Genomic DNA, 69808 nt, shown 5'->3' with positions numbered 1-69808 from the left:
TGTGCAATTTGGCCAAATGTCGCCAACGTGGCAGCCTGTCCGGACAGCAGAGTACACAGTGCGCTGGTCCGCTCTGCGCTGCCAGCAAAACTTTCACAATATTTCCGCAAAACAAATTGCGCGTAAAAATGGCAATGCAATTTTTGGTCGTTTGTTGCGGCGGCCGTTGCCAAATGGACGCCACATTGCATCCACACATATGTCCACTGACTGCTCCATTTACCCACTCCTAGCCACACACACACACACACACACATACGAGCGACTTGTGCGTGTTGCCTGTAATGTTTGCCCAATTGAATTTAATAATATTTTCATTTGGATTTTAGTTTTTAGTTTTGCAAGCACATTTTTGTGCAATTTTGAACTAAAACCAGAAATACACAGCTGCAACTGCAATTGCAACAACAAGGACAACAGCAACAGCAGTACTCGCCGCTCGACTGCTCCCGACGTGTGTCCTTTGAAATGTTTTTGCTGTTTGTGGCTTAAAACTGGCACAACACGCTGTGCTAATGGCAACGTGACCCAAGCCCCAGCCCCAGCCGCTGCGAATAAATAAATATACTTATATTTAGCTGGCTATTGAGCTAATTGAAACTGCAGTCGCATATTGTTTGGCCAATTTTTGTTTATTATGTTGTTTCATTAGGCCCGCTATTTGGCCCAACAGCTGTACCCACTGTAGTATCTAACTTAATGCACGAAAATTTCAGAAAAGAAAGGAATTACGACGCACTAGTAGTCTATCATTAAACAAATAAAGCCATAACATTTTCTAAGTAATATTTTCTTAACTTCTAGTGCAAATCAATCTAACCTCTAAGACTGATAAATTTAATTTGACCTAATTCTACTTAAAATTAAAATTTAATATTTAGCTTGTCCTTTATCAAGCGAATCAAGTGAATCTTCATCTTTTCTTATCTATAAAATGCAGCTTAAATTTAAATGTAAGCGAATTTATTAATGTCTTTAGGTAAATCTCTTTAAAAAATAATTTGAAATATATAATAAGCAACTTGCGTTTGAATTGTTTTATATACATCAATAGCTTAATTTCCCACTCTTAGAGAATTGGACTGAGAGCTTAAACTATTCTAGTGTCTTTCAGCAGACAGTTGGCTGTTTATGCCATTTGCACGTGACTCTAGGAAAACCTTTAAGATGCTGATTATCTGATTATTGCCACACTCAGGCAACAACAACAACTACAGCCACAGCAAGCACAAAAAGGTAGTAGACAAGTGTTAAGAGAGCGATACTCGCATCAACAGCTCATAAAACCAAAGCTGCAAATTAAGCTGCTGCTTGCATATAAAAAGCAAACCCAACTCTCAACTCTCGGAACTACACTCTAGCAAATTTTCGAGTGACCATAACACTGACCATAAATACAATATTTGATAATTTTATTAACAATTTTCGACTGAAAATTGTTTACGACTCTTGGGCTGGCGTCTGCTGGCGTTTTTAGGCGTCTGAGCTTTTTATGCGCTTCAGCTGTAAATGAAATATTTATACTGCCTCGCTTTGTAACTGAAGTCGTAAATTAAATTTGGCCCGGCAACATTCTGTTCAATCAAGCACAAAAAAGTGCAGCAGACAGACAGACAGACAGCAGTTAGGTCGCATCCTTGCAATCCTTACGCTTAGCTTTACTCTCTGCCCTTTTTAGTCGCAGTAGTTGGCACTCGTAAACTGTGTGAACGCACATTGATTTTAAGTGCATTAGAGAGGCCCAGTGCTTGCCACAGAGCTAAGTAAATTCAATTTGTTTCAATGCTATGCTAAAATCAGTACATTCGACTTTCCTTGGCAAAATTTATTTTATTTTATACTGTTTTTTTAATATTTTCTGCGCACAGTTTTACGACATTAAATTTATGAAATTGTGCGCTTCCTCTTTGGCCATGTACTCGAAACTCAATCATGCTTGCATGTAATATCCTGCCTGCTTAGTTGGCCCGTGTCCTTTAGGCGTGCGCTTGAGCCAGCCATTTGCTTGACTAAACTATGTATATACGTATGTTTGTTTGTATGTTTGTGTGTGTCGCACTGGCGACATTTATAGTAGAAATAACAACAACAATGACAACAAAAATGCCAAGTTCATGGCGTATGCTTAGATCCCAGTTGGAGTTCCACAAGCTCTTAGGGCAGCCAAACGCCCAAGAACTATGCAAGACAAGTGCAACAAGGCATGCGAAAGGACTGATACCGTATACGCAACGGGGACAACAGGGGCAACTAGCAGGACGTGTCATTTGCTTGGGCTGTGTCTACAACTTGGCTTTAAAGTTTGCTCTGTCAAATGCCAGGCATATCTTCTGCGCCTTTATGCGCCCTTTGTGTAGCCTGTTGATTGCCTATTAGACTAATTTTTAAAGATTGGATGTAGCAAAGAAGTTCAATAAACAGTAAACTTTCGCTAATTATATATAATTCAAATCCGAATAATTTATACAAATGCAAAATGTGGGAATTTTGTATGTTTGCAAAAAGTCGGACTTAATATTTTTTAGTCCATATTTGAAGACCCTCAGATTAAAAACCTACTTTAATCTGCACTTAAGCAATTTACCAGCTTATTCATTACTCCTCTCACGCTCTCAAGACTCGCTTTTAGCCAACTCCCTGCTCGCACTAATATGTCCACTTATGGATTGTTTTTATACACTTTGACTTCTTTGTAGAAAATGGCAAAGGGTATTATGAAGTTGTGCAAATGTATGTAGCAGGGAGATGGAGGCGTGGCAGACCCAACAAAGTGCATATATATATTCTTGATCAGCAGGACAAACTGAGTCGATATAGCCATGTCCGTCTGTTCGTGTCTGTCTGAATGAGCAACTGTTTCTCAGGTATAAGAGCTAGAGCAACCAAATTTTGTATGTTTTCCTATATCCAAACCCAAAGGCTTTTATTTTATTGTATTTTATGTGTGTCGCGTTGGGTGTTTTGTGTGCATGTGTCTGTGAGTGCATGCGTGATCTAGTCAAAGTGTATATAAAAGTTGGTTGCACCCAACTTTAATGCGTTTAGGCTTGGGTCTTTTTAAGTTGCTTCAAGTAAAAAAGTACTCCCGGCGCGTAATTGAATTAAATTGTTGGCTGTTGCAAAAAAGCAAAGTAAATTAAATAAGTTTTTCATTTTGGCCACGGCCAAGTTGCATTGTCAACGCCGTTGTCGCTGTCCTTTGCGCCATGGGTCGCGCCTTTTTTGCTGGCCCGCATTTCACGCTTCGCCTGCGGCTCCATTTGTTGGCTGCCTTTTGAATGGGTGTCCTGCCTTCCATTCCTTCCTCGAAGCTTCGCCAGCTTTTGAGACCAAATGCAATGAGCCAAAAGTTGTTTAATGTATGCAGCACTTGTCTGGCCGTTACGCCTCCCGCCCGCCTGCCTGGGACTGACCAGTGCCGCGGTTAACAGCGCGTCGTAACTTTAGCTCAAAGTAACTAACTTTTCGCATAGTACGAACATTTTTTCTTTACTTTATTTTTTATATGCATAGCTTAGTGGCATTTTACACTAATTTGGAGTCACAGTCACACAGCGCTTTCTACTTTTTCGATGGTGTGATTTATTTGGCGGAAAAGATTACTTACTCGGCTTGTGGTTTCTGTGGTGCTTTTGAATTGGTTTATGCCATCCCTACGACCATTCCTAGCTGTCCCTAACTCAACTGCTCTGCCGGCTCTTGTGGACTTGCTGTCTGCCTGATTACTTGTGACTGGTTGACTGTCGACTGTTGCTGACAGCAAAATTAAAATCTGAAAATGAATTTGTAATTAGTTTTACTGCTACTTTTCCCTCCACTTAACTGTATTAGTACCACAGTCATTCAGAGTTTGGGGTTATTCACATACATACATATATACATATATACATATATTTTTAAATTTTGTTGTTGATTTTTTGCTTGCCAAGCAATTTAATTGAAAAAGTCATTGACATTTGCTTAAAGTTTGGCACTGACATTGATTTGATCATTAAATTTATATTTATATAAAAATTTTAAGTTATAGCAATATACAAATTTAATTAAGTAAATGTCAGTAAAAATAATATATAATTGGTTCTTGCTTGAATTTGGTTTAAAATCAGTATCAATAGTCAGCGATTAAGCGTTAACTTGCCTTCATTAACATTAGCTGTTAACTTAGCATAGCTTTTAATACTTTGTAGCGACTTTAAGTTACAAAAAGCCGTTATCCATACTGTAATGAATTCAAAAAAATATATATTTAAGACCTTTTTGTAACACTAATTAATACTAATGGCCATAATGAACCCAGAACAATCAACTTTTAAGTTTACCGGAGACCTTTAACCTATTAGCAACCAGGGCTCTACTGTTTTAACTCATGCAATACCATTTAGCATTAAATTTATGCGTATTTTTGTGTAGCAACAAAAAATCACAAATAATATGGAAAATAAATAAAATGGCATAAGCATTTTATTGTAGCAGCTTTAATTGATATATAAAAATGGTCGACCATTATACAAATGCAGCTCAATTCATTTAGCAATTAAAACAAGTTGCAGCCAGCGGGTGCTTGCTTAAAAAAAATAATAATAAAAAGACATAAACTATGAGATGCAAATCAGCTGCAAGCGCATAAATAATGTATAAAATAATACATTTGTTAAAAACCATTTGCCGCACATTTGTTTGCTAGTTTTTTATGGGCAAGCTACTGTTGCAAATTGAGAGAGAAATATGTTGTCCTTTTAGGCGTTGACAAATCGACGCTCCACACACACACACACACACTTGCCGTGGCAACAACAAGCACAAAAAGTGCCTGCGAGCCGGGAATAATAATTTCCTCTTTTTTTTTTTTGGAGGGAGCACGACTGCCATGTTAACATGTCCCCAGACACGTAAACGACGCGGAGCCACAGGAACGTTGCATACTTGCCATTCGCGTCAGTTTATTATATGCACATGTGCATGTGTGTGTGTGTGAGAGCTGCCTGCATTTCAGCGCGCTGGTATACAGGTTGCGGGGCTCAGAGCTTGCGGCTTGTAGCCGCCATTAGTGAACATGGCCAACATGACTGCCAACGGGTAACTGTGATTACACTCCTGTCTGTAACCATCTCCTGCCCACCCTCCGGCGCTTTGTGGCGACCCTTTTTGAGCTATGAGCTAGTGGCACAGCCCCGGCTTGACTGCATTTGCATTTAAATATAAATACGTGCGCGGCTTTTGAGCGGCTGGCAGACAAATTACTTTTTAAATGCACTGTAAGCCTTCAATTGTAATTGGTTCAGTTCAGTTCAGTAGAGTACAGTTCTTTGGGGTTATGGCTCATGGCCGGCGTGCGGTTTGAAACTTTGCCAAAAAACTTTCGAGGCGATGCGCATTAAAAAACAATAAAGTAAAAAAATCCTTTTATATATAGATTGCCAAGTGGCAAAGTGGTAACGCCTCAAGCCACATGCCGTTTGTCGTTTGCTGGTTTTTGGCAATTGTGCAGAGAGGCTCAAGCTAATGGCGTCACGTTTGCACGGTCGCCCCACAGCGTGTGGCATGCAACATGCGATTGCTGCCAAAAGTGCCGCCTGGCACAAGTCCAGAACTGACGACGGCCGCCTGTTAGTAGTTGGCTTGTTAGTTGCCAGACGGCAGCAGTCGGCAGTCGGCAGCCGGCAGCCGGCTGCTTCTTGCCTGTTGCATGCAACTCGTCGTTGTAGTCGGAGTTCTGACTTGTCCTGAGTGCGCTGCTGGCGTGTTGAATTTTTCATTTCATTTGGCGCAAGCAATTCACTTGAATGAGAATTTCGTGTCCTCAACGTAGACGTCCTCCTCGACTATAAGAAACGGAAGTGTCAGCCAAACACACACACACACACAAACAATCTTGTATGATTGCTATTATAAACGTTTATATATTGACTTGGCTGACTTACAAATGCTGAAGGCTGAAGGCAGCAGGCATAGTTTCCAAGTCCTTTCTAGTTTGTTTCTGCGGTCGACTTCGACCCATCAAATTGGCAGCCACAAGACATGAGCGCCAGGCTAAACGGGATTATAAGACAATCAAATTGACAATAATGAATTAATTTATGAGCTTTTGTGGTTGCATGTTGCTGTACATGGCACTGCCTGTTGCATGGCGCTAATTAATAAAGCCATTTACTGTCGAAAGCTTAGACAGGGGATAATAGAATAGATTAGCGGCCCAAAAGTTTAAGACCTTTAATGTTTTCACATTTAGCGTGCCTCTAATTGATGTTTAAATTCAAGTAAATGTAGCCAAAGAACAAAGAGAGGCAATAAAATACAATTAAAAAATAAAAGCAAGCCCTGCTCAAGAAAGCAATACACTGCTCAGCTCATTAACAGCCCAGGACGACTTTGCACTCGCTCTAGCTCTCTCTCTCTCTCTCTTTTTGTCTGTGCCTGTTGCTGCGTACTTTAAAAAAGTCTTCTCATTGAGCACTGACCGAAAAAGAAGAATAGACAATGCAATGTGTTCCATGCTAACCGAGCTATAATTTTTTTAAATTTGTGATTAAAGCGGCCCATCCACAGTAGAGCAAGTTGGTCGAGCATGTTGGGCACGACGAAATTTTCATCGTTAGTGGTAATGCTCGTCTCCAAAGCAATGTTGGCACTAGTTAGTGGCAAATGAAATTTTAGCTCGACGAGCAGCTCGGCCTACATGCTCTACTGTGGATGGGCCGCTTAAATTTTAAGTTAACCTTCGGGTTTTCCCGTTTTAAAAACAGGACAGATTGTAAGACAGAATGAATATTTAGAGAAATAAAAATTATATGCATATTTTTTTAAATGATTATATTTTTCAACAAGTATTAAGACAAGGCTAACTGCTGTGCAAAATTTAATGAGATACTAATTAGAAGTGAGCAAGAATGAAGTGAGTGCGAGCGCAATTTCTTGTCTGAAAGAAATCGAAATAAAACTCGGTCTTTCTTATTGCCTCACTTTATGCGAGGCATGTCAGGTGATAAGTAATTCATTCAAACTCGATGCAGATCAACTGGGCAAAGTTAAAAGCCTTAAACGTTCATACAATAATTTTCGAATAATTATATTTATATGCACTGCATATGAAGAGATTAGCAGCACGCTCTGCCTATGACTATCTCACGCCATCTAAAGTCTGATTAGCATATAATTTGTGTGCCTGCAATGGTGAAGTGGGTGGAAAGATGTTTAACAATGTGGCCTGGACTGAACAGTGGCGTATAGCACAAGTGACAGGTTGCACGTACTTACAGCAGCGCGCCACTAAAACGCCTAATGACGTTTACACGGCCAACATAATTACAGTAATAATGTGGCTGACTCTGTGACTCTGATTCTGCGAACGCGAATGTTGGCAACGTTGGCAACATTGCTGCCAAATTGGTGATGGCATTAGGCGAGGTGTCAGGCGACAATTTAACGAGACCATGTCGTGTGGAGTACGTTGCATATTACGCGAAAAGGATTCGCCTATTGTGTGTGAGTATTGCATGCAACAGCAGTAGCAGTAGCAGTAGCAGCAGCAGCAGCAGCAGCAGCTGCTAGTACAAAGCACATTCGTCACGAAATCAGGCAACAGCAGCAGCAGCAACAACCAGAGCTCGAGCGTGTGCTGGGCAGCATTTTGTATGCTTTTAAATTAGCCAAAGTGTGAAAGTGTCATGTTTCGAAATATGAAATTAACAGCAACAAGGAGCAAGCGGCATAAGAGCGCGTTCGTAGCAAATTGTTTACTGAGCTGCTTGCATGTGCACATGCTCTTGTTGGTGATATGCTGTAATTTGTTGGCGCAAATTAAAAGGAAGTGCACTTCAATTAAAGTGCTGTTGTTATTGAAAAGACTTAAAGTCGCTTGAGGTCTTCAATTAATGTAATGCTCTAATGTAATGCTGCTTTACTTTTTATTAAATGTTAATGTACTTTTAACCTTGAGCAGTAAGCTCATGAACATTTTCACCTGATACATAATCGTTTCCTAAAGTCTTATGTTCTGTGGTTAGTTCATTAAAGCTCATTACACAGGACCAGAGCAGGGCAGAGCAGAGTACAGCCAGGTATTGTGTTTTTTGTCTCGAGCAGGAATGTACACATTTTTGTCTCATATTGCTGCTGAGCAGCAGAAGCAGCAGCAGCACTTGTAATGCAGCACCCTAGATCATGGCCTTTGTAGAAACTTGAGTTTCATATTTCATTAATTAAAATTGTTTGCCAGGCAGACAGCACCTGTTTTTGGGGCTATAGTCTCATTAACGAACATGCACAGAAGGTGGTAGCTATACATACATACATACATATATATGTATGTAGTAGTGCCAGAAATTATGCAACATAATATCATTGTTGCTTTGATTAATGATTTGCAAAATCATAAAAGCCCTAGCAGCTAGCAGCAGGGGCTTCTATTACAAAAACAGTCAACTCATCTACACGACATCTTAATTATAACAAAACAAAATGCTTAGGCACATGAAATGTTGTTGTTGTTGTTGTTGTTGTTGTGTCGCTTGTCGCTTCAATTGTCAATAGAGGATCGGGTCGGGGGAGCTGTGCACTTTTAGCTGTGAGGAAGTGCGAAATGTGAAACGACCATTATTATGCTAATTAATTGACATCAAAGCAGGCGACAGTTTGAAGCGATGCCATCTTGTCTTTGTTATGTTCAAGCCTCGCTCTTTCAATGTTGCAAAATCAATGACAGTCGACAATAGATAACATCATGATTAAGTAGCAAAGGAGGTAGGGTGCTCAAAGTTGGGGGCATACAACATATTATGCTCTGCCATTATATAACATAATGGCAGCGACTGTAAGCCGATTTCAATGGAAATGCAAATGAAAGTACGCTGCCAATTATTTTGATATTTATGTATTTTGATTTTTTGTTGCCATTGTGTAGCACAAAGGCATATAATAAAAAATAATATGATAATAATGAGCAAGGAAAATAACAAAGCACACACATAGACAGACATATACTTAAGTACAGGTAAAAGAAAAGCCAAGGCAAGTCAGGTGACAGCGTAGAAAATAATGGCCTGTAATAGGATTTCCGCGCAGAGGAAAAGCCGTCTATAAATATGCAATGCCTTAATGTTTATGCTGTTTGTTTTTGCAGGGTGCATCCTCCAGCCTGGTTGTTAAATACGCCGATACGGAGAAGGAACGACAAATAAGGCGTATGCAACAAATGGCCGGGCATATGAACCTGCTCAATCCGTTTGTGTTTAATCAATTTGGTCCATACGGCGCCTACGCGCAGGTAAGCCCACCCATTGGCCTGCCAATTTCAATCGAATTCCTTTATTAACCTAATCACTCGCAGCAACAACAACAGGCTGCTTTGATGGCTGCCGCTGCCGCAGCGCCTGGCTCGGCAGCTGCTTTCATGAATCCAATGGCTGCATTGGCAACGCAAATACCTCATGGCCTCAATGGCACCGGCCAGCCGCCGTCTCTGCCATCGCCCACAATGCCCAATTTCAATATGGGCGCCAATACGCCCAATGGCCAGCCCGGTGGAGCCGCCGCCGCTGCCGCTGCAGCTGCCTCAGTAGCGGATGGTGTCTTCACAAACGGCATTCCACAAACGGCATTTCCACGTGAGTTATCAACCCAAATGCAAAGTTTGCTTCGTTATAAATACAAGTCTATGTTTCTAGATCCCTTGCATCTGACCATACCACCACAAGGTTTGCCAAACGGCGATGCTGCTGCACTGCAACATGCCTTCCCTGGTTTGCCACCATTTCCAGGAGTTGGTAAGTGTCCAAGGCTAGTTCTCAGCTTAGCTCTAGACTGCTAGATAACTTAGGTTAAGAGTGATTATTGTTAGTGTGCAAGTTGTCTAGGTACTCACACACACACACACAGACACATATATATAATAGTTGAATGCACATTTATATACACACACACATACACATACAACTGTCATCATTTTAACTTATGTGCTCGCTCACTATCTCTCCATCTTTCTGGCGTTATATGTTTGAAGAGCGAGTGATCGGCGTGACAGCACTCATGACTACTACAAACAATTCAAACAGCTCAATCATTCATAATTGTGTTTTATGGAAATATTTAATAATTGTTCTGTCATGTCATAAATACAAATATAAATATATACATGTATCTATATATATTGTTGCTAAAGTGTTATACATAATAACTCTAACTTCTACATATATATCAATATATATATATATATATATATATATGTATATATATATGTAATTTGTTAACTCAAATTATTAGTTAGCTGTTTATATTAATAACTGTATTCTATTTGTTGCTAAGTGTTGGTTTATAGGGTAACATCAATTGTGTTGAAATTAAATGTGTGAAAAGAGTTAAACAATAATATATATCTATACATTTATATACGTATACTTAATTGTTGTGTTGTCTTAATAAATGTTTCGAATTTTGTGTAAAAACCAAAAACAACAAATTATTTATATACAATGCAGCCTTTCCCGCCGTCTATGGACAGTTTCCACAAGCTTTACCACCTCCCCTAGCGGCGGTTGCACCCAATCAGCGTGAAGGTAAGCTTTTCATTATGATTGTTTTATGTTATACTATCTAGCTATCTCTCTATCTCTCATTTAGACACACACATATATACTCAAAATATAAACCTATCGCCTAATTTAAAGTTTATTAACTGTTTAATTTTTGGCGTATGAATGTTGAACAGTGTCTGCATATATTATATTTAATATACTTAAAAAATAACTCTTTGAAGCCCACGCAAGAGTTTTCAAAGAAATAATTACTTGTATATATTTTTCATTAGCATATCGTTGCTTATCTTTTAACGCACCCTTTTACCAAGGGTTTGGCTGTCAGCTGAGGCGTAAATCGTTTTTAATGGCTGCATTTAAAGGCATTTTATGTGATGTCGTAAAAATTACATATAAACTGCTTAAAATCACATAAAAGAGCAAAAATATATACATACATATATAGTATAAATTTGCTTGAATTGCAGAGCAGGCCGTAGTCCAGCACATGAAAAGTTATAAAATTTTATGATACTTTTGTCTTGCTTTTTTTACAATCATTGCTTTTATTTGACGGCGAGTACAAGAACATTTCTAAGGCGTTTATATAGTGTCTATATGCCAATGTCTATATATATATATTGCTCTCTAGCTCTAACTTGCTGTGTATGTGCGTGAGCTCTTATACATTCATGTATTTGTATATGTGTATTACCCTTAGTTGTGTCTTATACTAAAAATTAAATTGATTTCGTTGCGCCGTAGTAAATATTTGACTGTGTGTAATTGAATTCTCAAACAATATACTACTTAGTAAATAAAACTGCATGACATACACCTACACACACACACACACACACGCTCATATCATAATGTGACTTTCATGTTGATAAGGTAACGCTTCACAACAGATATACTTACTATATACAATTTTAAGCGCAATAGAATTGTCTAAGTCATATTTTAAGCACACATCAATATAAATATATATACTACATTATTATTTAAGCCCTATGCAAGCTATGCTATTCTGTTACAGTTTGTTTATTTGTTTCCTTCTCTTATAATAAATAATATATATTACTGAGTTCAACGTCAGTTATAAGTTGAAATTGAGTTCATCATTTGTTGATGCTTCGGTTAAATCGTCCACACACCACCAGGTCATGAAACACGTACACACAATTTCAGAAAAAAAAAAAAAAAAAAAAAATTAATCAAATATGAAATCAGCTGCTGGGCCTGCCAAGCAATGCAAATTTGCAAACGAACAAGTTGAATGCAAGATTTGATCAGCTTACAATTTTAGAAGCTTATGCCTTGCTTCCTTTGCAAAACATTTGCCAATCGTACACACTGAATTCGAACTTGCAATCACCAATGAAATACCAAGCAGTCGAACACCGAACTCATAAATATCGAATTTTATGATTTTGCTCATCGTTTTTAATTTGATTTCTCTACGTTGTTTCTTTTCTTGTAATGTCTTCTTTTAAGATTTTCTGATGTTCCCAGGATGTTCAATATCCGGCCCAGAGGGGTGCAATCTTTTCATCTATCATTTGCCGCAAGAGTTTGGTGATTCAGAATTAATGCAAATGTTCCTGCCGTTTGGCACAGTGATCAGCTCTAAGGTCTTCATCGATCGTGCTACAAATCAGAGCAAATGTTTCGGTAATAATCACAAGCAATTTAAATTGCGTAATATTTAAAAAATGAACTAAAAATTTAAATTTATCATATGTCTGTACAGGTTTTGTCTCATTTGATAACCCCACCAGCGCTCACGCGGCCATTCAGGCCATGAATGGCTTCCAGATTGGCATGAAAAGACTGAAAGTTCAATTGAAAAGGCCAAAGGATGCCAGTCGACCTTATTAACAATCGGAGTTCCTCAAGCGTAACTTACAGCAAAATCAGACGCAACTACAACAACAACAAACACTTACTACGACAACAACAACAACAACAGCAACAACAACATTTAGACCAGCTACAGCAACAACAGCAATAGCAACAACTACAGTAACAACAACAACTACAACAACTAATTATAGACCACAATTAACCAATAATGTGCGCTATACCTTTGCCAGTTGGCGTAATGGTACCTATTGTTATCACAGCAATAACAACAACAGCAGCAGCAATAATGACGGCAACGACAACGCAAGCACCGAAACCGGCAGCAGCAACGGCAGCAACAATAGTAACAACACCACCCCCACGATCACCACCACCACCACCACCACTACTACAAACAATTCCAATACGCCGAACACTAGTAACTATTCCAAAGTGGAAATTGTCGAAAAACTGTTCTTGATGCAGCAACAAAAGCGAAAAGCCTAAATGCAGCAACAGCTATCAAAAACCATAGGGTGAGCAAACACTGTCAAACAATGAAAATTATTTGAGCTTAAACGAATTTATTTGAATACGAATACAGTGCTTTGTGTTGGATGTGTCAAACTATCGATTGCAAGCATAATTATTCGATAGGCTTAAAATTTTAAACAGTTGTGTTTTTCATTTAGGAAATCTTTAAGTAACTACTTACAAATAAGAAAAATTTCTTTAAAATCCATAAATTTAACAAAACCTTAAAAACTTGAGATTTATTACAGGTTTCTTAAAAGTCCTTAGTATCGATAATCCTAAGATAGTTTGACATTTCTACTTAATATTCCATTTGATTTAAACAATATTTAACTTATTTCCTGTTATCTTACAGATGAACTACAACACCGAATTTTCACGCCAGCAGAAAAAATTATACATCTACATACATAAAAAAAGAAAAAAAAAAAAAGAAAAAAATTAAAAAAAAAGTAAACAAAAAATAAATAAGAGAAGAAAATAATTTAAAAAGATATACTTTAGAGCTGAAATTTAAATAGATTTATATATATATATACGTATATACAAAAACAGCCGAACATACATGCAAAACATATAGTTATACATACATATATATATACATAAAGCAACTGATCGCCGTACTTATTAGTAAAAGCAAAAGAAAACTATAAGCTCGAGTAACAAAGTAAAATGTAAAAGAAGAAGATTTTTGCCAAAACAAAAAGTAAAAAATGAAACGAATATACATATATATATAAATATATATATTTATAGCGCAAGCAAACAAACAATTGATATTGACAAACACTTTTTGTTAAAGATAAATAATAAAAAACACAGTCACACACACACACATACACACAACTCGAGACAAAAACTGACTGGTAAGAGACCAAAATTATCTGGGTTTTCAATAAAAAACAAAGTAAATAAATAAAATTACAGTTACCACTTTTGTACAATATATAAAATTGGTCACGGGAATTTATTATAAATAAAACTAATAAATGAAAACACAGGCTGCTAGGAAAAATAAATAAAAAATTACACAACAAAAGAGCGTTGCAAAAACAAAAAAAACTATCAAAAACATAACCAGTAGTTAAAAAAAGAGAAACTGAAGGGAAATCAACCAAAGTAAAGTTAAAGTTGATGACCGGATGGTGGGTGCAACGGGGTCTGATGGGGGTTTGAAAAATTTTTAGCATTTAAATATGTAGATATACCCCTAGAATATTATATATATATATATAATATATATATACAGAGGTATATGTATATATAATATTGCTAATATAGCTATGTATGGTTGTGTATGATTATGAGAAAAAAAATTAACACAAAAATTTCGAATATTAATTAATTGTAAGCAGATTAAATAATGAATTCTAGAACAGCACTAGGTTGAAAGCAGGATGCAGATTAGTAGATATGCGAACATGCTTCGAAGTACAGTTGTCAACAAATAAAAGAAACCACACTAAGGTTTTGCCATGGCCTGCAACAAACATTAGCAAAACAAAAAAATATCATTTTTATTATATATAACAAAAAACTTAAATAATATATGAATTGTTGAAAGCAAGAAATCAAACTTAGTACTCAATAGTATGATTAGGGCAAAGCACCTTTTTTAAACATTGTTTTTAATTTAAAGCATAGAGATCCGTAAACGATTTTGTTGCTTTTATAATTAATATATAACATATATATATATATGAAACAAAAAATTAAAATTAATAATAACTTTACACTAAACTTAGCTGCTTGCAACAAAAACAAATACAGGTACTTACAAATATACATGCATATATATACATATGTAATATATTAAAAAAAAACCCTCACAATCGAAAATAATTTAAAATATTTATATATACATTTATATATAAATATATATATATATATAAATAATTATAAAAGCAAACAACTAAAGTTTAAACATTTTTTGCTGCTTATATATAAATGTATATGTATGTATATGTATATATATGTATATATACTTATATTTACAAGCGAGAACTCTTTACATTTTGGCCACTTAACTTCAACAAGCTCCAGTACATCCAAACATAATCTAAAAACGCGCCCAAAGCAAAACAAAACCCTAAAACTTAAACATACGCAAATATAAAATTATACAAAAAAAAAATAATAACAATGAAAAACATTGTATTATACAGACACACACATACATATGAGTAAATGAAAACTATTTTTAGCCTAACTAACTTTTGATAATCTTTTGATAATTAGAAACATTCAAAAATTGCCTTTGATTTCACACACACAAACACACGCACACACTTGCTAAAACATAGAAACCATAAACCAAAACTTAACTCAACTGCAAATTATTTAAGCATTTGACTCTTACTTGAAAGATTGTAAACGAATTGTCAAGTCTACAGCTAAATATGCCAAAAAAAATTAAGAGGAGGAAAGGAAATTTAACATAACAATTTAGAGTTTGTATAGTAAATTAAATTTAGCGCCTAGTCTGTGAGTTGAACAACTTGCAAAATACACACATATTTGATATGATAATATTAATAATAATAATAATAATAAAACAAATTATGAGCATAATATTTAAAGATACAACAAATTGTTATTAAAAGTTACAGTTAGTTTTGTTATCAGTGCAATATTTACTTTTGTGCAAATACCTAAACTTAGCCGACTTATAAGTTCCCCTAAACATCCCAAGAAAACAATATTATAATAATTTAAAACCTTATGTTCAAGTTACAAGTTCAACTGTGTAAAATCAGTATAATTTTCATTTAGATATTAGTCCGACCAGAAACAGAGCTCGAAGCCAATAAACTGTGACTCTCCAAGCTTCGCGCTCTTTGTGTAGTAACCTCTCTTATATTGCAAGCTCTTTGAAGTTGCTTTGGCTAAAGTTTAAGCCTTTTTGATTTGCTCAGCATAAGTCATGTTCAAATGTTAAGCCTGAAAACTTGTAAATATGAAACGAAACTTAAAGCGGATGAAAATCCTTCAAAAGTACCACGCAAAGGATTTGCGCATGCATGAAAAATCATACAAAATATTTGTAGCATCTAAACAGTACTTAAGTATTCAAGAACGTTGACAGCTACCAAATGCTAATCTAGATTTTTACTAGAATAACACACACAAATATACACATGCATACATACACTTACACTCACTATAAGTATATATGCATACATATATATGAACACACTATATATTTACGATCTTGTATGAATCGATCTAGTCAAATTCAAGTTAATTATTGCATAAAAAGTAAAGAAGGAAAAACTTAAAACAAAGTCAAACTATTGAGATAATAATCAATTATTATTATGAATTATATTATATATCATTACAATTATTATTATTATGATTTGTATTTCAAATACGAACAAGTATTTAAACCAAATATATAAATTGATATATACACCTATATATACATAAATATATATGAAAAGATAAATTATTATAATTATAAATAATTAAAATTATTATTATTATTCTCTTCTATTATACAAAACGTTTTAGACTATATACACAAAATTATTTATAATAATGAAGGAAAAATAAAAAAAAAACTTAGTGCAAAAAAACTGATTTTGGCAAAATTATGCAAAGAGAAACATACTAAAATTTAATAAAATATTAAAAAACAAAAATATACTAAAACTTAAATTATCATACATATTATTATTTCTAATGCCTAACACAATAAACCTAAACCAAGAAAATTCAGAAAACAAATAAAAACTCAAAAAAAAAAAAAAACATAAGAAATTCAAACTACTTGTTTTATTTTTTCGTTTAATTTTTTTCCAAGTGTAAGAAACGTCGCTTTAGAATTGGCAGAGCTTTGAACCACGGAACGGACAGATGACAGGGACTGAGAATTTGGCGTATTTGACCAACTGGAAATGCATTTAAGTTTATGCGCTTATGTTTTGCCTAAGTTCATTTGAAAACCCCCAACTAAATGAAAAGAAATAAAAACACAAACACACATAAAAAGGCTGTGACTTGAACGTTTAACAAACAAAAAAATATTATAACAAAAATTAGGTTTGTTTTAAATTAATTTATTTTATTTTTAAGTTGGCTGATTTTTGTATTATTTTCAAAAACGGTGATAACAAGCAACCAAAAAGCCAAATCAAAATTAAAGCTTACAAGCTACTTACTACATAAACTAAATACTCAATAAAATAAAAATAATAATTTTAAATTCGAAATGAATTGTGATGAAAAACTTATAATAAAAGTAACATGCATACATATGTCGAATTGAAATTATATAATAATATATACAAAAAGAGAAAAAAAAACCATTGTACCTTGAGCATAAAAAGTTAATTGGAACTAAATTGGAGTTTAAGCTAAATGAAAAGTAAATTTAGTGAATTTCTAGGCGGAAACTAATTAAAAGCTAAATGTGTTGCCAGGTTTCGCTTACGAGATTTTCAATTGGCACTTGCATTTGCAAATTTTGCCAAAATACAGTTTAGTGCTTGGTTTAACTTATATACGATATTACTAACTATATATTTTAAATTAATACACGGCACCTACTACACAGTTAAATAAACGAAACCACAAAAATAACAATACAACAACAACACACATCATATCAAATACTTGGCGTAGTATATCTATCGTAGATCTTTTTAAAATTGCTTTGGATTGATTTCTAGAGCCATCGACTCCACTCATTGCTACTCATGTATTTTAGTTTGAGAAAAACTAACTTCAGCGTTCACTTTTTATTTCATTTTATTGGGTTTTGATTTGAAATGACAAGAATATTAATTAATATTAATATTAAGCATTGTACATTTACAAAATGAAATTAAAGTCTCTTATCGATGATCGTTCCTTAAACATAAATTATAAGATTTACTTGAATACTTATAGTGGGCTATAGCTATAGTTATGATATACTATATAAAGTATTTTTATTATGATAGCATTCTTATAGAATGTTTATAATTTATAGAACTTGACTAAAAATTAACTAAATAATTATAAATTAACTAATAATCTACGCCTAGACAAAGTAGTAAATGAAGCTTACAATGCTACAAAACACAACAGAAACAACAACAAAAACAACAAGAACAAGAACAGCAACAACCAAAACAAAAACACATGAGTCCAAGTTTAGAACTTAATAATCAAAAATATATTTAGATACACTTTTCTGCAGGTATTTAACTCAAAAAAAAAATTAAAATTATACTTAAAACTAACAAGTTTACCATACTACTCGTATATAAACGATAACCGATAAACGATAGCAACAACTAGAGAAAGGCACACAATGACCCCACCATAATCAAGGACTACTAAATTTCATAAACTAGTTTTTATACACAATAAATTCAACAACAACAACAAAAACAGCAACAACAACCAGGACGACTAATAACAACAAAACAAATACAGTGAAATGGGCCCAATTAGTAGGGCGCTAATGGCCCTAATTATGGGGGAAGGGTGCATATCTTATTTTCTAGGCTTAGAACATTTTGCCTTGATAGCATTTGAGTTTGTTTGTTAATCTCTAAAACACAAATAACTTATAGGATACAGGGTAAAACATGCAATTACAATATAAAAAAGAAATAATATTAAAATCTATTATAATACCGTGAATTTTATTTTTTAGTTAGAATATTTTTCGAAGCTTTTGCACTACAGTTTCTGTTGTCATTTATTTAGCTCGATAAACTTTTTGAAAAACGCTTCGCATACGAATATAATTAATTAGAATTTGCTTAAATAGTTCATAGACGGGCATAGTTGGTACTGAGACGGGAAACGTGGTATACTTGGTAGGGATGTATAGGTCTAGAGACAACAAAAACAACAAATAAACAGCAACAATAATTGGCGGCGCTTGTAAGAAAGCTCAGAAAGTGCATTTAAAAATATAAACATTTTAAATTAAAAAGAAAAAGAAATTTAAAGAATAGTCATATTTATATAGGCGATGATTTATATATATGTATATAGTATATACATATGTATATATGTATATTATTATACTATTATTATAATAATTATTATTATGACTATGCAAAAAAGCAAAGATTTATTAGCAAGCTAGGGTCGAGACCACAAATTATTAAAAGAAAAAAAACCAAAAACAATTTTGCAATTATACAAGCGCAAGGCATATGCCAAGATATTCAGATATGAAAGGGCCCCAGTTATTTTTTGTAGATAAAAATGTTATCCTTTAGTACTTAGCCAAATGTTAAATAAAGATGAAGTTACACATAAACAATGAGCGCAGGCTAAGTGTAAAAATAAATTTACAAAACTAAACAAAAGATCAGAGCGAATTTATATTGTAAATACTTATTGTAGGTAAACACAAAGCCCCAAGCTACTTAATAAAAGTGGGCTTAATAATGATAATTGATTTATTTATTAATTAAACATAGAGGATAGCGTACACACACATGCACATACATACATACGTACACAGAGACACAATTTTGAGTGCGATTTGCAATGCGTTTTAAACAATTATTAAAACCCCATCACACAATCAACAATAGCTTCTTAGCAAAGGCTCTTTTTTTTTGCGTTAAATAATCCGTCCGTACTTAGTATTATGCACACACATACACATTAGTATATGTATAAAAACACACGTAAATTTGCTTTACTTTAAGTTTTGTAAACGAGCAGAGGCCCACTAAATGCGGAGACTGCAACTTGTCAGAGCTTAACTGCAATGTTGAAGTTTAGCTCAGCTGCTCTTCGCTGGGCCTTAGCTCTAGCTCTTAAGCAAAGAGAGTAAGCCAGAATTGTAACAGCGGCTTACTCTTCTGCCCTTAAACTAATTTGCCACATGTACACATCCATACACAAACCTATAAATAACAAATAATATAAAGATGTAATACATTTTTATTTGAACATTTTTAAAGAGCACCTTATACGAAAACAATAAGAGAATTAGCAGCAAACGAAGAACCTAACAAAATGCAGTAAAATGTTATATAAACATAAGTATAAGAATCCAAAAACTTGCACCTAAAGTTCGTAGCGTAAATATAAAGCAAAAATATTCATTTCAGCAATTTACAAGTTCTTTCATACATACTTTAGAAGCTTGCTCTTGCGTTGATTTCGTTTTAAGCTCCAAGCAGCGCTCATAAGAAAAAAACGCATATAAAAAGGTAAAATTTTAAATATTAAAAAATAAAATGGTTTCAAAATCAAACAAAAACTAAGAAAACAAATAAAGTAAAGCACAATGCGATCATTGAAAACACACACACAAAATGAACACAGAGAAAGTTTTGAAAGTTAGTTCAAGCTTTTTAATTAAACAGCATTAAAGCTTAAATATATACTAATGCTGTCAATTTTCTAGAAAATTCATTTGAGTAAATCTTAATAGATAAATTGCACCAGCTACTAACAAAGAAAAATATATATTTGCCACAAGCCTCAAATGATTCACTTAACCTGCACACACAACAACACAAAATGCTTATATTTAATAATTACACACATACATACACATATGCGTTTTCATGCAGAGCTAACGGAAAATGTATTATAGTTGAGAAAATGAGCAACAAAAAATTTAACTTAAAAATAACAAACAACTAGAGAGCAAGCAAAGCAAAATAGCAAAAACAACTTTATATTAACTATATACATATACAAAACAAAACAAAAAACAAATACATAAATTTATGTGTATATATATATATACGTGTATATTAAATACAATTTATAAATAATATTGATAAAAACTCAATGGCGAAGTGTGTAAAATTTGTGCATTCGTTCATGAAAACAAAAGGATGAAAGTAAACACCGAAAAAAACATTACAAATATATCTATATATACATACATATATTCAATTCGATTTTTTCGCACAGCATTGCGAAGAGATTTTTTGAAGCCACACATTAAAAGCTATCAAATGAATTATTAATTAATTATGAGAAGACGATGAATAAAAAACAAACAATAATAAAAACTATATGCAAATATTTTAATACTTAACAGGCGTAAAATCGATTAACATACATATATAGTTTACACATTATTTACATAATTATATGCCATACAAGAACATACATAAATAAACCTAATATATATTTATAAGTACCAGCAACCACAATAACAATGTTTAGAGCAAATACATACATACCAACAAGCCTACATATGGTACATAGTGAATTTTGTATGTGTAAACATTTTCTAAAAATTACTATTACTATTTCGTTTGGCTATTTTATTTTTTCCCACGAACAACTCAACAAAACAAGGACAAGCGAGAGCAGTTAGGCCTAAGCAAGCCAACAATAATATACATAGATATATTATATATACATACACACATAATATACTACATACATACTATATCAAATGCAAAGTTTAGCGTAAATTTTGCCAGTTTACATTGGGCAAACATGTAAATTTTGTTTCGTTTGCGGGAACTGGGTGTCATAGTAGTAATATATGGTTAAAAGAGCGGCGAAAATTAGTAATGGGTCGAGTAAATAAAGTTATAATTATAAAAATTAAATTACTATTAAAAAATAATTATTATACATGAAAATTTATGCAAAATGTAATAAGTGCAATGATAAACTAATAAACAAACAAAAGCAAATTAAAAATAATATTAAAACTACAAAAGAAAACAACAAAAAAAATTAAATAAAAAAATGCGTAAAACCAAAATGACAAATTAAAAAAAAATAACAGAAAAATATATATTATATATACTTTATAGACATTTAAACATGAAACAAAATGCAAAAAAAAAAACAAACTAAAAATAAAGTTATAAATAATAAACTTTTACCATAAAAATATCAAAAAACAAAGCTCTTGTTTTATTTTGGCTTAGGGCAGCAGTTCATAAATGCCTCTTAATATATTGATTTTTATAGATAAATAATAATATATGTGAGCAATAACGTAAAGAGGTTTATTGGTCCAGCACTATTATAGTTAATAGGATTTTCGTACTTTTTGACGGATACTTAACGAAAGTTAACTGTATACAGTTAATAGCTATGTATGTACAGTTAACAGCAGCTCGATTCGTTATTTGTATGGCAACTCTACCTGCAGTGTTTCCAGGCAACCGACGAAGGGTAAGACTTTTTATTTAGCCGTTATAAACAAGAGCTGAATTGAGCACAGGCTTAGCTGATTGATAAGATGTCTGATCAACTGGACCAATTGGCCACGGCTGAGCTGCAACGCTTACAGCGACAGCATCGTTCTCTGCAGCAGGAGCTGCGTGGGCTCCTGGAAGAGAAGAAGAAGCGTTTGAAAAAGCAAAATCACTTGATAAACGTCTTGCAATTGGAGTTCGAGAAACTGAAGGATGAAATCAGAACACTTGAGGGCGGCACGCATGCACGCAAAAATACCAACAAAGAGAAGCAGCTGAGCTCTTTGCAAAAGCTTCAAGCGGAGGTGCAGCGCGTGCTGGATAGTGAGCGCACCAATCTGTGGGAACTGGAGGGGCACATACGTAAAATCGAAAAGGAAATCGACACCTTGCGTCGCAATGAGGTGCCTGACATTTGCTACAAGGATACAATTTGCAAAGTGCAAAAGAGCGTGATCAAGCTGGAGAATCGCCTAGATGTTGTCAATAAAAAGTGTAGCGATGTGCTGACAGAGAATAGCAAAATGCGGGATGCCATTAATCACATGCTGCAAGATCGGTAAAAAAAATATATATATAAATAAAGAGGTGAATGCTTTTATTGACCGTGTTATTTCTTCCCAGTGCTAACTTTAATGAAATGTGGCAATCGATGGTCACGCAGTTTAATAATGGCAAAAAACTCATTATGGACTTAATTGATCAATCTACTTTAGCCTACGATCAGCGACAGGAACTGTGCACGAAGCTTTCCGTGCTTAAGGATCGCAATGAGAACGACAAGGTCATGCATATACAAGAGATGCGTGAAATGCAGCGTCGCCTCGAGCACGATGCCAAGTTACAAAAGTTCTTTGATATCAAGGGCCAGAAGCGTCTCAACCCAGAGCTGGAGCAGCGCGAACTGGACAAGAAACAAACCCAAAAAGAGTCTTACGAGCGTCAGCTTTATGAATACAAGGAAATCATTGAAAGAATCAAACAACTATATGGTGAGGAGGACACGGAACGTCTGGTAGCTCAATTCAAGCGGCAGGAAGATGAAAACTTTGCCCTTTTCAACTACGTAAATGAGCTTAGTCACGAAGTAGAGGTCCTGAACGATACAACGCAAGAGTTAACCGAAGAAATTGGCATGTTTTACTTTCTTCTTACATCCATAATTTCTTTATTTACAATATTTCTAAATTTGCAGAGCGTCAAAAATCGGAGCAAACCGAAAAAGAGCTAAAGCTGAAAACTGAAGCTTTAGATTATCTAAACGCAGAGCTGGTCCGCATTAAGCAACTTGGCCAGGAGACCAACGAAAAGAAGCAGAGTCTTAGCCTCAGATTAAAGCAACTGCTCAAAGGCATAGAGGATATATTTAAGTGGGTTCTGAAGTGCAATACAATAATCATATCTTCTTATGTTATCGTTTTCATTACAGACTACTAGCCTGCGATGATGCACCCATACTTAATGTGCTCAGCTCCAAGACATTTTTGACTGTGCATAACGTAAAGTTATTTATTGGTGTTATTGAGCGCCGTGTCAATCTCATTATCAGCACTATTAACATTGAGGATAATTCGAATAAGATATTGGCTAGAAAAGATCGGGTGCCAAAGTTCAATATACGTGAGTCTGCCAAGACCAAACACTAAAAATCGTAGGCTGAGAATATTCTCCATTTTAAATATGATATTTCTAAATAAAAGCTTGTGTAATTAGGCTTTAACAGCCGAACTTAAAGAATTGTATAACATTATATCCTGACAATAAATGTAAATAGGTTAATAAACTATTTACATATAGTCAAGTAGAATTAGTTTTTTGGAGTTTCCCCCTTTGGCATTCGAAACCTCTCAACACGTGCTTGTGAAAAGCTCCAAAAGGATCAGCGGATTAGCAACCGAAGCAATGCAGCACCTTGAAGATTCTGGTGAAAACTCAATAACCAAAATCAATAATGAATTCTTCTTCTGCTGCAAATACATCTGTATGTAAAGACACCATGGCACGCTTTACCTTATTTTTTACATTATAAGTATGTTATGGAAATTGACCACAGAATTCCGGTGGAATGTTTTTTATTACAAGAGTATTTTTTTTTTGTTATTACGTTTATATTTCAAGTAAATTAAAAGCATTGGCATTCTTAAATTTAGTATCAGCTCCTGCTGTCTTAATTTAAAATCATTGTCAATTAAAAGACTTTCAAGCTCAAATTTGCGATTTTCCAATTTACGTTCCTCCATTTCTTAAACTGACATAAACTGGAGTGTCTCGATTATCACTGTCTCCTTCCATTGATGGAATGGATGCTCCATTGTTTCGAGCTTTGTCGTCTCACAAAAGATATATACGCCGGAGAAATCGTAAGAGTCTATGGAATCAACTTTGTCAAGTTGGAACGCAAGCTCCATAAACTGCAACGAAGTCTCCTGTTTAAAGTGCCGTATAAGACATAAAATAAATAAAGCCAAGGGCATGCGAATTTTAGAATATGAATATCAAAATAAAATCAAGTGGACAAATTAAAGTTGGGCGCCACCAACTTTTAAATACACTTTGATAGGGTATTCGCAGCAAACATGCATGCACTCACCAACACACATTACAACAAACAGTTTAAAAACGCGTCACAGCGGCAGCACGTTTGTTATGGGCGTCAGCACGTGCACCTTGTCGTATTAAACAATTGAATTGTGATTAATCCTAAGCTTATTTATCCGATCGTTTTGAAATTTTCACAATCGGTCGAAAACATGACTAGGCCATTTTGTGACTTATTTCAGATTTTTAAAGATTTTTGTACTGCCTTATATACCGTTTTTTTCGATTTTGCGGTGGAGGGGGGAGGAAATAAAAAAAAATAAAATAAAAGCGTAGAGAGTCCTGTTTATAGGAGCACCTACATACAAATCTTGGTTGCATAGCTCTGTTATAGTTGCTTGAGGAAACACGCACTCATACAGCGACAGGGACGGACGACAGTAATGGACAGAGGAATGGCTATTATGACCAGCTCGTCGAGCTTGATCAAGATATATATACTTTATGGGGTCTGCCACGCCTCCATTTTTCCATTTTTTTAAAAATGAAAAAATGATTTCTGTGTTTTACAATTATTTGCTTGTGTGTGTGTGTGTGACACGCACACACTGTGTGTCCAAAACTATTTTGTATCCCATCGCAGTGCGATTTCTGAATGAACATTTTACAATTTGAGAAGTTGAATAACAGAAAAACGATGTTTGATAGCCAGTAATGCTGATAGTATAAACCAATAATAAGTGAAAAACAAAAAATCAAACCAAAATTAATTGAATTCTATTATTCTTTATACTGTTCTGAAATTGGAATGTTTATACTTTTCTGAGGATTGTTCATTTAAATATGTGTTATTTGCAATTGATGCTGTTGTCTATTATGTAAACCAGCAAGTCTTCTGACTATCTTGTGACTCGATCCAAACGACGTGCAGTTGATCATATTAGGGATACATCTCTGACAATTTTTCTATAAAGACTTCATACTTCAAAGCCTCTAAAATATTCCTTAAAGCCTATAAAAACAGTTTACTTTATACGCAGCCTTGTTGCATACTTTATTTTTTTAAATCCTAATTTTGGAAACCACTTGCTGATAATGTGCAATATCCGAAGCTTAGTAATCAGAATGATGTAAAGGAGGCGTGACAAGCTTATAGTAGTCAGACTTAATATATTCCAGCGCTAAATGATTAGTTTCCAGCTCTTCAGCCAGGTGGATGTGACTTTCAATCTGTAGTGCTGATTGAAAATGCTTTATATTGGTTCAATGCGATGCATATTGGCTATATAGCTTTTTCTAAGTTTAAAACAATAATATGTTCGAAACAAATGTATAATTTAAATTCATTTTGTTACTTACAAATAAAACAACAATTACATATCGGCTAAACTTATGCTAAGTGCTTAAGGCTAATGGCATTGGTTTTCAATAATAAGGGTTTCAAAAAAAAATCTACTATATTCAGTTTTACATTCAAGATAACAAGTCACATTGGCGTATTAGATGTAGCAACAGGGTTGTGATATTAAAATCTCTTTGAGCTCTTGATTAGCTACCGTCGTGCGTTCGACGTGGCATTAAAAACCTTTAAAAGAATGAAGAGTATTAACAAAACAGCAGTTAGCAATGAAACACAGCAGCTTACAGCATTGTAGTTGGCAATTTCCGTTTCATTTAGGTTAATTCGCTTAAGTCTTACGACAGGCGTTGTTACAGGTTTGCCGTGTCGACGCTCGTTCACCTTGGCACGCTGCTGGCGCAGCAGTTCATTATAAAAATTCACCTCATCCTGTGACGTTTTGTTTAGGCGTCGACCATTGGACTTAAAATAAGACCTGCGCGCATGCGACCGCAGACGTGAGTCCGGCGTATTGCGCGGTGTATCTGATGAGCTATGCGTGGAGGCGGGAGGTGTGGGCATAGCCCGTTGCGTTGCCAACCTTTGGTGGTGATGCTGAGGCGTGGGCGTGTCTGTAGATGCATTGCTTGTTGTGGGCGTAAGCTGCGTTGAAGATACAACCGCAATGGCTGGGCACTGAGGCCTCAATGTTTGACGTGTCAGCGTGCCAACAAAGCTTTTATCACAGTTTCTCTTTGTTTCCAGTTTAGTGAACATGCGCTTGCTTGCTAATAAATGTTCTGTCAAGTAAAAGCCAAGATTGTTAAAATTACACATCTTGAACATATCTAAGCTTACCTTGGCGTGCCATTAATTTGAGAGATTCAATGCTATTGTCAGCATGTTGCACTTTATATTGCTTAATTGAGGGCTTGATGGCTTTGCTGCTCCTGCTGTCTTTTGTGGATTTATGTCCAGGACCCAGAAGCTGTGCCTTAAACGTAACCTGCTTTTTCGGCGGCAACGTTGTTGTCCCGCTGCTACGACTATTTTGACTAGATGCCTGCTGTAGGCGGAGTTCGCGGTAAGTGGGTTCCAAATGTGTTGCAACAAACGACATCTCCGCCGTTTGCACGCTCTGATTCATAACTTCCCGACAACAACTGTAGCTGTTGACAATGCGCGGCACGGTATAATGTGGTTCAGCAGTAACGCTGGCATTAGCCGTGAAAATCTCCAGCTGTGAGTCGCTTGTGACAACGGTTTCGGTTGTGGCTGTGAAGCTGCTTGTGGTTCGCTCGTATGTGCGCAAATTACTGGGATATATCATTGTGATGGGCACATAATCATCATCAGCAGATACATTTGTGTCCACTGTCGCAGGCACATTGAAATCAAGCGAAAACATGTCCACATCCTCATCCGATTCACAAAGATCCACAACTTCACGACTGCTGTCAATGCCGCGATATAACGCTGTTGCGCGCTCCACAGGCTTTTGATGAGTTGCATTGCGGCAAAGCCGACGCAGAAAGTCAGGCTGCTCCTGTTCCTGTGCCGACTCGCCAGTAGTCTTATTTCCCATTAGAATTTCCCCGGCAGTATCAAGTTCCACATCTTCCTCGTCCGAATCGAGCAACTGTGGAATGTATGCATTGTTAGATTAATTTTTTATAGATATATAAATATTGTTTGCCAATTTTTTGCAATCAGCTTAAAATTGTAGTCATTTGTTAAGCAGCAGCTGCGTACTTGCCTTCAACTAACACGCGACTAACTGCGTGGATGAAGCACACGAGCACGCGCCAACTATTTAAATCAGACCTTTTACTAAATCATCATTTTGATATAACAAAACTAAAGTATCTTTAATCTACGTACATACATTGGTAGGTATTAGCACAACTTACCAAATCATTCGCTGTGGACTGTCGATTGTCTAATTTGCTGGTTGCATGCAACTTGAAGCACCCCTTCATGTTTAAAAACTGCAATATACTAAGCGTTGCAGTGCTGATATCGCTTATCATAGGCATATGATTCAGATAAGTGGGATTTGAGAAAAGCGTGCGTGATGGACGCATAAATTTGGCGGCAAATTCATAGATCCGCTGCCTGGTGTCCTCATCGCGCACAAGCCGATGCCAATAATAAAATACGATTATGTACTCGATATATAACTTGTCTGGTAGCTCCACTTGATAACAAACATCTATTATCTTGGGCCACTGGGGAAAAAGGCGACTGTAAACAAATAAGCATATTGTAATTGGTTAAAATAAAAAGCTTTGGCACGGCCACCAGCGTGCACAGCATGTCCTCCTTTAAAGCACTTGAGTTTGCATTATTTTGTTCTATGAACAGAGTTAACATGCTATTGATGCGTTCTATAATGCACTGTTCCTTTTCCATTTTATCCTGGGCTGCACAGAGCTCACAGGCTATATAGTTGGCTATAATGTAGCAGATGCGCTGGCGATTTTCCAACGAGCTACGCAGCTCCATCCATTGCTTGCCCAGCTGTAGTTGCTCGTGTACAAGCTCGGTGAGAGCTATCACTTGGCGTGCCAGCTTACGGCAATTCAGTGAGGAGTTTTGCGCACTTACAAACTCCTCACGTATGGCACTAAAGATGCAGCAGATGTTATTAGTGTTTTCACGTTTCACATTAAGCACTTATGCTTACCGTTCAAACAATTTGAGCAATTGATGCACATGCTTTGGAAAGCTTTCATCGTGTATTGCGGCTATGACTCTATAAATATAGCGTCGCGTCTCAGTCAGATGCACAAATTCCGGCACCGCAGCCGTCGACGTAGTCGCAGCAGCGGCGCCGGCAGTTGCGTTCGCCTCCACACTAGTACCGCTATTTGTGGAGTTGTTCATTGTGCTGCTAGAAAAGTAGTAAAAATATATAGGATAAACATTTCACAAGTGAAAGTACCGTTGGCCATCTGCATATCAGCCTCTGCCCTATACATACTTTCGCATCCTCTCTCTCTCACTCTCTTTGAACGTACCCGAAAACTTTTGTAGTTAATTGCGAGACAAGGCTGCGCTGGCAAAATTGTTGTTCTTCCTCACTGGCCATACGCAAATTTATCTTGCGCTTGGTTTACTTTACACATATTTAGTTTGTTTTCCTTTTAATTTTTGTTGTTAAACTTGTATTTGAGTAGAGATGTGAAGAAGTATCGAATAGTCGATATATGAATGGATAGATGTGCGATGTATCGATGCATCAAATACATTCTCTGGGTACTCAATGCAAGGTGTGACCGTTTTTCTGTTAGTTAGCAACACTGTGAATATTTAGAATTGTTAGAGGTGCACGCATTTCAAAATAAACCATGTTTTACACATTTGGAAAACTCGAATTGTTCCAAATTTCGCAATCGCTTAAGGGTTTTATATTCTCAAAAATTTTAAATTCAAAGTTGTCTCGTTTTTAATGTTGTTACCAACTTTATTTGTTAAGTCCTTAATCAGTTCTTTCTCAATGCTTCTACAAATTCCAAAATGTATAGAAAACTTAAAAGAAGATTTACAATTACAAAATTTATCATTTTCAATTCTCGATTAACACTTCATTAAAACTGAATCCTAAGCTACGCATTTTCAAACAGGAATTAGCGCCGAAATGGCGCAGCCAAATGCAAAACGCTAATCATGTTAGAATTTTGCGCGAAATATCGTTGTAATTACAACAAATTTAAGCAAATTTCTTTTTCTTTAGGCAAACAAGTTGGGCTTTAAGTTGAGCGAAGCCAGGACTGTGGGGGCGCAATGATAAAAACTCATTGGAATCGCAGCCCGGAGACGATCACAAGAATAAACTACAGAATGTACGTTACTATTTGTTGTAAGTGTGTGTGTATGTATGTGTGTGTGTGCTTTAGTGTAGATGTTGGATTTATAGCTTTTTGTTGTATTTCTTAGTTTACAACTCGTCCTTCTTGGGCGCAGCCTCTTCATCATCTTCGCTCTCCTCGGTGGGCTCGGCATCAGCAACCTCACCATTGGCATCCAAGAACTTGACGAAGTCATCCAGAGTCCTGTCCAAATTGTAGTCGATAACTTTGTTGTCATCCTTGCGGAAGTACTTAATGGTGGGGAAAGATGAGATCTTAATGTTCTCCAACTCGTTGGCAGTCGAGTCCATTTTGGCAATGACAATGTCCTCATTATCCTTGTACTTTTCAGCCAACTGGTCATAGATGGGAGCAAGCTGTTTGCAGTGACCGCACCATGGTGCATAGAACTCAACCAGAACATTCTTGCTCTTGTCCAAAGCGACACTTTCGAAGTTGCTGGAGACGAGCACCTTGACGGGCTGTTTGTCCCAGTCCTCGGGCAGGTCTTGCGATAACAAATGTTGCTTAAGTTTACCATCAAGGAACTTTTGCAGGAAGGCCTCAATAGAAGCGGCGGACAGATCGTTGGATTCAGGCTTGTACTTGGCCATATCCTCCTCCAGCTTGATGAGACGAATGGTGGGTACCTCCTCCTTGTTCATGCCGAAGAACTCAAAGATTCGTGTGTGATCCTCCTCATCCGAAGAGATGGTAACGAACAGAATATCTTCACGGTGTTTCTTGGCAATCTCCTTGAGGGGATCCACATACTCCTCAATGTGTCCGGCTTCCTTGGAAACGAAGAACAGCAGATGCGACTTGATGGAACCGCCAAAGATCTTGGCAGCCGATTCGTGGTTGAACTCAACAATCAAAGGCAGTGACTGCACCTGGGCGAACTTTTTCAGACTCTCCTCGGTCATCTCACCATCAAACACGGATTTCTTGTCATCGAAGGGCTTGAACAGCATGACGCCATTGTTTTTGGCCTCATACTTGGCAATGACATCAGCGTTGCTGGTAATACCAAAGACAAAGGAATCCAAAGCGTTGGCGGCCTTGGTGAAGACCTTGGCTTCATCGGACTCAACATTCTTGAAGAAACCAATAATGGCAATCTCATTGTCCTTAAGGAATTGCTCGGCATCAGCCACACTGGTCAAGTCCTTGGCTGGTGGACCAGTCTTCTTGGTCACCCAGGAAATAATGTCAGCGGCTTGACGTCCACCACCATACTCAACGGGCGAGCCGTTGCGGAAGAACTTCAGCGTGGGGTAGCCACGCACCTGGTACTGCTCGGCGAGCTCTCCCTCAACGGTAGCATCGACCTTGGCAAGCTTGATGGGCGACTCCTTTTCAGCCAGTTGTTGAGCAGCCTTGGCGTATTCGGGTGCCAGAGCTTTGCAGTGTCCACACCATGGTGCGTCTATAAAGGAATACAAATAAATTAGAATTTGTATTTAAAATGCTATATTAAACTATTTATTTAATCGCACAGAAAATAACTCAAATTGGTTCATTTCCCCCTTTTTTTGTAACGCGTCGTCGTTCATTTGGAAATTTAAATTGCTGCGTGGGTGGGCGTAGTGGGCGTGATAAATATGTAATTATTTGCGCTAGATGTACCATGTCATCGCGTTTACAGCCAGCTGTTGAGCATTATGCAAATTCCACGTGTTGAATTCTGGTGCACCACACAGAAACGGACACGCATACAAATATAAGAACATGCAATTAGAGCAAGCGAGATGACATAAGACGAGTTGGCAACATCTTGGAATTGCGCCTTATCGTCGGCTTAAGTTGACGTGGCCTTGGCTTATGCATGTGTGTATGTCAACATACTCGTCTTATTGATCAGCAACGGGAATCGTCAACAGATAAGATACGCAGGTGTTTTATATACATACATACATATGCATGCTTATAAATAGATATATATATATATATATATATATATGTGTCTGTCTGTGTTTGCATTATCGAGTCAATCCTCAAGACAATTTTGTTGCTGACGTTGCCACAATGGCTGCGTTTCACAGCAACACGTTGACATAAACAAACCAGCATAAGCGATCCGCCATATTGCCGCATACATATGTAACCAGAAGAGCACAGTTAAGCACGCGCTTAATAATCAACAATAAAAATAAGAGAAACAGCGCGCGAGTACGGGAATAAGAGTTGAATGAACTTATTCTGATTCCACGCAGACGCAAAAGCATTAGCAGGCCGGCGCGTAGAAAGGGCAAGGCATAGAATATAATAGAAAGCAGCTCAAGAGAACCAGTAATTAAGCTTGCCTAGCTAACCCAGTTTCTGAGCTTTGTATGTACAAAAGTTGTTTGGATACTTTTTTTTTATTCTAAAATAGAATTAATGAAGCGGATGTAGAGTGTTGAGGCGTTGTTTGGCCACGCCCCAAAGGCCAGTAGGCTAGGCAATGCAATTGTTGATAAAAGCAAAAAAATTGAAGCATATGGAAATAGAAACTGTTGCGCCCTTATCTCGTAGCAGCATAAGACGCCGGGAGCTATTGAAAAGATAACAACGGTTTTTAGTTGTTAGCTTAGAATTGTTATCAACACCTCTGCCCGCCAGCACCGCCGATGATTTTGATGACGCGCTACATTTACTTATTTGTCTTGGCACTTTAACATTTCCAAAACTAACGCTCAGCAACAACAAATGCCTGTTCAGTTGTTAGCTCGCTTTCACACAAGTGCAAGTCCAGTGTGCGCAAGAGAGATGGTGAATGCTTTATTAAACAAAGAGAGAGTTGCCGAGTGAGAGAGTAAACGGAATAGCACAAGACAATTTCCTCTACTCTTAGATATGCGATAAACGATAAAACAGAAAAACAAAAAAAAAAAAATAACATGAAAACAAAAAAAAAATTTCTCTTGCTGCTGAAAAACTATTCTCTCTCCCGCCATAGTTGCCTAACAAAAGGAAGCTATGACCCATGACTACCAACAATGAGAATCCAACTGTTGGCCAAACTGCCACGCAGCCACATTTTTTTCATACTTTTCCCAGTAGATGCGCTGGCAATGCATGGAGAAAAGACCACGTAGCCTTAGCGCAAATTGTGATGAATCATCTCTCAAAAAAAGCGGCCGGCGCTTTTTATTTATGCAAATTACGTTACTAAAATATGTGTACCATAAACTACTTACAGAACTCGACGAGCACAAATTCATTATCGGCAATCACTTGTTTGAAGTTGTCTACTGTCGCTACAATGACTCCTTCCTCCAATTTCACGTCCGCGGCAGCCACGTAGGACGCCACAGCAAGCACCGCACAGATTAGGAATTTCATCGCGGGCACTTAATAGTATATCTCGTATATATATAAATGCTGGCTAAGTAGGTGTTTATCACACAGACACACACTCCAACAAGTCCTCAAGACGACAAGTCTGAACAAGTTGCAAGTTTAAATCCAAATGAAATTTGTTTCGCCAATTTAGAACGTTTACACTAGGGTCAATGTTGCCAGAAGGGTAAGATTGCTAAATCGATGAAAAATCGCTAAAAATAGCCAATGCAAAAAAGGCCAACTGATATGGCCTTTTTTCTATTACTTTCATGAAAAACTACACAACTTAAAAAGAGTATAACTTTAAAAAAATAATTTTTGTTATATCTCCAAAAGTTTTGTTTTTAAAATAATTATATATTGTTAATATCAATCAAATATGTTAGATTAATAGCTATCTGCTAAATCTAGCCTCTATCTTTTTTTCCAAGTATTCTCTAGCTTGACAAAATCAAATATGGCAGTACTGACTAGGGCTGTCCAAAAAATATCAACATATCGATATTTTTCGAAAAAAGAATGCTACAATTAATACACAGACAATATATGTTTGCAAAAGTATTATAAAGCTGTGCAACAAGCTGTAACAAGGCACTATGATATGTTCCAATCCAGCCCCCGTTTATTTATGAACACAGTTAATTATTCTACAAAATAATATAATAACTAAACAAAGGGAGTGCTAGGTTCTAAACTCATCAGTCGGATAGTCATTCGACCCCAATAAAGCTTATAAATCTTCGATAAGCAAGACAAAAAAAAAGGGAACAAACTGGTGCCAAACGATAGGAAAATATTCTCTTATTTTAAAATTCTATCATTTTTCACCTTTAAAATATTTGAAAATATTAAATTATAACTATTTACCAGCTATATTAAAAATCACACAACTATGGTCAGAGCTATTTGAAATAAGAGCATTTGTGATTTATATTTAAAAATAAAATTGATCAGTCGTCCATCTATGGATGTTCACACTTCTTCATTGAAATAAAAATATAATACATCGATATAAAATATTTATATATTTATATTATATTTATTTTATATTTATATATTTTATCATCATAAGCTACTTTAAATTTGGCAGCTTTATTAATTTTTGCTACCAAACGTAATAGATGAAAACTAGCTCATACGAATATTATCTACAACAGAAAAGAGAGATTCACCCAGAATCAGTTAATTTCTTAACATTGCTGAGTTCTTAACAGTTTCGCCTGTTAATTAACATTATATTTCGGCGCACTTTTTGAATCGTGTCATAACTCAAAAATTTTTTTAATATTAACCTTGTTTATCTCAATGCTTTGTAGAAATTTCCAAGTCTTAACTTAAAATAGACCTTTTATATTTTTGTTGACTATATGAAAGTTATTGAAAGGTAAAATCCCAAAGATATGTTTAGAAAGATTTTTCTTATTAAAACAACAAATATGCGTAACAAAATAATAAGTTGTAGTTCAATACAAAATGCGACATAGATCTGGATCTTTTCTAGTCCTTTTCACAATCACAATTGAGCTGTCTCATACATTCTGCTATTATGTTATAAACAATACTTGAAGTCTGCGCAGTATTGAAGGGCTTGTCAATGGGCGGAACGTGCACAAACAGACTGCGCTTTTTATCCATATCCAAGGACTTGAGGTAAATGTACCCACAAAGAAATCCCCCCACATTCTTTGATGCCTTTGTAGCCGTTAATGCCTTATCGTTATTATCTCGGCTTGGTGCCACGCACTCGTCACATGTTGCATTTACAGCCTCCACAATCTTATCTACATTTAGACCACAGCGCAATACATTGGCTTTGGCGTTTACTGCCAAGCAGCAAGTGCTGCCGCTCAAATACTGCCCCGTGTTGTCAGGACGTCGAAATTGATGATTGTAGGCCAATTTTTCTACATAAACGCATTTGGCAATGCCCGAAACGCCAACATGTACAACAAGCTATAAAAATATATTATTCGATATGATGATGTAGCAACTAAGAAATGCTTGCCTCTGGCTGTCGCTTCCAAATCTCTGTAACTGTCTCATCTACGGCCGCATACTCTACGGCCACCATTTGCTTCTGTATTTTAAATATGGTTTTTGTCTCCTGGTCGATGATCTCATCGGGCAGTATTTTAACAGCTTCCCAGCTGGCATTGACTTCTTCGTGGCCCAGAAACGGTCCAAATCCGGTAACCACAATTAGTTTACGCTCCACTGACATCATAAACAATTACGCCCACGCAAAATGTCAACAAACCCAACAATGAAAGCCGCACATGTCATCTATAAACAGTGCTGCAAAACATTAATAAGAAACAGTCTATTAAAAATATCATCTAATTTGAATATTATATTATCCACCTAATTTGACAATAACAATAACATTTATTTTTTAATTTTCCACCCTTGCTAAAAAAAAAAACCAAAATACTTAAAGTTGAATTTCACAACTTAATTAACAACACTGATTATCGGCCTGCCACCACACAGTCAACCGTCTTAATAACATTCAGTTAACATTAAACAAATGTACACAAAGCAAATTGCGTTACTAAATGCTCAAGTCAGAATTATAATGAAAAGGCCGATTTAACCACTTTAGACTGACTTCAAATAGAAAGCACGCAACATCGACACATACCAAAATATACATTCCGCGCTTCACAACAACAACAACAACAACCCAAAGTATTGCAAAAAAATAGATAAAAAATTTATAACGAATCAATAAAATTTGGATTACCATTGCAGGCGAAAATACAAAAGTATCTGTAAGTAATTGAATTGGACTAATCTAATCTTTTCCAACGTGGTTTCATTGACACACGCACCACCCGCACAAACATACATACAGACTTACGCTTGTACATATTTGAACTTTGTACATTAAGAATTCATAGACTCTTGCATTGCAGGCCAGAGTACGCACGGACAGCTGTTGGCATTCTCAAGCAGACCTTGCCCGATTGGACATTTAAAAGGAATTAAAAGTAGGACGTCATAATGCTGTCGCGTCTTCAAGATTTTCTATCACGCCATCGACGTAAATTGGTGGTGACTGGAGCACTGGTGGGCGGCACTATTTATGCAGCACGTTATGCACGTCGCAAGTTAGTGGAGTACCAGGAGAAACAGGCGCGTGATTTCTTTGAGCGCACGCGACGTATGCATCATTTTGAGTCCACGGAACGCACTTGCAATCAAGTGATACTTGGCATGGGTGAGGAAATGTGCCAGGCAGTGTTGAAGGAATGCAGCACGGATGAGCTGCTCGAGCAGCTGCGTCAGAATCCAAGCAACAAACTGGAACTCTGGGAGCAAATGAAAATCGTATCATTTACACGTCTGGCCACCTTCATCTATGCATCCTCCATGCTGGTTATAGCATTACGCGTGCAGCTCAATCTGCTAGGCGGCTATATATATAGAGACATCATGAACGAGCAGAGTCAGATTACTGACGAGCTAAAGCAACAGTATCTATCGCTTATACGCCATTTTATTACGGACGACGGCATAACGGATCTGGCGCGTTATATACGCACCAAAGTGCTGGAAGTGCTCAAGGCGATGCCATTGACGCGACAGCTGTCTTTGGCTGATACGGAACAAATCTTCTGGTCTCTGCAAATGGCCATCAATGGCGACACGCGGCACGATCCCAATTCCCGAATGAGCAAGTATCTGTTGCCAGATGTAAGTCGAGTGCAGCAACGCAAGAACTGTTCGCCGCAATTGTTACAGATGTACAACGAGACGCTAGATCTGCTTGAGAGCGAGGATTGTGTAAGCGTCTGCTCACAAAATGTGAGTCGTGGTTTTGTACTCAGCTGTGATGCCATTGCTGAGTCCATGGGCGACTCGTTGCAGCAGCTGGCACCTAGTGAGAGCGTCAACAAAGAGAGCAGCAGCAGCCAGACGAACAACAATAATTTGCTAAATATTAATACAGTGCTGCTGGCGCTGGCTAAGATAATACCCATCATCAGTGGACTTACATCACGTGGCTACGACAGCGCTGCTCGACCACATAGTCTGGCCACGCAGCTGCTGAGCTTCTACGTGGTGGCGGAAAAGTCCAAAATGTTGGGCGCCAATGTTTACGAGACCTTTAGCTCCGGCTAAGCACTGTAGTTTATTCTACAGCCTAAGACAATTTGCAACTTAAGATGTAAAATTATTATTAATTATTTAAAGAGCTATATAAACCCGAAATATTGTAAAACTTGTATTTACATTCGTCTATTTGTAACTATGCAGTAAGACTAACAATAAGCTAAGTGAATTTATGAAGATCTATGTACATTTACAAATGGGGTTTAGTTTTAAGTTAAGCGAACAACGTGAATGGCCTTTTAAAATAAAAACAAAAATAAATTATTCAAGTGCAACAAATGTATTTGCAGTACTTTTATTTACAGTAAGTTTCGTTTTTGTTCGTCTGCCTAGTGTGCGGCTTTGCTTGTTTATTTCATTGCTCAGCGTTGCTCTCTTACACTCTCTTAAGCCAAAGAGGCATTTGTAGCGCTTGCGCACCAAAGCAACAACAAAGATTAATCGCAAACGCTACCAAGTGTAACTAAGCACACGCATACACACGCATTATATCACTAAAGCATCTTTTAGGCGCAGCACAGGCAAAATCACAGTCGTCAAAAAAATTTAAATCTCAAATATTTAATATTTTTTTATTTACACCCAATGAATATATTAAAACAGTTTTGCACAAGCTCGCTCGTTCGCGCGCCGCTCTCCCTTATTTGTGCTCTCTGTGCAGTTTGCCGCTCACTCTCCCTGTGTGCTGCTGCCCAGCTGTCTGGCCCAAAGAAGTCTTGAGAGTCTTATAATTATGTACATTGACAGGGCAGTTGCAAAAGTTACGTGAAAACGTAAAGGACTGACGACGCGCTTGTTGGCGACGCTTTCGCTTTATACGTGTGTGTGTGTGTGGTGGTGGCGGCGTGTGTTGTGTGTGTGTGTGTGAATAGGAAAAACAAAAATCAGAAATGTGCAAAAAAGTGCAAATAATGCAGCTTTGCGCAAAACACAAGAGTTACTATTAAAATATACATATGGTTTAAAACTTATGCGCTAAACCAAAATTAACAATTAGAAATTATGTAAGTTGTTTGTAACACAAGCAGTGTGAAGGTTAAGTATTGTGTCTTTAACCCAAGCGCATTAAAGAATGGACAAACAATTTTATTGATTAAGACAAAAAAAAAACCCCAAAATTAGTTCTTGTCCAGACAGACATTGCGTGTGCTGGGAGTTAACGTTAGTGTTGACTACTTAATAGGCAGTGGCATTGCAACATGGGGTGAGACACTTACCCCCCTCAACCAGTGAGCTGCTTGCATACTCAGCGTGCAGTTTTAGTTTATTTATACTGCTGATGTTGCAGTTTCCAAACGCATGCTAAGGGCTTGGGCTTCAGCTTGGGCATGGGTTGGAGTGCAGCGTAAGACGGTCACAATAAATTGTGCGTAAAGCTGTGGGAAGCACAATTCAGGATGGTATTATATCAATTATATATATTATATGCATACAATAATAAATATGCTCATGTTACTTATGGCACGCACTTTACAAAATCATTAACTTTCCCAACTAAAACAACAAATATATGGACATACATATGTATGTATTTACATATGTATGTATGTGTAGCGTTGTCTTAGCATTGGGTTCTTTTTTTGTGGCAATTCAAGTGTGGCAACGTGCAGAGTAGGTACAACAAAGCCAGTCCAAGCCACCCACGCATCAATCCACCAAGCCAAGCTCTTCATACAATATTTATGAAAACAATGCATGCAAGTCAAGAGGTTGGCCATCCAACTTGTATAGACATATTGACATACTAAACGCACAGGATCAAGAGCCTTTGACAATACTTTGTAACCAGCGCCTACTACAACTAAATATAGAAAGCTAAATTGAGTGAGGAGGAAATTGTTGTGGTGACTTTTTAATTATTTCATAAAATTCGTGGAGCAATTAATGTGATGGACCTGCATTAAGACTTGAGCCATATTTTTTTTTTTAGTTTATTATGATTGGCCAAGTGCATGAAACTTATCATTCAGTACATGGAAATAGGCGCATTAATGTTGTGCAAAACTTTGACGACATAAACTGCTAACCGAGTCAATTCCACACTACCCGATCACATAACTAATTATTCATAAAAAATTCATAGTTTTGCCCATATCAATGGCGCAATTATTTAAAATGCCGAAAACTTATATATTTCATACACATACATACATACATACGGCCGAAGGAAAGAACAAAAATTATATTTACGATTTTTAAATATTCTCAGTAAGCAGCTTTAAGCAAACGCAAAAGACAACAATAGGGACTATTCCCATAAGAAAATATCAAAGAGCGTTGCCGTTTGTTGTGTGCATTTTCCTAAGTTTTACTTAGTTTACTAAGCAACCGATGATGCTATTCTAGTGCAATTCATTAACCAAATATTTGTCCTTTTTTTTTATTTATTGTTCTTTTTGCTATTTATCAAATATTTTTTGGCTCAACGACATTGTTGCAATGAAAGTTTGCTTAGTGCTGATAATAAGCTAAAAATATATGCACAATTTGAAAAACGTGTCGCACTTTCAGGCGCATAAGTACGTCATGGCAAAAGTTGAGGATAGCAACAGTAAAAGCTTGCATAAAAATATCAATATAATGCAGTATCTGGGCACTCGCATCATTCACTAGGCAACTAATAAAACCATAACATATTCCATACATTGACAGCTCACCCTCGTAAGAAGCGCATGTGGCTATGAGTGCCTGTGTGTGTGTGATTAGTTTGTTTGACATGCCACGAAAGTCCTACTTTTGCTAGTTGAATGAATGGGCGGCTATAATAGCGGTATTTTTTATGCAAGGCGTGCCTGGGCATGCAACGGGACTCATCCATGCGGCCTGTCAAAAACAGCGATAGCCGACAGGCAAGTACCCCTCATTCAGACCTCCCTCTTTCTTACCATACGCTTTAAGTCGCTATTTACTCAGAAAAAGTAGCGCGCGCTTTGCTATCAAGCACCTAGACGCGTAGCACAGTGGTCCACATCATTAAAAAAAAATGATTACAAAGCAAAAACAAACTAAAAAGCGTTAAATTTTCTTTTAATTATCGTCACAGCCAGTTTGTTTCATTTTAATGAAAAACTGCTTTACAGCTCGTGTTGAATGTGATAAAATGGCAATTATCCAAAGGTCGTAACTTTTCAAGTACTAATAATTTTCTAAGCATCAAAAGTACTTGCCATAACTTAATTGAAAAATGGCACATTATGTTAATTAAAAGGGCTTAAGTATAGTTGATACTTGTCAATTAACTTTATATTTAAATTGTTTTAAACTTTTGTACAGCTTGATGCTTTAATATATTCATAAAAGCCCTTTATGCTCGGTTTTAATTATTGCATTTTTGTCAGATGTTTATGAAAGTCGCACCACTGCGTGTTGTTGCAACCTTAGGCTATAGCGTATAGAAAAGACTCAAAAGAAAAGCGCTGCAATAGCGACATAAATGACATGTGATAGATGGCCAACAAAAGCTTTAGTTAGGGTAGAGTCTCGCATTAGGTGGCATGCCACTGATTAGTTCAACGACTGCGTTTTCTCTATGCCGTTTAATGAGAAGCTGCAACAGCGGCAGAGACTCTTGGGCATAATTAAGGCCTGGGGCGCACGCCAAGCTAGAACTTAATTCTAAGATAGTTGATTTTTATGATGCATACGTCCCGTTGGCTTATCGAGAATAAACAGCAAGCGCAGCGAAGTGAAAATAATGCTTAGAACTTATTAATTAGAAACACTTAGGCGCATTCAGAACCTGACAATAATCATTATTTGCCAACTGTGTGTAATGTTCTGATAAAAGTAAATGTTCAAAAATATGGGCGTTTGTCACAATTTTAGATAACATGAACCATGCACGCTTGATGAGGCGGTTTTAAAGTCACAACTACAAACAGTTCAACACGATTGCCTATATGTAGGTCTCAATAACTTTTGGAGCGCTGGCGCAGTTATTCAAGCGCACGTTACCGAGCAACAGCTAACCACAGACAGAGCGCCAAGCGAACATATTTAAAACCTATATACACATATATATTTAAACATATGTATGTATGTGCTCACATACATAGTATAGTTGACAAAATAGATAATTACCCTTTGGCATTTAGTCGTGCACTGTTTTAATAACCTAACCTAGAGAATGGCTGGCAACATTTATTAACAATTCCAAATGTCTGCCATTAAACTATTTACAGCAACATGCATATAGTATATAGCTGAAGTGTAGTAACAGCCCTCGCAGTCAGAGTTCGTTAAGCCAGCGCAATACAGAGCAGAGCCAAAAGTCAGAATGCGACATCCGAAGCTATCGTTGAAGAAATATTTCTACTTTACCTTGATTTGTGCACTTTTATTAATATTCGGTTTCAATCTCAAGTAAGTGCCTTTCATTATGCGACAAATCCAAGCGCACATCATTAAATTTTGAATCTTATGCAGAGAGCCACATGTGCTATGGAAAACCAAAACGAAACAACAGCCGCAGCCGCAGCCACAGCCACAGCCGCAGCCACAACAGTCGCGTCAACATGACTTGCCTCAGCAGGACAATGAGCTGAAAGAGGAGGATGCTACTGTTGTCCACGTTGTGGCAGTACCCACAGCTGCGCCCACGCAAGCCAAGCTGGAACTGGAGGCGGACTCGCTTGAGGTTGACAAGCAGCCAGAGCTTACGGCCACCGCCAAGCCTTGGTTCTTTCGCAATGGCGAGTACTATCCGAAGCCAGCCAAGAGTTTTAGCAATCGAAAGGCGCGCAAGCTGCATGCACCCAAGCTCTTTCCCCATCAGGATCCGCACAGCGATCGTGTAGTCAATCAGCTTATGTATGTTCCACACAACTATGAGCAAATCAAAGCCAGCGGAAAACTGAAAACCATTCTACTCTACAACGGCCTGGGTCCCTGGAATGTCAAAAAGGGTCGCGAGGTCTTTCTGCGCGCCAAGTGTCCTGTGGACACTTGTGAGCTCACCGCGAATCGCGAGCTGGCCAGCGTGGCCGACATGATACTCTACAAGGATAATTACATACCCACGGGCATACGTCGACCTAATAATCAGAAGCAGGTCAGCATGATGTATTACCTCGAGTGTCCCTATCACACGCAGAATGTCAAAGTGCCCGATGCCATCAACTGGACAGCTACGTACAGGTGTGCTCTAGTTTAGCACAAATAGATAAAGTTGGTTATATGTATATATTAATTGCTTGCAGACGCGATAGCACGGTCATGGCGCCCTACGAGAAATGGCAGTACTATGATGTCAAGGTGCAGCAGCAGGAGCAGGATCACAATTATGCCACAAATAAAACCAAAAAGGTGGCCTGGTTTGTCTCCAACTGTGGTGCGCGCAATGGCCGGCTTCAGTATGCGCATGAGCTGCAGAAACATATTGAGGTAATGGTTTTTATAATTTAATTTAATAGCCAAATAGGCCTAATTTTATTTGCTGAATTATTTTACTTTTCGGGGATATTTATTTTGCTACACAAGACAATATCGTATATCCTGATCGTAAAACTAATTTTCGTAAAACTACATATCGTTGAAATGTGACCAGCATTTATACGAAAATAAGCTATCGTTATAATCTTGTATTGAATTTATATCGTATACTGAATTTCGTATAATTCAATATTGTAATGTTATATCAAAACTAGTTTTTGTTTTATACTACATATAATGATTTTATATCTGGTCGAATCATATCCATAATACTGATCATACTTAAAATATTTACGTAATGTTAAGACACAAAAATTTTCCACTCTTCCTTGATCAACAGGTGGACATTTATGGCGCTTGTGGCAACTACAAGTGTCCGCGAAGCACGGCGGACAAGTGCTTCGATATATTGGACAACGATTACAAGTTTTATCTGGCGTTTGAAAATTCTAACTGCAAGGATTACATAACGGAAAAGTTCTTTGTCAATGCGCTGAATCGCAAGGTACTGCCCATTGTAATGGGGGCACGACCGGAAGACTATGAAGTAAGTGCACCGCGTCGCTCCTACATACACGTGGATGAGTTTGCATCGCCCAAGGAGCTTGCCGAGTATCTGAATATACTCGACAAGGACGATGAGCTCTACAATACCTACTTCAAATGGAAGAACACTGGCGAGTTTATTAACACCTACTATTGGTGCCGCGTCTGCTCCACGCTGCATAACGAGGAGCAGCTGCGAAAGCCCAGCTGGTACAGCGACATCAATGAATGGTGGCGTGGCGTGGGCGTCTGCACTTCGGGCTCCTGGCGAAATTTCAAGGCGCGCAAGGATGTTATAAGCGATGACTGAGTTGGGCATGTGGTCCATATATTGGACGGCGCTGGCGTTATAACATAATCAAAATTCAATATATTGTTGTTGTTTTTTGTAGCTATGTGTAAAGCGTCGCTGCGTTGCTGTAACGTAGCTAACGCAACTGTTTTCTAGTTAGAACTAGTAAGTATACAGCCTGAGAGCGAGTTCACATTCAAAATCAAACGAGCATGGCACAAAATCCGAGAAGCGGAATAAACATGTTCCTTCCAGGTAGCAAACAAAAAATAGAAAAGTTCTGCAAAGAAAGTGCATAGTAACTAGCCTATAGACTAAAGATTCACAACGGTTGGATCATTGTAACATATACAATACCAAACACACAAAAACTTAAGAGAACTTAGAACTTAATATTATAATGATATACAAATTAAATTAATATCTAGCTGTAAGTTATTTAAAAACGCAAGTCCAAGTCTAACGCCCAGGCAACTACAAACATGTTCTGTAGTCGAATGGAGCTATAGCTTATATATACATATGTGTGTAGAGTTCAAAGCCAAAGCCAATAGAGAGCTATGTGCAGCTTTTGTAAGCAAACCTTTTTTGTAAGCAAACCCATTCGAGAAAAAAAAAATAGTACTGCGCTTCAAATAAATAATTTTAGACATAACAACTATGCTTTTCAGCTTCTACTAATCAATGCACAAATCGAAAATCGCTTTTAGAGAAAGGTTTCCAGCTTTAGTCTGTCTGCTTTCTCCCCAAAGCTTACACTTAGTTCTTACTAACTAGTACTATATATCAACTATATCATACAAGTAGCAGCTATAAGTACTAAGGCTTTTCATCATTTACTATACTTTGCAATATCTGTAACGTGCATAAATGTTAAATGTTAATTTTAGTTGTGAATTGAACTGTGTTTTTACAATTTTTAGCAATATTTATTGTATAATGTTTAATTTTTAAGCATTTAATAATATCATATATGTATGTGGATGTATTTCGATTGTGAACTTAGTTAATTTTTAATTTTTACTGTGATACAAAAAACAAAAAGTAATAATAAAAATTGCAACAAATACAAAATGCAGTTCTCATGACAAATGGAATGGAAAATAAAGTAAAGAAATTATTATTATATGACAAATATTCGCAAAACTCATCTGTTTATAAAATTCTTTTTAAAAGTTTAACAATACTGACAATAAGCATTTAAATCTATTTTTAACGATCAACATATGTTTCGCCTTTTGACATTTATTTATAGATACTTAAAGTTTATTTTCTTGGCAATTATACTGTGTTTCAAATGCAAATGTTTAGGTAACAACCACTCAAGCTGTGACAATACAAACAAATTGCTACAAAACAAAAAAAAAAAAACAAAAAACTCTGAGAAGCCTCCAAAGTGCTAAAAAGATTTAGCTCATAAACTAGACATGGCAAAGTTGAAGCTGCAGCAACAAATCTTTAACAGTTGACAATAATTTCTGCTGGTTGGCGGACCTATCAACTGCAGCTGCCACAATTTTGGCTGTTAGCTTGCGCTGCAAGGCAATAGCCTCCACTTGTTTGGATAACTATAAATAGAAGGACTTAGCTTAAATGAATAATGAAATGCACATTAAACTTACCTCATAGGCACGCTTGATAATGTCTTGTGGCATGCCAGCCAGCTTGGCAGCGTTGAACCCATACGACTTGGGGCAAGCACCTGCCGTGTATTTATATAAAAATGTCACCGTTTCCTGCGTGGGATCTGTATTATCTTCATTCTCAACCATGCAGGCCATGTGACCCAATGTAATGCGTTTATCCATGTGAAAGAAGTCAATTAGATTATGATAATGCGTTGAAAACAAAGTGCGGCACTTAAGCTCAGCTAAAAAGTTAACAACCGAAGCAGCAATAGCAGTACCATCATAAGTGGCCGTGCCACGACCCAATTCATCCAGTAGAACCAAAGAATGTGCTGTGGCATGCTTCAGTATGAGCGAAGTCTCACTCAGCTCAACCAGAAAAGTGCTGTGGCCGGCCAAAATATCGTCCTGCGCGCCCAGACGTGTAAAAATGCGATCGACAATGGAGAGGCGGCAGCTAGTTGCGGGAATATGCGCGCCCTGCAAAATAAAGTGATTCAATTAATGTTTCAAATTATTTGGGTAAATAATAAATAATTACAATTTGCACCATGATCGACAGCAGTCCCAACTGACGCATAAGTGTGCTCTTACCGCCCATGTTGGGGCCAGTTAACAGCGATAGCGGCGCCTCTGCGTCCGTGCCCAGCAGTAGTCCATTGGGTATATAGGTGGAGGGATCTACGCATGGATGATATCCCTCTTCTAGCTCTATAAAAGGCTGTCCATTGGCTGCCACCAGCTCTGGCACACAGCTGACCAGCTGCTGACGCGCATACTCCGCTAAAGCAGCCAGCACATCTATGTGAGCCACGCAATCAACGCATTGGTGCCACTGTGCATAGTGCTTGGAAAACTTTTCAAAGAGTCTGCGCGCCAAATCTTTGAGCACTTCATTACGCACATCCTCAGCTTGTTGCATTTCCTTCAGCAGAGCCTTCGTTTCCAGCGTAGTATAGCGTCGCGCAGGCTTTTTTCCTCTGACCTGTCCCTCCAGTGCGTAGGCTTTGTTGGCCTTATGGGCATGTGCTTCAGGCACTTCCAGCTGATAGCGTTTCTTATCAGAGCCAAAGTAGACCACACGGCAGCCAAAGTGTCGCTCCTGTTCTTTGAGGTAATCCTTTAGACGCAGATCTACATCAGCTATGTGTTGCTGCGCTTCATCATAGTCCGCATCCATGCCGAGCTGTGGCGCCACCACACCTGTTTTATCAGCTGCCTCATGGTCAAAGGCATTCTCAAAGAAATGCAGCTGCTCGCTAAGGTCGGGAAAGCTGCCACCGCTATCGGTCAACTGCGACAGGCGCTGCAATAGCTTCGATTGGCAATGCTGCAGCATTTTTGGTAGCTTCATAAGCGTTTCAAAGCCCTTCAGTATGCTCATAAAATTGCGAAGTTTCTGCTTGTTGTACAACTTCTCTTCAAAAAGTATGGCGCGTGCATCTGGATGGTCCATCTGCTTTATATGCTTGTTGCCAAACAAATGAATTTGCGCTAAGTGACGCTCAAAGTCCGGCAAGGGCGCAAACAAGGCGCGTAGCTGCTGCAAGTCTTCGCTACGCTGTATCAACTCCCCAATTGCTGCCTGACGCTCGCGTATTACTTCCACGTCGCAGCTAGGCGCGCAGAGCCAATGATGCAGCAGACGCTTCCCAAACTTGGTGCAGCAATGATCCAGCGTGGACAGCAGCGTATGCTCTGGACCTATGATGCGCAAATTGGACAAAGTGGTGGCATCCAGCACCATATGAGAGCGACGCACAGTGTTTAGCAAAGCAGACGGCACATCATCCAACTGATCGGGCGGCACATATAACTGATAGCGCGCCATAGGCAAAACCTTGGGCTCCAGTTTGCATTTGCCAATGTAGTAAATGCATTGACCCAGGGCCTTAAGTGCCAGCTTATATGGTTCGGCTGGCGTCAAGCCTAAGTGATCAACATCTGATTGCATGCTGCGCAACACCAGTGGCCAATTGTCCTCGCCAGCTGCATAGTATCGCTCCGCCAGCAGCTTAAGTGTCTTCTCAGCGCTGCAGACTTGAGCGCCATCGCTCGGCAGCTGCTCCTTGAGTATACCGCCCAGAACTGTGCGTAAAATCGGATGTGTCCGAGAACTTAGCGTAGATTTCTCATGCAGCAGCTTAAAGTAAAACAAATGTGTTAAGTTTAGGGACAACATGTGCGCGGGCGCTGCACTTACCAAGACGGGCATATGATGCGATAACAGCGTCAACAATCTGGAACAACTTTTATCATCATCAAACTCGCCTACATGAAAGTCGCCAATTGAGGTGTCTATGAAGCAAACGCCATATTTGCTGCAGCTGCCCACATCTTGCTCAACTATGGCCAGCATATAGTTGGGCTGATGATTGGGTCCTATGGCGCATTGAGATCCATATACCTGTGTGCCACGATCTGTTATTTGGCAGATCTCACGAGCCACTACCTTGTCGAATTTGGTGGGCTTGATCCGCTTGCAGCGTTCTGTCATCATGTCTGGAGTTTCAGTTTGCTCCACGCGCGCAACCTAAATTATATATAATAAACTATTTAAAAATTGCAATTTAAAGAATTATAAGCACCTACCTTATAGCCTCTGTCAATTAATATGGAGGACATCTTATCGTAGGATATTTCTGGGAATCCCGAATGCGCAAATTCGCCGCGCATATACGTGAATCCCAGTTCATTCACGCCCACATCTGCGTCCCCATGATAGAGCTCATAGAATTTTCCCACCTTGAAGAAAAGCACACAATCGTAGTTATCCGATTTTAGTATCCACCACTGGCGCACTCCTGGAGATAATGAATTGAGAAATTTTTCTGGCACATGCAATGTGCTCTTATCGTAGTTGGGATGATCAGGCCGCCGGCCTGCTTTGTCTTTAATCTTGTCAGGCTGCAAAAAGTCAAGCTTATGATGTGGCCACACTACAGGCTCATCCAAGTTGTTGGTATTGGTAGCAATCTCATCATAGTTGCCATCTTGCTTAGCATTGCTCTGGAGTTGTTGGAGTTTCTCCATGAAACTGCCACCGGTTGCCAGTACATGTGTCTTGCTTTCCAGTTTAGGTTTTTTCGTTGCGGGCTCTTTATCGTTATTATTATTATTGTAATTTTTGTTGAATTTTTTGAGACTTTTCTTGGGTGTTGGATTATCCTCAGAGTCTGACTCACTGTGCTCATCAACTTCCTCCTCACCGCTTTCGCTTTCCTCACTTGCTGCCTGCTCCTTGTTATCAGGCTCGTACTCTGAGCCATCTTCGGAAAAGTCCGGCTCCGATTGGGATTCATATTCGTCTTCGCTTTCCGATTCAGGCGCGATTATACGCTTACGCTTCCGTCCGCTAATCTGTTCATCCTGCTCGTCTTCATCCACTTCTATTTTCTTTTTGTCTTCTTTGGCAACAGCTGGCGATACAGATAACTTGCGCTTAGCATTCGGCTTAAGGTTATTCTTTGTATCCTTGTCAGTGCCATTCTGTAGATTTTCTTTTTGTGCCTCGATTGCTGCGCAGGGCGTGAGTTTCTTTTTGTCAACCGCCGGCGACTTGGAAAAATAGTTAAAAAGCGTATTTTTAGGCGTACCACCCACACTGCTGTTTAATTTTTTTGACATTTTAGCCGAAATTAAACAAATTAACTTGACGCCAAAAAAGGGCGCAAATTGAAACTCGATGGGAGTTCGATTAAAACCAGGGCTGCCGGATTGATTATCCGTCAGATCTGGTCTTTTTGAAAGGCCTCCGGCGGGAAATATTTGCATGCTGTGCAGCGCTGCCAATTTAGCGTTTTTATATTTGAAGCGTTTTATCAGGTAAAAATTCCAAACAGCGTGTTAATTCCAGTGCTGCCATATTAGGTCAATAGATCTATCTTTTTTGAAAGTTAAATAGTTTGTAGAATTTGTAAATAACTTATGGCTTGAAATCTAGCTTATTTAAAATGTCTTCCTTATTGAATGAAATTTTTATTTTTGAATAGGTTTCACTACTCTGTGACCGTTTTTTTTGTTTTAGCTCTTAACATGAGATTGCCGCAAATTTAGATTCTAGCTTATTGTACCCCTCAATCAATCTTTTATTGGCTCTCAAAATCTGGCAACAGTGGCTAATCTGCAATTCGGTTTTTATTTTTTACAAAAAAAATCTGAGCATTTAAACTATTAAGGCGTTATAATGTCTTTATAAAATATGAATCGAATTTCACAAAATCTCTTCCTCGCATGTACAGAGTTCGATTTGAATCACAAGAGTTGGCAAGAACTAAAAATATTAATAAAACCCAAAATATAAATAATTGCTTAACAACTTCAGAAATATTGCTCGAAAGCTTGAAATCTTAACTAGAAATATAATTACAATAATTATTGTAATCTGTCAATTGACAGCTCTGACATATAATATCGGAAGGCAACACTACTAACGGGCAGCTCTACCGGCTATCAGCTGTTAGTTCAGTTGGCAACGCGGCAAACATTTTGTTTATAGCGAGATCGATAATATTTTCAACTAAAATTAAGAAAAAATCATGTCCTTAGCTGATGAATTACTTGCTGATCTGGAGGAGGATAATGACAATGACATTGAAGATGCGGATATGGCTGAGGGCGATGACCTGGAGCAAGCAGCGCTTAGTCAAGAGTTAGCAGATAAGCTTCTGAAGCCGGCTCCAAACCTCATGGAGGTGGATGTCACAGTGCAGTCAGTGCGCGAGCTGTGCAAGTTACGCGATTCGGAACGTTTGCAGAATACTCTAAAACAAATTGAACACTATGCCAGCCGGCAGCGCAGTGCCGCTGAAATGCTTGGCAGTGTGGAATCGGATCCGGAATACTGTTTGATTGTGGACGCGAATGCCATAGCTGTTGATATAGATAACGAGATATCAATTATACACAAGTTTACCAAAGAGAAGTATCAGAAACGCTTTCCAGAGCTCGATTCGCTGATTGTAGGCGAAATTGAATACCTGCTGGCGGTCAAGGAGTTGGGCAATGACCTGGATCAAGTTAAAAGCAATGAAAAACTCCAAGTTATACTTACACAGGCAACCATTATGATTATTTCCGTAACAGCATCCACTACACAGGGGTGAGAAGGATTGTATATAAGTATAGTTGTTCGCTGTTAATCTTTTATCTTCCTTCATTACAGCACCATGCTTACGCCTGCTGAAAAGTCTAAAATCGATGAAGCCTGTGAAATGGCCATAGAGCTAAACAACTTCAAGTCTAAAATCTATGAGTACGTGGAAAGTCGCATGACTTTCATAGCGCCTAATCTATCCATGATTGTGGGCGCCTCCACAGCAGCCAAGCTGTTGGGCATAGCCGGCGGCTTAACTAAGCTCTCCAAGATGCCCGCCTGCAATGTACAGGTGCTGGGCTCACAGAAGAAAACATTGTCAGGTTTCTCGCAAACACAGATGTTACCACACACGGGCTATGTCTACTACTCACAGATTGTGCAGGATACAGCACCAGACTTGCGACGTAAGGCGGCACGTCTAGTGGCTGCCAAATCAGTGCTAGCAGCGCGAGTTGATGCTTGCCATGAAAGCGTGCATGGCGAGATTGGTTTAAGGTTTAAAGAGGACATAGAAAAGAAGTTGGACAAACTGCAAGAACCGCCACCGGTGAAGTTTATCAAGCCGCTACCAAAACCCATCGAGGGCAGCAAGAAAAAGCGTGGTGGCAAACGTGTGCGCAAGATGAAGGAGCGTTATGCCTTAACTGAGTTCCGCAAGCAGGCTAACCGCATGAACTTTGGCGATGTAAGTATAAGTTAATGCTCTTAATTAAATTCAAAAGTAATACAAGTGCTTTCTTACAGATTGAAGAGGACGCCTATCAAGGCGATCTTGGGTATTCGCGTGGAACGATTGGTAAAACAGGCACTGGTCGCATACGTCTGCCGCAGTTGGATGAAAAGACCAAGGTGCGCATTAGCAAGACACTGCAAAAGAATCTACAAAAGCAGCAAGTCTACGGTGGCAACACTACCGTTAAACGCCAAATCTCTGGCACAGCATCCAGTGTAGCGTTTACGCCACTGCAAGGTCTAGAAATTGTGAATCCACAAGCTGCGGAACGCTCACATACCGAGGCCAAATATTTTTCAAACACCTCTGGTTTCCTTTCTGTGGGAAAGCGTACAACTTAATTAAATTTGTCCTATAAAAAGAAGCACATTTATTTGAGATTTGTCTGGTAATTGTGAAATTCGATGCACTTTGGAATGAATTAGGTCTAATAAAGCTGAAGAGATTCTAAAAAATGCAGCGCTAACTTAATTTGCCAACTTCCAGTTTGCGTTGTATTGCTTCCCAGGAGTTGTTGAGCAGCACAGCACAAATGCCAGCGACAGTGAATACGCCGCCAATAATTGAGCAACAATTTGTTGCAAAGTGACCAAATGAGCTGTAAAGAATATATATTTTAAAAATGTATAATCATAAATTAATATAAACGATACTCACTTGCGCTTCTCCGCATATTTAACCATGAGCGGGGACAGTTCATAGCTAAAGAATATACCAGGCATGCCACGTTCGCGATCTGTGAGGTCCTTGCGATGGCGTGTGGCAGAAAACTGATTTGTGTATATAGGCTGGCCATCGCGATTACGCTCATACAAAGTAGGTACTATTTTTAAATAATAATTAAACATTTCACTTTTGGATTCTGAAAATACATAAGCGATATTTAAAATTAGCCGCCATGCAAGTATCGATTAATATCAAGAGTACCCTGTTTGCATTGACAGTATGTTAAGCTAACAGCGACAAGAGGTAACATAAGTTGTGTGTTCCATACTTCATTCGCAGCACTGTGCATGACAATATTTTTGGCTTTACAACACTACATAAAACACAACGAATTTGTTGTTCTAGTCGGCGCCGATAAAACCCAAAAATTTTAGTTTGTTAGGAATTTGAGCACCGCTGTGCGAAACTCTATCAATAAACCTAAAATTTTCACGACTAAACGAGCCTAACCAACTTTTTACACAAACACATAGCAGTGCCTAGCGTTAGAAATGCCTTTGCCAAGTGGTTCGTTCAATACTCAAAGTGGGCCCACATGCTTTGACAAAATGAAAACAGGCTTTACCATTGGATTCTGTGTGGGCATGGCCAGTGGTGCGCTCTTCGGTGGATTCTCGGCACTCAGGTGAGTTGCGTGCCGCCAGCGAATGGCAGGCATATGACGTAAATTTTAGAGTTTTGTATTATGTAATTTCCGGCTAATGCTTGCAACTTTCAGATACGGACTGCGTGGCCGAGAACTGATCAACAATGTGGGTAAAGTGATGATTCAGGGCGGTGGTACGTTTGGTACATTTATGGCTATTGGCACAGGTATACGCTGCTGAGACTGCGCATGCAACAGATTGCATTTTTTGGCGGACCCCCAAACCCAAACCCACGCCACAGAGTAAAGACCCGAACTAAAGCTAAGTCTTCAAGTTAATGTGAACATGAGAAAATGCTGTTAAAATTATGCTATAAGTTATTGCAATAGATGAGTTGTTAAGCCAAGCACCTTGAACTTTGTACTTACCCTCCACGTCAACGCGCAGACCATCTAGAGGGTGCGTCTTGGCAAATTCTATTTTCTCTCCAAAGGATAGATGATTTATAGTATGTGAAAGCTTCACATTAGTGAACTGAAAGTCGTGTATATGGAACTGTCGTATAGAAAAGCTTTTGCCAGGCGCAAAGTGAAAGCTGCCAGCCATCTGAAAAACTTGATGATCAACATTTGAATCCTTTGAGCTGCTGCGAGAGCGTGTTTACCCGATTCACTTCTAGATGACCTTGTATGCGACAGCCCTCCTTGAAGGCATCCTCATCGCTCCGCTTGTATTTGCCTTTGCATTGCTCAATCTTGTCCACCTGCATGTTCCACTTGCGAATGCGGTAAGCGTCCAAAACCTCCTCGCAAGTGTTGCAGCAGCTAAAGCAAAAGCATAACAAGTTGTTAATAAGTTTTAGATGATTGAGTAACCATTTTGACGCAACTGTGTGGAGTTGTGTTCTGCACCGTAGCAGCTTCCACAGGTGATGTTCTTATTGGCTGGTGATACCGCCACAATTTCTTTAATAGGTTCCGTTTCCTTTAGAGGTTCCCCCTGTAAATCCAGGCGATGCTTAAATACATCATGGTCCACGCGCAGATGTGTATCACCCGAAGAGTCCATTGCATCTAGCGATATATAATTGCAAGCCAGATTATGCAGTGTGACGTCCAGATTAATACGCAGCTTGTGTCCACGTGTGGTGTCCACAAATAGTTCTTCATTTAATGTGGGCTGCATGTAGTTCACAAACTCCAAAAAGATAAGCAGTGCTATAATGCTGCTGCTTATTATAGTAACTGTAAATTTTAGGTTGTTTATCAATTTGTTTACTTTGTATGCTTTTGTGTGAGCTGCAAACAAAACTTACCGGCAGCGCCTCCCACTGTACGTACGCTGAAGTCATCCAGAGTGCGAGGATACGCATCCAAACGACGTAAAACATCACCAAACTTCATTTTTGAACGTTATTTTATGTGAGCAACAAAAATCGGCATATAATCAAACAAAATTCACATTTTTAGAGCGGCGTAAAAAATTGACCAAGTGACGTGGTTGGCAATCAGCTGTAAGCCAACAATAAAAGTAGTTGCTGGCGATGCCAGATTGTTGAAAATAGGTCGTATTTTTTATATATTTAACTTAAGTCTTTTGCAATAGATCTATGTTCAAATTTTCATTGTTAAAGTATATTATGTAGTTTTTTTTTATTTAGTAGAATGTTTATTTTATTCAACATCTCGGGTTACCACACAGATAACACGCAGATTCTAAGCGCGCACTTTTAAATTTAAATCCTATTCGACAATAAGTTAAGTTATGCCCTGCAGCTTGTTAGAGGATTTCCTAATATTGGCTATAAATAAAGCACATTACCCATATTGTTGGTTGGGTATAGTATGCTGGAAGACATCTTTCCATGTGCCGCTTAATTAAGTAGGCGCCCTGGCAACATAAGAAGCCACCAAACTACATAGTACATATACTATAGTATATTTTACTATATTATATACATATACACATACAGCCGTGGACCAGACCATATTGTTTAATAGTGTTGTCATGTCTTGAAGCTGTGGTTGCGCATACATTAGGGAACCGCCCCAAGAGGCAAAAGGCGGGCTGTGGTCCACACGACCGCGTCTAATTTTATAATACATGTTAAACAGATGAAAGGTTAATTGATAGGAACCACAAGCATCGACAGGCACACATAGAGCGCGTTTAGCTTTTAAGGGTTGTTCCTAGCCCCAAAAGCCAGTAGTAACAGCAACAACAACAACAACAACAACAAAAACAAAAACAAGGGCTTACAAGGACAAAAGGGCAAGTAATCGGGCAACTAGGGGATTTCGGTTAAAGTTAAAAGTTTGCGCTTAAATATAAATCACCAATTACTTGCCGGCTGGCTGAAGAAGCCCATATAAGCCGCTGCTCAAGATATGAATACCACACACCGCGAATTTCTGTAATTAGCAATGGACCCGTCGCCATTCGCTTGAATACAGGCACAGAACCTAAAAGCTTTTTGCATTTACTTGAAAGTTATCCAAATCAGGCAGGCAACCCAGATGACAAAGATTAGCTACGTGCAATTATTCTTATGTTTTACAACTGCAGAGCAATGGTAAGGGTATGGTGACTACTCAGCATGGAATTGTCAGTTTGACACAAAAACCACAATTTTATGTTTTACTATTTGTATTTTTAATGATGCACACTAGTACAACTATAAATATTAAAATATACTAGTTAACGCTGTGTCGCTTTTCTATTAGTCATTCCCATAGAGCATTTGAATATTGTCATGTCACCATTTGGCATTTACTTATCCGCTGTACTATCGCTAGCCGCACTAATTTGCATTTCTAACCATTTCGCTCTTAACCAATTCGCGTCGTTTTTCATTTGAAACAATGAACCCAACGTATAACAACTCGAACGACAAGAGTCATTGTGCTCTATTCGTAACAATAAAAAGCCAAGAGACCCAGACAATGACAAAAAGAGTGTAAGAAACTCGCCAACTGAAAAATCAGAAAAGAAACTTGGCGTAAGGCAGCTTAAGCAATCAGGACCGCCTAATGGATATTGACACTTTAATGCCCACCGTACCCCAACTCTCCTACTAGAGTTTCCATGCAATCGTCCTTTGATTTGCTTTATTTTCAGCTCTATTCTATTTTCTTTTATGCGGCAGTTTGTTCTTTAAACAAAAAAATGCACTGCCGAAATTAATTATAGAGACGCTTGGCCATATTTAATTAAACGCGAGCATTTTAAACTTGTGCTTCTACCCACGCCCACAACGAGCCTTTGTGCCCCACAGGCGCGACAGCAAAGGCGTAATTAATTAGTGTAGACGTGCCAAATAATTGCGGCAAAAGCAACTTTTTCTTTATCAAGTTGAATTTCTTTATTTTCTGGTCAAGGAATGTTTCAATTACATGTATTACACGGCAGCTGTTGTATATATGTATGTAGATGGTATAAGGGTAAGAGCGAAGAGCAAAGTTCTCTCTCTCTCTCTCACTCTCTTATTTTTATTTGGGATAATCAAGGGGTTTGGCAAAACTTTTTACCATTTCGCTCAGGTAGAAATTAATTAAATTAGCAGGCGTCACTTGAGCGCGCAATTTAGCAAAGTGTCGCGCGCAAAGGACTCCAAATGGATGCAACATTTTCCCAAAAATATACATGCCAACAAAACGACCGTTGACATCCGCTCCAAAACCCAAAACGTTATTTCCGACAAATTAGCCCAGTCAACTGGCAACGGAATATTGTTATATAGCTACGACACATGCATACAGTCATACACGTTCATATCCGTTTTTCCACCTACACAGAAATACACAAACACATGCATATGCCTATATATTTATATCTGCACTGACAACAGCATATAAAAGCCGACACGGTTACGTTTTGAGTATATTTCCTGTTTTAGAAACAATCATAATAAAATAAAAAATTGGCCGACTTTCGATTTTACTCTTTGGCACCAGAATTGACATTCAAAATGGCCTTGTTCTAAAGTAATAAAATTAAAGAGTAAAATAATTAGTGTAGACGTGCCAAATAATTGCGGCAAAAGCAACTTTTTCTTTATCAAGTTGAATTTCTTTATTTTCTGGTCAAGGAATGTTTCAATTACATGTATTACACGGCAGCTGTTGTATATATGTATTGTAAGTTTATTACTTTATATTGTTAACTAATAGTTATCTTAATGACATTGCAAAATAAATGCCTTTTTCATGTTTCACAGCCAATTTAATTCACACCACATAAAATAGTCACTAATTTCCCCCTCTAGTGGCTTTTCTCTTTTATCTTATCTATGGATCTAAGCAACATGGAAAGCTCTTTCCAGCGGTTTCCTATTGACTCTTGTTGGACAATTAACTAGTAAGCTTGTAGCGTCTATTGACGGCTTGACATTTCTTGTAGCTTTATTAATTGCCAACGCGCATTAATTGCATTTGTAATGCGTCATAATTAGTGCAAATTATATGCTCACACTTCATGTGAAAAACAAGTTCAGGTGTAAAGAAAATAATTTAACATGCGTGCGTGTATTTTTTATAATACTTTTATAAAAATGTTTCAAGCACAAGCTAAAGCTAAGTCTAGCTGTTAGAAATAGCTCAACAGCGATATACATACATATAGGTAGGCTTAGGGCTCAGGTTTATTTAAAAAATAACGTGTTTACTTACAAATATATCCTTTTTAAAAAGTTTCTTTTCATATATGTAATTGCAATTATTATTTATTATATATATATGCTGAACTTTTTAATTGCTTAAATTTTTATTTGCTTATGTAAAATTAAGTAAATATTGAGTGAAAGAACTCTATTTTTTGAACTCTTTATTATTTCATGTCTGCTAAAAGTGTTTGAGTCGCAGTCATGTCAATCTATATGCATTTTATACAATTTTTTTTTTGATTTTGTTGTAAATTTTTTATTTTTTTTATATTTCTTTGTTTGTTTATTTTTTGTTGTGTGCCCGTTGCAGCAACACGAAAAATTATTTACATAAATATCCGCGCTGTCAATTGTGTGTTGTGGCATGTAAAGTGACAGTAGCACACAAAATGGCGCCGCTGCTTTTGCCGCTGCCGCTGCCAGCGTTAACGTTGCTGCGTTGCGCTGCCAATGCAGCCTTGCGTACGTGACTGTACATTTTTTTTTGAAAATTTCTTTTTTTTTCGTGTGCTTTGTTAGTGTTGTTGTTACGCTGCGCTGAATTTTTACGAGTGCGCGAAGTGGGCGGGGCCATCAAATGCAAATTTCGCTATTGTGTGTGTTTGTGGGCGGAGGGAGCTGTAAGCAATTGGTGGCGTGGCGTATATGCGCAACGGTCAGACGTCAACGTTATGGCTGCCAAAGTTTTCAATTTTCCACTTAATTGCTTTCAATTAAGCAAAGAGTCCTCTTTAGACCTGTTACGCATACACTGTCGATAGATCGTCCTTCAAGCGTTGCCCGTTATGTCCGTTCAATTAAATTACACACTAAAGTGGCGCGCTGTCCTTAGTCCTGGTAGCCGCAGCCTGTCAAGCCCCTTAACGCTGGCCACTCCATGCATTTGTGTTATCATTGTCAAGAAGCTGCATCGCCGCTAACCAGCGATCCAACAGCGCTGCGTTCTGCAACCTGCAACATTTTTTGACAGCTTGACAGTGGGCAGAAAAAGATTATATTTTAAATATCTTTAGATATTTAAAATTTTTAATATTGAAATCAACGGAAACATTATGAATTTAATTAAACTATACATTTTTTAGACATGCTCACGAATACATTTATTTTGATACCCAGCCAATATAACTTATTTCTTCTTAACCCATTATAGGCCATTGATTGTATTTTTCGAAAAATAAACTTAAAAAAATTATACTACAGTACTGATTTAACTTTTGATAAAGATAAAACCGTAATAATTGTTGGCACTTAGGATAAACTAATAGTCTATGATCAATTTTTTTTTTCATGTGCTTGAAACTGTCTCTATTTTTGTATTTATAAAATCTAACAATAAGAAGACTCAAATACAAAGACCGTAAAAATTGTTGGTAATGTTTGACAATAGTTGAATACGTATGAGCTAAGATCTCGAAATAAGGTGAAGGAGGAATTTGTGAATTTCTGGGATTGGAATTCTTTGGGGGCTTATTTTTTAAGCGCCTAAATTCGGTTAGGCCTACTAATTATAATTACAATAATATCGAAAGTAATAACGTTTTCTGGCATTTATTTGACTTTCAAGAAAATATTATTTTATTAATATTCAATATAAAGTTTTCATAAGTATTTTTTTAGTTTTCGGGTTGCTAAGATAAATCAAGCCGAAATTTAGCTAAATAATTTTAAGTTCATTTCCAATGTTTGTTACCACTGTGCGGCTGTAACAATTCTCATGCGTGGTATGTTGCTGCTGTTGCTGCCTGCCCCTTCCCTGTTCGTTCGCTTGTTTGTTTGTTTGTTTGACTGCGTGTTTTTGACAGTAAGCAGTTTGTGTGCGCCTTGATTGTTGCACTTGCCTGGGCAAAGGTCAGGCACAATGTGCGTGCCGCACGGAGCCGACATCAAATAAACAAACAAAAACCCTGAAACACAAACTAAAGTGCAGGCGCCGCTTTTGAGCTTGCAACTGGAGCCAGCAATTGCACAAAATGCAAAGGAGCTTGTACGCAGTAACAACAACAACAACAACACCACCACGAGCCACCAACACCAATAACAACAAATGCAGTCTGTGGTGTGCTAATACCACAGAGTATCTCACACTTAGCCCAGGTGGAGATTTCGGCGCCTTCACAAAGGATATTTTAATTACATTTACGCATATTGTGAAATTGAATAAAGCCATGCTCATAGCATATACGTGTGAGTGTGTGTGTGTGTGGTTATGTGTGTGTGTGTGTGTGCTTGTGCTTGTCAGTGCGTGTGTGTTTGGGTTAAGCTGTAGTGTAAACATGTGAAAAGCATTACCAAGATATACGCAAAGCTCTTTAAATGGGCTCACACTCTCAGCAAAGTATCGAATGACAGGGACTAATAGACTATTGCTGCCAAATCATTATTGTGCATTATGCTTGTGGCTTGGTGTGGCTTAATGCAGTTCACTGTGGCTAAGAGACTGCAATTAAATATCTGTTGAACTTGCCTAGCTACGAAATACAGTTTCCATTTCTTTTTAGAGAAATTCCATGCATGTTATGGGTAATGCGTAGGCAGGACACATTTCAGCACTCAAGCCATTGACCATTGGGGGTCCTAGTTTGCCCACTCTACACCAACATGGAGTGCACAGCAGTTGGCCTTAGCTTTGCAATTGCAATTGCCTTTGGTCATCGGGCAAAGCCTAATCGAACACGTTTTATATGACTGCGGCGCTAAAGATTACATTTTAATCTCTATCAAGCAGCTGGCTCTGCCATTTGTGGCGCTGCCTTGCTAACTAATCAATGCCTCGTACTTGATTTTAACTTGCTTGTAATTGGGCAACGTGGCTAACAGTGGCGTCGACAGGCAGAGCACGACAAGAGCTGGAGCGATAAATGTCCGAAAACAAAATTCCAAACGCGTACGCAGTTGTAATACGCTCTCTCTCTCTCTCTCTCTCTCTTTCTCCCTACCTTTCTCTCAGTGCTCTCTCTTTCTCTTAGTGGTTATGTTGTCTTACGCGCTGCGGTGTGAAATTACCGTTTAATGAAAAAAATCTGCAGCCCCCAAGCAAACAGCCTTGCCTTGCCCCCGAAGACGCCAACACAGTGTAGCAGATACATAGATACTTGTAGATACAGCGCGTAGGTAGCCAGATATTTCTTGTTGAAATGCTAGAAATTGCCAACGCTGCACAGCACGTGACAAGGTGAAATAAACTGAGAGGCTATCAGTGGACAGCGGCAGCAACACTGGCAGCTCAGATGCCAATGCCCCCACTTTGAGCCTTGTCTGTTGCTGCTGTTGTTCTTGTTGTTGTTGGCCCAGTGCAGTTACAAACTACAACAGCTTATTAGTTTGTGGTGCGAGAATGTTTACATTAGCAACCTGCAACAGCAATAGCAGCACCGGCAGCAGCAGCAGCGGCAGCAGCAGCAGCAGTTGTAAACACCAACAACAATAGCACCTGCCATAGATTTGCATAGCATTTAGCGCTCGTTGCTTCTGTATCTGTTGCATCTTAGTTGGTGGCATGTAATCCGTTCTGTCAGCTACTGGACGTGCTGCCTAGTTACATTTTATCACAGCACAACGCAGTAAAACACTTTCAAATTATTTTGGCACTACAACGTCTGAGTTCAGGTTAGTTGACTAGCAATACAGTAGCTCTTTAGCTTCAGATGTATACCAACACTAGAACTAGCAATCACTTCGCTATTGCAACTAATTACAATTATTAAACTGGTTTAATTATATCGCAAATTGGATTGGATAGACAATTTAGTTAAGAAGTGATTGACTCCAAAAATATGAGATGATGACGTAGAGCTATTTTATTGCAAGCGAATAATATTAGTTTAGCCAGAGGTAAGTTGCTGATTTGTACCAAATACTGCGCGCTCAAATACGATACTTATAAGAACAAACATACGTAATTCATTTTTCTCAGAAAGCCTTAGCTTGTTAGTTACACTCTACGAAAAGTAGAGAACGCATTTAAATTTTTTACACAAATCCACATAAGCAATACACGCATCACAACTAAAAAAATTAGGACTACACATAAAAATACTATTCAAAATAGATAATACATAAGTTTAACTTCATTTTACATTGATAAATTATTTTAAGTGACGCGAAAATATTTAATTGTGACCAAAACTAAAATCATGTGAAAAAAAATTTTGTTTTTTGTTTTAAGCATCTGATTGATTGCTGACTTTTAAGAGCTCACGAAAAAATTAACATAAGACTATAAATTTTTTAAAAACTATATTGTATGTGTGCCATGTATTTACTTTAAGATTGCATCAGCAAAAAGTCAAAATTCTTACATTACAAAAAGTTTTCTGGACAAAGTTATATATCGTTTAGTTGGCTCAATATATAATATTTGAAAGTGTAATATTATTGAAAATTGCCCATATTAACCTCAATAAGAATCATAGACTAAAATAGATTAATATTATATTAATAGAACAACATTTTTCTCATGGCTTTTCGACTATAAAACTCAAAACTAAAAAAATATATATGGGGAGGTAGTTTTTCAACAAAGGTTGTCATTATGTATTTTAAATAGACCATATTTTACTCTCAGTTTCCTTTAGTCAATTTTTGTAAAATTTTGCAGAAGTCCTTGGCGATAAGCTTTTTTGTAAAGTACCAATATTTACAAATATTTTCTTTTCAGTTTTTATAAATATAGTTTTTATCGCTGGTAGCGATGTTTGGCTTATATTATTTCATCGGCCTCTGTATATTACGTTTACGTGAAAACTTTTAGTCACGTCTGGCTCGCCCATATAAGCATTTAAGGACATTAAGCCACTGATATTTCATTAAAGGTTATTTAACCGAAATTGCTTTGGTATACAAGTTTCAGGAACTCGGCAGAAAGAATCTCAATTCTCACTTAGCATTTAACATGGGAAGTAAACTGTTTTTCGGGCTAATACTCGTAATCCTTGCTCTGACGATTGAAAGTCGTTTTACACAATTGCAATGCATTATTGGTGGGCAGAGACCTGTCCTAGCAATTTCCGTATCAGGTTCATTTAAAATTGTGGGTTGAAAATTTTCAAAAATATAGGTTTAATTGTGGTAGAACTATTATATTTAAGAACATTGTTCTAACTGCAGTATATTGTGTCTATAAGGAATTTCTTGAAAGTGGAAGTCAATTGAAATTTCCATTGAAAGTGATCCCAAAATTTTCCTGATTTATAATATAAAATTATATTTTACTTGAGTGCTGATGATGTTTCAAATGAAAATTAAGTCAAATGAAGTTCATATGTTAAAATCGCTCTTGCTGTTCCCAGAATAATGAGAAATGTGTAGGCAGTCTTACAAATAAAAAAATTTCATTGTCTCACTTTTCAATAGAGATTCAATATGAGTCCAGAGGAGTCAATGAATGAAATTTACTCTGTTTTGGAGATTATTTAATTCTCTTTTAAACGGGTATAGTTCGAAAAGCCACTTTTAACTAATTTGCGAGATATTTAAGTTTTTAGGACATAACCTAAAATATGAAAATGAAGATTTGTGTGGCAAATGGCATGCAACGGGAGGGTTTCTTTTTAATTTATTCACAGCTACCATACCTGAGACAGAATTAGAAATTAAAAGAAAGGCTTTAATGGATGAAATCAAAAAATGTTGCTACCGCTTGAGCATAATGTAAACGAATTGTAAGTCCAATTTTAAGTATTTAGCATTATTATAATCCAATTTCAAGTATATTAGCTTGTGTTATATTATTTTGACACATTGTTTTTAAAGTTAAAAAAAAAATGTTGTTTTTTACCTAAAGGTGCGGTGCAACGCCCACATTTTTTTTAAATCTAATACCTTATGGTCATGTAAGCCCAATGCAAAAAACCGAACTGAAATATCTTGCTCTGTTTTTGTGCTAATATTTTTGGCCTCATAAACTAGTCAGATTTCCCATAGTGCACTGGTCCGGAATTACATCTGGTTGGGGTAGTGGCGCTCGTATGTAAACATGATTTATATAATTTAGATTTATAATCTTCAGCATTACATTTTCGAGGCTGAAAGTCAACTAAGGTTTTGGAATGCGGCTATTCGAACGGATATAGATTGCGCCCACTCCACAAAGTTTTTGATTTTTTCCGTTTTTAATTTGAAATACACTCCCTCAATTATATGTACTATAGACGTTAGCAGCAGTATATTTGAAGGAGATTCTGGTGGACCCCTGGCTGTCATGAATTCTGACGGTACCACAACTTAAGTGGGGAAAAAAAATTGCTTGAGCACTTTTAATTTTTTCAATATTTAAAGATCATATATATTTCAAGATATCAAGATTATATCCAATTATATACATCTTATAGTTTCTAAAAATCACTTATTTTACAATGTAGGATGTAGATGAAAGTAAATTTGCTTGTTAGGCATATGCTGAAGCAGAATAAGATAGCATAAAATAGATTAAGCAGAGGCAGATATTACGAGCTGAGAGTTAGTTAGTTAGTTAATAGATAATTTTCATTAGAGAAACTTACTTCAATTTAATATAATTTAATGTAATACAAAAATCAATCTATAAAATAATATTTGTAGTTACCAAACCCTATATAATTAATGTTTTCAATTCGAATTATAAAAGCTGCCATACATTTTTTATACACTTTGACATTTTTGTAAAAAATGGAAAAGGGTATTATGAAGTGCTCCAAATGTATGTAACAGGAAGAAGGAGGCGTGGGGCAGACCCCATAAAGTATATATATTCTTGATCAGCTTCGACGAGCTGAGTCGATATAGCCATGTCCGTCTGTCCGTCCGTCCGTCCGCCGAAATCCATTAGATGAGTGCGTGTTCCTCAGAAACTATAAGAGCTAGAGCAACCAAATTTGGTATATAGGTGCTCCTATATCCAAACCCGAACGTTTTTATTTTATTTTTTTTATTTCCTCCCCCCTCCGCCGCAAATCGAAAAAAACAATATATAAGGCAGTAGAAAAATCTGAAATAAATCACAAATTGCCTAGTCATGTTTTCGACCGATTGTGAAAATTTCAATAACGATCGGATAAATAACTTAGGAATTAATTCACAATTCAATTTTTAATACAGACCAGCGGGGTGCACGTGCTGACGCGCCATACAAACGTCGCTGCCGCTGTGACGCGTTAACTGTTTTGTGTGTATGTGTTTGTGAGTACATGCGTGTGGTTGCTACGATACCCTAGTCAAGTGTATTTAAATGTGTGGTGGCGCCCAACTTTAACCTGTCCACTTGTTTACTTTAAACATCTTATAATTTTATTTATTTAGATTGGCTTATATGGCTCATTTAAATTCGACTTTTCTTTGCAAATCTTTCAAAGGCTCCATAATCTTTGAATTAAAAGTTTCGAAATTATCCGTTAATTCCGAAAATAATTTGTTTTGTCGTAGTATGCAATCGAAATCAAGGATTCCAAAATGCAAAGTGAGATGTAAATTTCAGGGGAATGGTGTCTAAAAGAAAGATTTTTAAACATTGTCGTCTTTGCCTTTAAAGCACTGACTATTATGATCAACTCGAAACTGACAGGGGTGCCTCAAAAGTCTGAAATCATTTAAACAACTCGTAGTAGGCACATCATTTAGAGCGGTATAATTATTTGGTAAGCTTTAAATAAGGTTTTTAAGCAGTTTGCCTTCAGAAGAGGAAACGAAGTCGCCTAAAATCAACTCGAAGCTGCATTTGAGTTGGTTTAAGTTTGACTTGAAATTCTGTGACTACTCCAAAGCAAATTGTAGTCAGCTAATGCTAGAGTAAAAACAATTTTCTATTCTTGTATTATTATTACAGGTATTTCAAAAATACTTTTACCCTTTTTGATGCACTATATCCGCACCATTACGATTGCAATTGTATTTTTGTTTCAAGTCGATTGGGCACTGTCTACAATTTTTATACACTGGCACTTCCTGTTGCTACTGCAACGCATGTATTTGCTGCAAACCCTATTAACCTTTTCGAATTTTCGTATGTTAACTAGAAATGCGCAAGACGCGGCGGGTTACTTAGCTGCTTGGAAGTTGGTTGGGTTTGATGCCGAAACGCTGTCGCACTTTGCGCAATTTACGTGCACATAAATTACCATTAATTAAATATTTCTGCGCTAATGCCGTCGTGGTAATCACTGCACCTTTTGGCCAAGCAGCTGGTCAGGTAAGCCCAGGCAAGCCAACCAGCCAACCGGCCAGCAAGTGACACCAAGCGACGCCGACACCAACACGGACACCGAGACCATCAACGACAACGATACCAATACAACTAAACACGTTCATTAGGCCTAATGTAGCCTGAGCAACTCGAAGCCCAAGACGTTTGCATATGACAAACGTGGTCCAAAGTGCAGCGCAGCCAAAGAGACCTAACGTGGGCCAAGTTTGCGCAAGGCGGCGCGTGGCCAGCGACAAGGGCAACTCCTTGGCATTGGCGCTGCAAATTTATGGAATTATGAATAATATTTTAAGCGGGCTCAAGCCCTCAAGGCGGCCACCGGGCAACCACAGTGGCAGTGGCGGTGGCAGCAACAGCGGCAGCCGCAACGAAAAGAACTTTGTGTCCAGTTAGTTCTGCTGGCTGATTGCCCAGGTAGGGGTGACGAATCGATTGATGTCTCGCTTTGAGTTATCACGTTGCTTGTCTTCAAAAATCTTAACAAGCCATATACGTTGAAAATTATACACACAGCTACCACATGGAATAACTCTCACTATATATAAATAAATATATCTTTTATATTGTATGTGCATCTGTATCTTTATCCGTATCTGCGGCTTGTCGTGCGCTGCATTTTTGATGAAAATCACTTATAATCCCATCAACATTCCCATGACTGAATGAGCGGGTCCCCAGCCTTATTGCCCCAAAATCCAATTGAAAGTTAATGCCCTGTGTAGACGCAGTTGTTTATTTGTGCCTCATCGTTTGCTTTTTATTGATGATGTCTTTGTTTATATGTATTGTCGCATTGTTTGTTGTTGTCATTGGACGCGCCTCAGCAATTTGTTGTTTTATATATATAGAGTATATATCAAAAAGAATCCAAAGCATATCAAACGCCAAGCGAAGCCAGCAGCCGAGCACTAAATAATTACCAAACAACATCCGGTGCTCTTGGTGCTGCTGCTGCTGTTGGTACTCTGGGAGGACATAAGGCGGCTGTCGCTTTCACTTCCCCCCACACTATCCCGCTGTCTCTTACTCCGACAGTCCCCTATTCTTGACTCTGCATCCAACTCATCATCGTCATCGTCACCGTTGTTGTTCAGAGTTGACAAAGTGATTCACTTAATATCGCCTGACGCCTCAAATGATGCCATTGAAGTTGAGCGAGCTACTCAACTGATTTTTGATATCGTGCCTTTAGTTTTGAGAAATATTTGATTTATATATAGAGGTGCCAATGAACATGTACATCTTGTTGCTCTTGGCATGATTGTTCTTCGAAAATTTTGACATTGCATTTTACATTTATTATATTATAGTCTAAAGAGTTAATTATTTTTACATAAGTTATAAACCACTGAACTCAAATAAATAAGTAGATGGGCGCGATAGTGAAAACATTTACAAGAAACAGATATAAAATGTTACTACTAACAAGTGTTAGTTGTAAACCAGCTTAAGTGTTACATTACCAAGTTTTTAATTATCAATTATTAAAAAAATTATTTAACAACGGAACTGTGTTAAAGATAACAAGCAATTCCAATTTGCATTGTTTATTAGTAGTAAAAGTATTTGCTATAAAAGTTTTAGCAATTCTCCTGCATATATCTCAGTCTCGCTTAGCATTCAACATGGAAAGTAAACTGTTTTTCGGGCTAATACTCGTAGTCCTGGCTCTGACGGTTGAAAGTCGTTCTACACAATTGGAACGCATTATTGGGCAAGGCCTAAGCAATTTCCGTATCAGATTCGTTTGAAATTATGGGTTGAAAAATTTCAAAAATATAGGTCTCATTGCGGTGGAACCATTATATCAAAGAGCTGTACATTTGCGTCAATATGGAATTTCTTGAAAGTGAAAGTCAAATGAAATTTCATTTGTAAGTAATTTCAAAAATTTCCCTATCCTTGCTTAGAATTTCGACTTTAAACAAAGTCGATCAAGAACATGTCAATGTGAGGGAGCAAATGATTGTGGAAAACAAAAATTGGGATCCATACAGTAATGCAAACGCTAATTCAAATATCATAGGGTCTTTAGTTCAATATGAACATATTCAACCAGCCGGGTTAATTGAAGCTAATAGTGTTTACCCTGGTCAAAAGGCGATTGCATCTGTATGGGGTATGGTCCACTGTAAGTAAAAAATTAATTATATGATTTAGACTCATATTATTAGGTTATTCATTTCTTTAGTACTCCTTTCTTCGGGTTCACGATATTTAAGTTTTTCAATCATTCGTACGGATGATGAGTGTCGCGGCCCGTCGATGTTTTACGGACCATCAATGATTTGGATTTGGAAAGAGTACATTTAGAGGAGATTCTGGTCCAAAAAAATGATAACGTAAAGATCACACTATAAAAAATCTTAAAAACAAAAAAAAAAAAAAATTTAACACAATTAAACTATTGCATGATCTTGTTGATTTTGATAAGTATACAATGTATGGCATGCCCATAAAAATTATTGACATTTCATTATATGCTACTAATTGCCAGGCGACAAGATTTGAGCATATCAGATAGTCGCCTTTGGCATTAGCTGGCATTTTCCACGCCCACTTTTGCAGCTATATATGCGTTAGACAACAAATTGTTGTGTGCATGCCACAAAACAAATAAAAAACCCGCTCATTCCAAATATGTGCGCCTCATTTTGTTGACATTTTGCCGTATGATTTCCATAAACTGCCATAGACAACTAGATGGACGTACCACCTCCCCTCCTAATCTAACGCACACACACTCACACACATACAGACAGACTTGCACACATGTTGCTTATTTTAAGCAACAACAGCGTGCAACAAATCCCCAACACCGCAACGCACTTAGCGTTCACTGCGACGCTTGCGTCAGCGTCAGCGTTAGCGTCTGTTGCTGGCATCGTCACAGCCGCCAGCTTGCAGTGACAATTGTCAATGAAGTTTCCGTAATAAATTTTCGTCTTTGGCTTGTCTTGCCCCCACCAATAAGAGCGACTAACTTGACACGTTCGTATGTGTGTGTGAGTGTGTGTGTGTGTGTGTGTGTGTGTGTGTATGTAAGTGTATTTTGGTTGCATGCCTTGGCTGTGGCAACGGCTCGTTTGCCACGCCACACGGATTTGGTGTCGCGGCTTTTTATGAGGATCAGCTGCAGTTGTGGCCACATAAAATAAACAAGCGTCTACAAAATAAAAAAAATGATCATATAGACTTCGTTGCTTTGATACTCTATGCTCTGTACTTATAATATTAAAGTACAGCTAATTTCAAATAAATTCATAAAATTAAGATAAATATTTAAGCTTGCCTCAACATTACAACTTATGCTTTAGAACTCAACATGATGACTCAAGAACTAGCAAGCTTGCTAAGTAAGCCAAGAGACCCCAATATATTTTGCTATCGGAAAACATTACTGCAACCCGTGCGGTTGGCAGCTTGAAGAGGGAATCGACTTTTAATATGCAAAATTCACAGCATTAATTACACTTGCCGCGCATCGTCGTCAACATTGGAGTTGTTGTCGTCTTTGAAGCAGCTAACAACATGACGCTCCAGACGCGGCTGCAAGTCCCCGAATACAAGAAGCATACAATACGGTCTGCTTGTCGGTCCATTTGTCCCCGTGCGGATAACATTTCCCACTCAATTACCTTGAGGAGTTGCCGCTGCGCCCGCTGCGGCATAAATCATTTACCATAAAAACGTCGCCTTGTCTACACTTTTCCTTTTCGTATGCCAAAAATATATAAGCGAGCGCTTACGAAATCGGTATCTACTGTATTTGAGCAGCAGCAGGTTTATAGAGCGTGCTAGGAGCGGGGGCAGAAGGAGGTGGAGGCAAGAGCTGTGGGGCCATTCAATAATCGTCAACAGTTGCAAGATTTTCGAGTATGCTTGCCATGTTGGCAATGTCTATGTCTATTTTTGGGCGTTGCACGGTTTGCTTTACTCCTTTTTTTGGTTAAATGTTTGAGGCCGGACGGGGGCGGGTCGGATCGGCTGTAAGGCAGGCATTCATAAATTCCCAGGCGTGTGTTGAAGAGTGGCCGACCGAAGCGGAAAAGCAACTAACTGTATGGGTTTATTTTTTGGCCATTGTACACGTTCATGCCACACAAATTGTGTGGCAAGCGTGCTGCCCCCTTTGGCGCAAACATTTCGATATTTTGATTTTGCAACTCGCAATTCGTAATTCAATCAATTAATATCATTATTTGATTGCCTTTGTTTCTCTCTGCCGCCGCCGACGTCGTCGCCGACGCTGCTGCTGTGCAATTAATTATAATAATTAGAATTTAACAACTTGTTTTTGTTGTCCAACATGGCCCCGCTCTTTCAGCTGTTTGCCTTACATTATAAATGCTATGGGGCGCAACCAGCGTTGTCTGTTGTTTTTTTTTTTTTTTTGTGTGTATCTGCCTCAAATTGCGTTCTGCTGCCAAAGGTCACAAATTTTTACCGTAAGAGAGCCAATTCCCTACAGCAGACACAAGATGCTGCGGGGGCGCACTGCATTATTGGGCGGGCCGGTGAGGGGAGGGTGTCTTGTTTGGGAATTCAAATTCCGTTGAGTAAGTAGTTTGTTTTGGCTTGCCTATTGGCGTGTAAATTTATGGTGGGAAACAATGTTGTTTATAAATATATTATAAGTAAACAATGGAGTTCTGAAAAATGTGTTCTTAATAAAGATGCTAATAGTCGGCTCAACGACTTACTGAAAAGGGGTCTCCCAGCATATCAATTACA

The 69808-nt window shown here is 37.8% G+C and overlaps 11 protein-coding genes across 22 annotated transcripts in view; 6 read left to right on the top strand and 5 right to left on the bottom strand.

Annotated features, from left to right (window-relative positions):
* Nucleotides 1-12389, top strand: part of LOC108598627 (CUGBP Elav-like family member 4) — a 138059-nt gene extending 125670 nt beyond the window's left edge. For 6 of the 12 annotated variants that reach the window (XM_033293635.1, XM_033293627.1, XM_033293636.1 and 3 more), the window contains 6 exons: nucleotides 9119-9262; nucleotides 9326-9602; nucleotides 9663-9761; nucleotides 10473-10550; nucleotides 12006-12182; nucleotides 12262-12389. In XM_033293635.1, coding sequence (XP_033149526.1) covers nucleotides 9119-9262; nucleotides 9326-9602; nucleotides 9663-9761; nucleotides 10473-10550; nucleotides 12006-12182; nucleotides 12262-12389 — 903 coding nt within the window. Of the gene's footprint in view, nucleotides 1-9118; nucleotides 9263-9325; nucleotides 9762-10472; nucleotides 10551-12005; nucleotides 12183-12261 lie in introns of all 12 variants that reach the window. The other 6 variants (XM_033293637.1, XM_033293629.1, XM_033293638.1 and 3 more) reach the window with 2 other exon arrangements.
* A 9481-nt stretch (nucleotides 12390-21870) lies between these two features.
* On the top strand, nucleotides 21871-23746 carry LOC108599353 (coiled-coil domain-containing protein 63). Its single transcript, XM_017986157.2, has 4 exons — nucleotides 21871-22586; nucleotides 22652-23160; nucleotides 23223-23397; nucleotides 23457-23746. The coding sequence occupies exons 1-4, from the start codon at nucleotides 22072-22074 to the stop codon at nucleotides 23671-23673; spliced, it is 1416 nt and encodes a 471-aa protein (XP_017841646.2). The 5' UTR covers nucleotides 21871-22071; the 3' UTR covers nucleotides 23674-23746.
* Nucleotides 23747-25949: 2203 nt separating this feature from the next.
* Nucleotides 25950-29086, bottom strand: LOC108598750. Its single transcript, XM_033293575.1, is given in 7 exon segments — nucleotides 25950-26150; nucleotides 26211-26704; nucleotides 26763-27543; nucleotides 27815-28174; nucleotides 28176-28530; nucleotides 28591-28794; nucleotides 28925-29086. Coding segments are annotated over 7 exon segments (2298 nt in total). The 5' UTR covers nucleotides 28996-29086; the 3' UTR covers nucleotides 25950-26117.
* Nucleotides 29087-29344: 258 nt separating this feature from the next.
* Nucleotides 29345-33214, bottom strand: LOC108600891 (protein disulfide-isomerase). The gene is made up of 2 exons (XM_017988711.2): nucleotides 32938-33214; nucleotides 29345-31184 (listed from the first exon to the last, which is right to left on the bottom strand). Exons 1-2 carry the CDS (start codon nucleotides 33080-33082, stop codon nucleotides 29845-29847), a joined length of 1485 nt encoding a protein of 494 aa, XP_017844200.2. The 5' UTR covers nucleotides 33083-33214; the 3' UTR covers nucleotides 29345-29844.
* A 1288-nt stretch (nucleotides 33215-34502) lies between these two features.
* On the bottom strand, nucleotides 34503-35366 carry LOC108599206 (pyroglutamyl-peptidase 1). The gene is made up of 2 exons (XM_017986001.2): nucleotides 35088-35366; nucleotides 34503-35035 (listed from the first exon to the last, which is right to left on the bottom strand). Exons 1-2 carry the CDS (start codon nucleotides 35304-35306, stop codon nucleotides 34580-34582), a joined length of 675 nt encoding a protein of 224 aa, XP_017841490.1. The 5' UTR covers nucleotides 35307-35366; the 3' UTR covers nucleotides 34503-34579.
* Nucleotides 35367-35591: 225 nt separating this feature from the next.
* On the top strand, nucleotides 35592-37465 carry LOC108598773 (peroxisomal biogenesis factor 3). Its single transcript, XM_017985513.2, has 2 exons — nucleotides 35592-35853; nucleotides 35998-37465. The coding sequence occupies exon 2, from the start codon at nucleotides 36086-36088 to the stop codon at nucleotides 37205-37207; it is 1122 nt and encodes a 373-aa protein (XP_017841002.1). The 5' UTR covers nucleotides 35592-35853; nucleotides 35998-36085; the 3' UTR covers nucleotides 37208-37465.
* A 4009-nt stretch (nucleotides 37466-41474) lies between these two features.
* LOC108598483 (glycoprotein 3-alpha-L-fucosyltransferase A) lies at nucleotides 41475-44367 on the top strand. Its single transcript, XM_017985138.2, has 4 exons — nucleotides 41475-41560; nucleotides 41624-42334; nucleotides 42397-42580; nucleotides 42969-44367. The coding sequence occupies exons 1-4, from the start codon at nucleotides 41475-41477 to the stop codon at nucleotides 43482-43484; spliced, it is 1497 nt and encodes a 498-aa protein (XP_017840627.2). The 3' UTR covers nucleotides 43485-44367.
* Nucleotides 44368-44703: 336 nt separating this feature from the next.
* Nucleotides 44704-48770, bottom strand: LOC108601067 (probable DNA mismatch repair protein Msh6). The gene is made up of 5 exons (XM_017988959.2): nucleotides 47687-48770; nucleotides 47298-47627; nucleotides 45636-47237; nucleotides 45089-45574; nucleotides 44704-45034 (listed from the first exon to the last, which is right to left on the bottom strand). Exons 1-5 carry the CDS (start codon nucleotides 48719-48721, stop codon nucleotides 44888-44890), a joined length of 3600 nt encoding a protein of 1199 aa, XP_017844448.2. The 5' UTR covers nucleotides 48722-48770; the 3' UTR covers nucleotides 44704-44887.
* A 783-nt stretch (nucleotides 48771-49553) lies between these two features.
* On the top strand, nucleotides 49554-51289 carry LOC108600985 (U4/U6 small nuclear ribonucleoprotein Prp31). Its single transcript, XM_017988848.2, has 3 exons — nucleotides 49554-50195; nucleotides 50259-50877; nucleotides 50937-51289. The coding sequence occupies exons 1-3, from the start codon at nucleotides 49633-49635 to the stop codon at nucleotides 51264-51266; spliced, it is 1512 nt and encodes a 503-aa protein (XP_017844337.1). The 5' UTR covers nucleotides 49554-49632; the 3' UTR covers nucleotides 51267-51289.
* Nucleotides 51290-51369: 80 nt separating this feature from the next.
* LOC108600986 (endoplasmic reticulum-Golgi intermediate compartment protein 3) lies at nucleotides 51370-53744 on the bottom strand. The gene is made up of 6 exons (XM_017988849.2): nucleotides 53554-53744; nucleotides 53128-53482; nucleotides 52903-53062; nucleotides 52667-52844; nucleotides 51583-51787; nucleotides 51370-51523 (listed from the first exon to the last, which is right to left on the bottom strand). The coding sequence occupies exons 1-6, from the start codon at nucleotides 53639-53641 to the stop codon at nucleotides 51388-51390; spliced, it is 1122 nt and encodes a 373-aa protein (XP_017844338.1). The 5' UTR covers nucleotides 53642-53744; the 3' UTR covers nucleotides 51370-51387.
* LOC108600987 (reactive oxygen species modulator 1) lies at nucleotides 51975-52644 on the top strand. Its single transcript, XM_017988850.2, has 2 exons — nucleotides 51975-52276; nucleotides 52370-52644. Exons 1-2 carry the CDS (start codon nucleotides 52143-52145, stop codon nucleotides 52476-52478), a joined length of 243 nt encoding a protein of 80 aa, XP_017844339.1. The 5' UTR covers nucleotides 51975-52142; the 3' UTR covers nucleotides 52479-52644.
* Nucleotides 53745-69808: the final 16064 nt, after the last annotated feature.

Source organism: Drosophila busckii, chromosome 3L, assembly GCF_011750605.1.
Source record: "Drosophila busckii strain San Diego stock center, stock number 13000-0081.31 chromosome 3L, ASM1175060v1, whole genome shotgun sequence".
Classification (NCBI taxonomy): Eukaryota; Metazoa; Arthropoda; class Insecta; order Diptera; family Drosophilidae; genus Drosophila; species Drosophila busckii.
Note: the sequence above shows the minus strand (reverse complement) of the source record. Positions and strands in the feature narration are given on the sequence as shown.

Coding starts and splice junctions, on each gene's coding strand:
- LOC108599353 (XM_017986157.2), top strand. CDS start 22,072: ATGTCTGATCAACTGGACCAATTGGCCACGGCTGAGCTGCAACGCTTA. Junction 22,587..22,651: donor AATCACATGCTGCAAGATCG/GTAAAAAAAATA, acceptor ATTTCTTCCCAG/TGCTAACTTTAATGAAATGT. Junction 23,161..23,222: donor AGAGTTAACCGAAGAAATTG/GCATGTTTTACT, acceptor CTAAATTTGCAG/AGCGTCAAAAATCGGAGCAA.
- LOC108600891 (XM_017988711.2), bottom strand. CDS start 33,082: ATGAAATTCCTAATCTGTGCGGTGCTTGCTGTGGCGTCCTACGTGGCT. Junction 31,185..32,937: donor ATTTGTGCTCGTCGAGTTCT/GTAAGTAGTTTA, acceptor ATTCCTTTATAG/ACGCACCATGGTGTGGACAC.
- LOC108599206 (XM_017986001.2), bottom strand. CDS start 35,306: ATGATGTCAGTGGAGCGTAAACTAATTGTGGTTACCGGATTTGGACCG. Junction 35,036..35,087: donor TTTGGAAGCGACAGCCAGAG/GCAAGCATTTCT, acceptor ATATTTTTATAG/CTTGTTGTACATGTTGGCGT.
- LOC108598773 (XM_017985513.2), top strand. CDS start 36,086: ATGCTGTCGCGTCTTCAAGATTTTCTATCACGCCATCGACGTAAATTG.
- LOC108598483 (XM_017985138.2), top strand. CDS start 41,475: ATGCGACATCCGAAGCTATCGTTGAAGAAATATTTCTACTTTACCTTG. Junction 41,561..41,623: donor ATATTCGGTTTCAATCTCAA/GTAAGTGCCTTT, acceptor AATCTTATGCAG/AGAGCCACATGTGCTATGGA. Junction 42,335..42,396: donor AACTGGACAGCTACGTACAG/GTGTGCTCTAGT, acceptor AATTGCTTGCAG/ACGCGATAGCACGGTCATGG.
- LOC108601067 (XM_017988959.2), bottom strand. CDS start 48,721: ATGTCAAAAAAATTAAACAGCAGTGTGGGTGGTACGCCTAAAAATACG. Junction 47,628..47,686: donor TAATTGACAGAGGCTATAAG/GTAGGTGCTTAT, acceptor TATATAATTTAG/GTTGCGCGCGTGGAGCAAAC. Junction 45,035..45,088: donor TTATCAAGCGTGCCTATGAG/GTAAGTTTAATG, acceptor TTCTATTTATAG/TTATCCAAACAAGTGGAGGC.
- LOC108600985 (XM_017988848.2), top strand. CDS start 49,633: ATGTCCTTAGCTGATGAATTACTTGCTGATCTGGAGGAGGATAATGAC. Junction 50,196..50,258: donor ACAGCATCCACTACACAGGG/GTGAGAAGGATT, acceptor CCTTCATTACAG/CACCATGCTTACGCCTGCTG. Junction 50,878..50,936: donor ACCGCATGAACTTTGGCGAT/GTAAGTATAAGT, acceptor GCTTTCTTACAG/ATTGAAGAGGACGCCTATCA.
- LOC108600987 (XM_017988850.2), top strand. CDS start 52,143: ATGCCTTTGCCAAGTGGTTCGTTCAATACTCAAAGTGGGCCCACATGC. Junction 52,277..52,369: donor GGTGGATTCTCGGCACTCAG/GTGAGTTGCGTG, acceptor TGCAACTTTCAG/ATACGGACTGCGTGGCCGAG.
- LOC108600986 (XM_017988849.2), bottom strand. CDS start 53,641: ATGAAGTTTGGTGATGTTTTACGTCGTTTGGATGCGTATCCTCGCACT. Junction 53,063..53,127: donor GCAGAACACAACTCCACACA/GTTGCGTCAAAA, acceptor CTTTTGCTTTAG/CTGCTGCAACACTTGCGAGG. Junction 51,788..52,666: donor TCTGCGCGTTGACGTGGAGG/GTAAGTACAAAG, acceptor ATGTATTTTCAG/AATCCAAAAGTGAAATGTTT.